The sequence below is a fragment of the Argentina silus genome (genome assembly GCF_951799395.1).
Source record: "Argentina silus genome assembly, chromosome: 1".
Lineage (NCBI taxonomy): Eukaryota > Metazoa > Chordata > Actinopteri > Argentiniformes > Argentinidae > Argentina > Argentina silus.
In genome coordinates, this window is record NC_139655.1 from 10973514 (window position 1) to 11045602 (window position 72089).

General features: G+C 43.2%; 3 protein-coding genes across 7 annotated transcripts; 1 reads left to right on the top strand and 2 right to left on the bottom strand.

The window, feature by feature from the left end:
• Positions 1-1659: 1659 nt before the first annotated feature.
• On the top strand, positions 1660-6215 carry bdh1 (3-hydroxybutyrate dehydrogenase, type 1; the record flags this gene model as incomplete). Its single annotated transcript, XM_083675863.1, has 5 exons — positions 1660-1872; positions 2168-2278; positions 2558-2699; positions 2995-3147; positions 3847-6215. 5 exons carry the CDS (start codon positions 1660-1662, stop codon positions 4311-4313), a joined length of 1086 nt encoding a protein of 361 aa, XP_083531989.1. The 3' UTR covers positions 4314-6215.
• Positions 6216-6377: 162 nt separating this feature from the next.
• Positions 6378-34544, bottom strand: nck1b (NCK adaptor protein 1b). 5 transcript variants are annotated; one of them, XM_083675819.1, is made up of 5 exons: positions 34515-34544; positions 22198-22249; positions 21315-21555; positions 10327-11084; positions 6378-10146 (listed from the first exon to the last, which is right to left on the bottom strand). In XM_083675819.1, the coding sequence occupies exons 3-5, from the start codon at positions 21538-21540 to the stop codon at positions 9946-9948; spliced, it is 1185 nt and encodes a 394-aa protein (XP_083531945.1). In that variant the 5' UTR covers positions 21541-21555; positions 22198-22249; positions 34515-34544; the 3' UTR covers positions 6378-9945. The 5 variants fall into 5 exon arrangements, with proteins under 5 accessions (XP_083531945.1, XP_083531943.1, XP_083531944.1 ...); XM_083675817.1 differs by lacking the exon at positions 34515-34544 and adding an exon at positions 34154-34287; XM_083675818.1 differs by lacking the exon at positions 34515-34544 and adding an exon at positions 27075-27167.
• Positions 34545-38663: 4119 nt separating this feature from the next.
• slc35g2b (solute carrier family 35 member G2b) lies at positions 38664-39914 on the bottom strand (the record flags this gene model as incomplete). Its single annotated transcript, XM_083670152.1, has 1 exon — positions 38664-39914. The coding sequence occupies one exon, from the start codon at positions 39912-39914 to the stop codon at positions 38664-38666; it is 1251 nt and encodes a 416-aa protein (XP_083526278.1).
• Between the last annotated feature and the right edge of the window lie 32175 nt (positions 39915-72089).

Genomic DNA, 72089 nt, shown 5'->3' on the forward strand with positions numbered 1-72089 from the left:
CAAATCCGGTGACTGGGAAGGCTACTGAAGAACACTGAAGTCATTGTCATGTTCATGAAACCAGTTTGAACGACTTTTGCTTTGTGACATGGTGCATTATCATGCATGAAGTAGCCTTCAGAAGATGGGCAAGTTGTGGCCATGAAGGAATGCACATAGTCAGCAACAATACTCAAATAGGCTGTGGCATTCAAGCAATGATTGATTGGTATTAACGGGCCCAAAGTGTGCCAAGAAAACATTCCCCACACCATTACACCACCTTGAGAAGGTGTACAGGTGTTCCTAATAAAGTGTTCGGTGAGTGTATTTTTGCAGTGTTGTTAAGGCAAAGCAATGTTACATGATAGTGAAGATAATGTAATAGAAATACACTTCATTACTATTGATCTGTATAATCCTCATGTAGAAGCATGTCAGGTTTATTGTATGGACAGCTCTACAGGATAGTAACAGGTGAATTAAATCAAATCAAAATCAAATCAAATTGTATTTGTCATGTACACGTATACAGCTGTAATTGATATAGTGAAATGCTTTGGGATCTTGCTCCTTGATCAACAACAGTCAACAACAATCATCGAATCAACAATACAATATAATAATAATAAATAGTAATAATAAAACAGTGGCAATAGTAGTACATAAAGATGTAGTGTAAGTACAGTAGCAGCAGTAAGGGTTGTAATAATGACAATAGTAATACAATGTTAAGAGTATGTAGCAGAAATAATTTATAGTAATAGTGCAATGGTGCAATGAGAGTAGTGGCAATAATTGTCAGATGTGAAAGGGCAGTACAGAACTGTAGGTGAGTCCTCACAATTATGCAATGGACTGTTTCTCTTTGAAGCCATTTCTTTGCCATCATTATACCTTCAAGTCTCACAGTGAATGGAATTACATTTTATATTTGCGTGTACAGCAAAATATTTGATTTAGTTGATAATTGATTCTCAGTGCCAAAGTGTGAGTTATGTACAGTAGGCTTAACTTTTGTCATTTGATCAATCCTTTTATTCAGTTGATGGCTGCATGCTGTAGGCCTCTGGATGACCTGTTCCTGCATAACTGACCTATTGACTAGTCAGTCTTCATTGTGCATATTAAGCCACCACAGGATCATGCATACCAGTGAAAACAAATACATTTTGATGAAATAAAGATACATAAATTGTCATAGGTTACATCCAAATGAGTGTGTTTCCTTTCAAATAATTTGTTTATAGAGAACAGGCCCTATACTTATGTGAAATGAGTTACTACATTTGAACCATTGAACCACATTTGATAAATGATGGCTTCAACCCTTTGGAGAAAAGTGCCACATTGCCATCCAGTGGCCATAAAAACACATTAATTGACACTCTAAATTCAAGTTGCCTCGGTCTACTGTATTTCATATTGTCAGTCTGTTTCATTTCAAGTTAATTTCAAGTTTGTAGCATTTGCAAGTGATATTGGACTAACAAGACCATTACCACTGATTATTGACACAAAATACATTTTAGTATGGGGAATCATTCACATGCAATTTGTTACAAAGTAATGAGGGAACTGAACAGTGGGCGTGGCAGTCTGATGATGTAAGAGCGCAACCAATGGTATGTAGGAGCGCAACTCTTCGACATGAATCCAGTAAACACAAGTTCTAGCAAGATGGCTTCGCTTCCTCTTGTCCGAGTGGTGCTCCTTGTATCATTTTCAGTCTTATTGACGGTTGTTTTGGGTTTCGGACTTCCAGCAGCGGTGAATGTCGTTGCACGATGTTGTGGATTTCCTGAGACAAGTGTTACCGAGTGCATAGTGTTGGTGTATTTAGTTTTTGTGGTATATGTCGCAACGCCTCGAATTCCCAGAGGATCAGTTGAGGTATGACCATACCGATATCTCTCACCTGTGCTTCACAGCACATTTAAGCTCTTGACTCATTGTCTATCTATTTCGAGGTTGTGTAGTGATGGTAGTTTGTTTATGCACTTGGTAATCTATTGGTTTTAATGATTTGCTGAACTTTTAACGATTTACTGAACATATCAGGTCAAAACCAATTATGTTGAGCAGTGTTCTCAACTAAATCTCAATTTAGATTAAATCTTGACACAATGTTAACACCATTTTTTAACACTTTTGTTGGTAATATTATGTAATTGCTTTCCAAATGTAGGTGAAGGGAAAGGCTGTGTTCATCACAGGCTGTGATAGTGGTTTTGGTCATGCATCGGCCAAACATCTCCACAAGCTGGGCTTCACTGTCTTTGCTGGATGCCTTTTAAAGGTAATACAGTATATTAATCCTGTATCCATCTGTCAAAATGACCCTCTGATACTGTTCATGAGTTTCACATCATTTGTGTTTGAATGTTTGTCTAGATAATGTTTTAAATATGATAAGGCTTTGTTATGTCATTGTGTTGTGTCAATAGATGATGTGTAGGTATGGAATGTGCTCATTTATTGAAGGCAGTGGACAGGAACTGAATACAATCTGTATGTTTGAATGCACCTGAAAGTGTTGTTGACAAAGCTGATATGATGAGTTGATTCTACGCGTCAGGATCAGGGTGGTGATGGAGCTAAGGAGCTGGAGGATATGCACTCAGATCGCATGAAGGTGCTCCAGCTGGATGTATGCAGTGAGGAGCAGGTAAACGATGCTGTGGATTATGTAAAGGGCAACCTGGAGGACTCAGAGCGAGGTACGAGCGAGGCATGAACTGTTATCTACACTTTCACTACACTTTGTGTGTACTTGATGCCCACCACCCAGGTAGTCCTCACAGCATACAGTACACATGAATTAAGTCTAGACCTCTAACAAACTAGACCTCTAACCCTTACCTCATGTTCCTGCCATCCATAATTATTAGATCTCCATGGATGTTGTTCCTTTCAGTTTGTCAGTTAGTGTATTTGCACAGACAAAATGTATGCGAAGTGAAAGAGGAACAGATGAATTCCAGGTCAAGTCACACCCCGCCTTGATCCATCCAGGTCTGTGGGCTGTGGTGAATAACGCTGGTGTGTCTACGTTTGGGGAGGTGGAGTTCACCACCATGGAGACATACAGGCAGGTGTCAGAGGTCAACCTTTGGGGCACCATCAGGGTCACCAAGGCCCTCCTGCCCCTCATCCGCAGGGCCAAAGGTGAACCATCACCACTGCTACTTACATCTTACATTTTAGTCATAAATGATATTCAATGCAAAACAAGAAATCTATGCACTGACAAGATTTTCCAGCACAAATGACATACACTCACCACTGGGCAGGTTCTTTAGGTTTCATACCTTCTCTCAAACCGCCTAATACTTACCAGTAAGTACCTGGAATATGGTACTGTACAGCAGGAACACAACTCATGAGATAAACTCTTCAAAAGTAATCAACGATGCTATGATGGAACACAAATGCAGAATGCTGCCCAAATAGCGATGACTGAGTAATACAGGTTGTGTTTTAACTGGAGATACCCAGCCAAAGGGACATTTAGATTTCTTTGAAATGCAGGCCTGAGCTGGTTGTGAATGAGTGACTGACAGCAGCTTTCTGATCAGTCTTTCACTGTTAAGTAAAGATCAAGAGAATGTTTAAAGATCTGTATTTAAGACAGAAGGACTATAGACTAGAAGCTTGCATACCTATGAGGCTTTGAATATCAGGCTTTACCTACATTTCAAAAGTCATATGGTTTTTCTTGTTTCCATATTGCATTTCTTCAGTTTTGTTATACCGTAATATCTGTTTGAGCATCAGAGCAGCATTTTATATCAAATGTAGGTCCACTTATGATTTTGTTGTAAAGAAACATATGCATTTGTATTAACAGCACCACTCTTATTGTAGGTCGTGTGGTAAACCTGGCTAGTATGTATGGAAGAATGGGCAATGCCCTGCGGTCCCCCTACTGTGTATCTAAGTATGGTGTGGAGGCCTTCTCTGACTGTCTCCGCTATGAGATGAAGTCCTGGGGTGTCAAAGTCTCCATCATCGAACCTGGGAACTTCATAGTGGCCACAGGCATCCTGACTCGAAATATTGTGGCCACCACAGCAGACAAGCTGTGGAAAGAGGCGCCCCCTGCTGTTCAGGAGGACTATGGGAAGACCAACTTTGAGCAGCACATGGCTCTGATGCGCTCCTACTGCAACAGCGGCGAGAAGGACGTTGCTCCTGTTTTGGATGACATCACGGACGCCATCACGTCCAGGCGTCCATACACACGCTATAACCCGATGGAGCCTCACTGGTGGATCAGATTGCAGGTGATGACTCACTTGCCAGCATTCGTATCAGACCGACTCTATTTCTGAGTTGGATGGATTCACTGATCCCACACTCTATTGAATAATCTCCATTGAAAATAATTAATGATTCTAAATATATTTAATTAACGTGGCCTCTACCATGGAGTCAAGAGACTTGCCCAAGAGAGTAGCTAAACTAAGTACAATTGATCACTCATAATGTTTGAGCCTTAAACATTGTGGTCTTAAACACACAGAAAAATGTGCTTATATTTGCACTATGGCTTTTAGTATGCAGGATAAACTCTTACTACTTTTTTTGTAAATCTACTATACTGTATCAGATCATGCATTTTAGAAACTGATTCAATCATGAAAAACTGAAAAAGAGGCAAATCGCCATTGACTCTTAACTATTTGCTTTGAGGAGCCCTTTCACTCTGATAGTCTTAACTGCCCCTCTGGCACAGGGACCAATGCTGAAGCCCAAGAGAACATCCCTGCTGTGCTTGTTGCTCATGCCGGAACAAGCCAGGGTCGTTTACTGTAAGACCATCGTGAGACTTGGCTAGACTGACTCAAGGTTATGTAATGAAAACACAGACTCTCTTTGTGTTGCATGCTCTGAGACTATTTTTGCTGATGTAATGTTTATTCTGATATGCAAGGACATTGGCTATTCAAACATGTTCAGCAATTTAAACATGTTTACTTGGTGCAAATAATCAGTTTGATGGCACTGTATAGTGTAGTATGTGTGTGGTACTGTATATGTGTGGATACAAGGACCATTGCTAACAAATATCATTTAGTTAAGCTGCTCAGAACCACTGATTGATAGGTCAACTAGCCATCAAGCGAACCCTATAATAAAGGTGACCAAATCCACAGTGCCTTGCTCAGTTTGATCTTCTTGAGAGTTAACAAGGTTCAGTCAGGCCTACATGCTGTACATAGTTCACTGATCTGGATAATCCAGTGTTGACTTTCTTTTAGGAAGGTTTAGATTATGTTTCTGTTTTGCCTGTCAATATTTTGACATTTCTGATGGTAATTTGTCATATTATGTGTTTTGTTATAATGGAGGTGTACTGAGTGGCTCGCCTATAGGCCCATCATTGCTACCGCCCACCTACATGCATGACAGGCTAGCTCCGCCCCTAGAGTTGCCTTTGGAATCGGAATAAATACAACAATGTGATAATGATTTATTTAATGTAATTGCATTTGTGCTTTGGGGGGCTCTACCATGACCAGTCCAGTCCTCAACAGAAGAAAATGCGCCAATATAATTGGCCACCAGGTGGTGTGACTGCACAACAAAACATTTGACAAAGACTGAAACTCATAACAGTAGTACCACACTTACAATGTTATTTCACACTAATCATTTCTGTCTATCCACCAAAAATAATAGATTAATCTATTATGTATCACTAAATATTGTCCTCCCACAATAGCTTAATTCCACAAGAATTTCCAAAAGGTCTAGGTCTGTAGAATCTTCTGAGAGGTTGCATGCACCCTTTTTCCAAGGATTTTGAAGGCTCTTCATAGGAACATGCACTCTGTTTAGAAAATGTGATTCATGGCCAAGTTTTTCTGGATGCATCACCCACAGCTCTTCAGATATCTGGCCAAAAAGCCAGGAGATGTAATGCATCTCCTGCTTTCACAATGGATAAAGACAGCTGAGAAGCAATTATAATAGGAGCTGACAATTTCATCCAAACAGTATGCATGCATGGCTTTCTGAACTGGTCTTGCTCCACCCCCAGAATGTTGTTTTAATTTTGTTAAATAAAATCATATCACCTATCTTGTAAAATGTCAAAGTGAAGTAGTTGGCAGCAGAAAAAAAAAAAAACAATCCCGCTGGAATGTATGAATATCTAATTAATCTTCAAAGCACTGAATACTTAATTAGATTGTTGATATCATGTGGCAAATAAAAATAAACAAGAGACAACATCGCTTTATGTGGTTTATTACTTCCTTTGAACAGTCTAATAAACTCTTCTAAAATATTACATGTGAAGATCATTTCCCCCGCCATAAAACAGTATTACAAGTATCAATACATTAATGTTCACAGCACAGCCTATTCCACTCCACTGCCTGTATCCCCCCCCCCCCTCTCTCTCTCTGTCTCTCTCCCACACACAGATCATTAGTGAGAAAAACAGAACACACAGACTAGGGCACACAAACATGGAAGCAGCACAAAAGCACCAAGTTATCATGGGTCACTTGCTATGAATGTCATCAGGAAAAAATACTATTTAAAACAATACAGTCTCATTTTAGGTAAATTCATACAATAACCATATCCAATTATTTTGCAGTTTGTGAACTTTAATAATCCTTTTGCATCCTCAAAACACCAGAAAGACAGATGTTAGGTGATATGAAAGCCTGATAATAAAAATCTCCTTATGATATTGATTACAATTGACCCCATGTCTTTTTAAGCAGATATAAAACCATTTCTGTACAGCAGTAAGGTTCTGCTCATGCAGCCTCCATTGATGACGAGAGAGATCCCAGTTCACACAATAGAGAGAGAGAGAGAGTTCCGTATTCAAGTGACAATTTAAACATTGAAGTGTGATCAAAGAATCTTTCAAACATTTAAGTGGCTCAACAAGAAGTTAATGTTTTACACCGTCTGTTGTTGAAATATGAAATACATTTCATACATGTGGGGAGGGGACTAAAGATATACCAGCATTGCTGTGCCTTTGGATACCATAAGCATTTCTTCACAACAAACACATTTGATCCCACTTGAAGAAATTAATGTTCTAGCTCTGCCAAGCTGCTCAGCAAAGTCATATCTGGAATTATGCTCTGAAAGGTGTGGCACAGCATGGCTGGAAATCATGTACACAAATGTAGGCATTCACTGTTAATTACTTTTTAAGTTAGATTAATTAAATCAGCTATAGTAAGGTCACTTGATACTACACACATTAGCATCTAATATTTTCCAAGATACAAATCAAAATGTTACACTCACATTTTCAACCAAAGGACTTGACCACCAAAATCAACACTTCTCTTGATAGGAAAAACCTCTATGAGGAAGTTTTCAGAACCCGGGGTTTGAGGAAATCACCCCAACACATCGCTCACTAATCAGAGTCGGTTGACGTACATGCAAAGCATTAATCAAATAAACTGGTGTGACAAGGTAGGGTGAAGCTCCCGTGGCAGGGTGGCATTAGGGACACTAAACCTTTGGTTTTGACAGTAAGCGTTGAAGGCACATGTTAAAAATGTCCTGGTAATTCCTTACATCTGGGACTTGCTGAGTTGGCGCCTCAAGGTAATGCTGTAGCCTATAACATTGCAGATAGAAATGGAACTCATAGAACAAACCTATTCATCTTCTACTCAAGTGTTGTGTAAATTAATCTTGAATTTGCCCTAGTAAGAAAACCCTCGGCCTATAACCCAAAACTCCCACTCCTATCCTCTCCCGTGATGTATCAGCATTGGCCTCCATTCATCCTCTCCCCCACCCATTTCCTCCACCCCTATCATTGGGATTGCTATTCCAGATATTTAGTCACTGCTCTAGCCCCTTGCTCTCTCCTCTGGATCTTCACTTTCTGCTCTTTTTTTTTGGGGTCATTTTCCATTTCTCCTCTGAAATCCCCATTCCTCATTCTAAACTCCAGTCCAACTCGCCACAGCCGGGAAACTCATCACGCCATCTCAATCAACCGCCCGAGCCTAGAAGATCAGCTCACTGTTGCTGCTGCTCACATTCAAACTCTGCTTTTAATACTGCCTGGTCTGTTTTCCCTCAACAAAATATCGTCTTCCCTCCTCGCATGGCTTTCTTCCTCCTCTGTACAGATAAACCTTGGAATGTCAGGTTAGGTGATGAGCAAACCCCTCTAACCATCTTGATATCTTCAAGCAAGATATTCGAAACTATACTTTACGAACAGAAAGCTGTACTGGGAATTGTCTTAAGACGCCTAAACCTAGCAATGACCATATCTCCAATGTTGCAGTGCCACAAACCCATTGGAGCACTTACTGTTAACTAAGACACCTTCCTGTTAACTAAGACACCTATCAAATGAGCGGCAAGACAGAAAGCAAGAAGCACCATAAGACTTGAGACATGATGAGTGAGAACAGAACAAAAACACAAATACAACACAAACTCATGGCACCAGACTTTGATAGCTACTGTACCATCAGCACTGATAGCAATCATTATACACATACAGTACACACCAATCAAGCACATATCCATTTGATGGAAGATTGTGAAAACTGAGAGGTCCTGTGTGTGTCTGAGAGAGGAAGAAGGCGTTTCCTTGCTTGGCTCGCACTCACCCACCCACGTGACCCCATAGTGACCCTTCCCTTAGCGACTGACGTCAGCTCTTTGGACTGCCTGGACAGGCCCTCCCTCTGCTCCTGTGAGATATGGCTGTTGAGCTGCACCTCTCTCAGTATGCATCCTCAGTGCTCTCTGTCTCTCTCCTGAGAACAGACCCTGAGGCAACACCAGGAGGTTTCAGCTGTCAATCACACTCCAGCAGGAGACGGGTAGGGTAGGCAGAGGGATGAGGGGAGGAAACATGAAGTCTCCTGGGGCAGTGGAACTGCAAAGAGAGCAAGGCCTCGACTTCACACGCCCCCGAGCCCTGATTAACTTCTCACCCATAGGCTGTCAATCTCTGCCACCACCAGGAAGATACAGTGACAGTATCTGGGTCTCTGATCAGCAATGACCACACACACACAGAAAGAAAGACACACACATACATACATACATACAAACATACTCTTGGCAACATGGAGGAAGCACCACATCATGTACTGCCTCAACCCAGTGACATTCAAGTGACATGGACACAGCTATAGGTGAGACAGTCAGCCCCGCTGATGCAGAGAAGCTGTTCCACCGCCTGTCCTCTAGCCTCAACCATAAAACAGGGACAACTCCAATATGTCTAGAGATAGATACTCGATCTCTCCTAATAATAGAATCCATATGACCCAACATACAGTATATTTCAATATCCTTAACTATTTGGGAAATGAAATCCTACCAATAAATATATTTTGGTCACTTATTCGTTTTTATTTAGATTGAGCAGTTAGCAAAATTGTGGATTACTGTCCACAACATAGCAGTTGTATGACGTTGACAACACAAAACTCCTTTGAAATGTGCGACTCTCGGCTATGTTCTGGATCACAACATAAAACATCCAAAATGCCTCATGTGGGGGTTGTTGTTGGGTATGTTTGGGTAGAGTTAAAAACATCACATTTTAAAAAGAAACTGTTAAAAAGAATATATATATTATTAACAAAAAAAACTAAATGTAGATCTAATAGATGTCAACGTGGAAATACATGGCATCGTTCATGACCTAAACACATCTGGATACATTAGAATGTTCGACCACGAGGTCTGTAGTCCACACTCGGGAGTCCACACTCGGGAGTCCATAGTCCTGTTCTCCTTCCTCACTGCTTCCTCTCTCGTTCACTCATGCTCCCCATCTCCTCTTGGAATGCTCACAATTCCCGGCACATAAGTCCTGATGATGTGTAAAGTCTCCAGGCTTTGAGTGTGAGTTTGTATGGTAGTGTGTGTAAGAGTGTGTGTGTGTGTGTGTGTGTGAGTGTGTGTGTGTGCATATGCGAATGTAAGTGTGTGTGATCAGGAGGCGGCCAGGGCCTTGACCAGGTACAGTTTGTCTCCTTGCTCGCTGGTGAAGATGGGTGCCTTTTTGTAGTGTTCCACCAGCTCCTCCATGGAGTTGAACTTGCGCTGGCCAATGCAGTACATGCTATCCTTCAGCTGCACCTTGAAATGCTTGTTCTTGCCCTGCGCCTTGAGGGAGATGGAGAAGTCATTGGGCTACAAGGAGATGTGGGAGAGAGAGAGAGAGGGAGACAAAGGGAAAGGGTCAACACAAGCTTTCAAATTAGCGGAAAGCTAACACATAACCAACAGTAATTAACAGAGTTTTTAAACATCAAAATCAATGCACACGATGTATACCAACGTTAAGATGCTGAAATGTGTCCAGTGACTCACCGATGACTCGCTGTCTCTGATGAGAAAGTCCCCCTCTGAGCCTCTCTGGTTGAGGGCCACCTCTGCTTGGTGACGTGTCACCTTGCCGTAGTACCACTGCTTCCCTGCAAAGCGGCCACTGGTCGCAGGCGAGATGTAGTCACAGTCAGGCGTGGGTGGCCCCGGGGGGCCAGGCGAGGGGCTTTGGGTAGTGGAGTCCTGCTGGGGCAGCACGGTGACGTAGTTCTTGGGCACCAGGCCCAGCTGGCCGTCGCCCTTGCGGCACTTCCACCATTCAGGGTCATTCTCTGGCTTTTCCACCACCTCCATCACCTCGCCCTTCTCAAAGTTCAGCTCCTCGTCGTTGCCTGAGCTGAAGGGGTAGAGCGCCTGCACTGTGTGCAGCACCCGGTTGCCGTTAGCGGCACTGATCACCACCGCCGCCAGCTTCTCTGTTAGCGAGCCTGCCGGGTCGCCCTGCCCGCCCATGCCCCCTCCCGCTGTCCCGTCTGCATCCTCCGTCACGTAGTTGGAGGGGAACCAGCCCGAGCGGCCCTGGTAGCCACCACGCCACCAGCCATCACTGCACTTCTCCATCACAATCACTCGGGTGCCCTTGACCAACGACAGCTCGTCCTCCCGCTCGGCCGTGTAGCTGAACTTGACCAGTGCCGGGAGGTTGAGGTCGTACAGGCGCTCGCCGTTATCCGAGTACATGTCAGCGTCAGCGTTGGAGGCCGTGTCCCTCATCCCTGCTTTCCGCTTCACCTTCCCGATCCCTGAAGGGAAAAATCAGGAAACATGTTGTCATGGTTACTGAGGGTGGATTCACTTCGTACTGGGGGAGAGGTCTCATCAGGGCCAGTGTGACAACTAACCTATACCCACAGTTACACAGCTGGTGTACAGATACTGAACATCATCACAAGCTTAAGATATCCCTCTGCTTGTCCACCATCTCAAATTGTTTTGAGTAGGTCTAAATCTATGCATGTTATACCTATAGGTATACACAGTACAGTCAAAAACATATTTGCCTTGAGAGTCTTAAGCATGTTAGCTACCCAAACACAAGCCACCAGGTTCATTGACTTCTGCTCTATGGCTGTGTGACTAAGACACAGGATTACAAGAGGGAGAATACTGGTTAAGACCACAGAATCACACCATCATACTTACAGGGAAGCGAAACAAGCTTCCACTGCAAAATAAAGTCACAAAGAAGGGGGGAAAAAAATTCCCAGGCAAATACCAAGAAACGATAATAGGCATTAGAGGTTGTGTTGAAACATGGGGGAGGGAGGGTGAGGTAAATAACACTGCTCTCCTACACTACTAACCTACCCCCTTCCAGCTCAATTCCTTGGGATTAGTTGCTCAAAAAAGGCAAAATACAAAGCTGGTCTGATACAAGCACAATAACTGAGATCCAAACGTGTCCAGACATATGTTTTGGCAGCGAGGTCATACAGCCTAGGCTGTCCTTGCTAGGTACAGTAGCTCCTCTGCACTCCTGTGAAACGAGCTGTTCCCTCTGACTCTGCAGGGAAAAGCCCCAGTCACATTTCACTGCCGCTAATCGCATTGCTCTAATCACCTCACCCTTGACATCTCCAGCCTCACCAGGCTTCTCAGCCTGGGGAGGGAGAGAGCAAGAATTCTCTTCCTCCCTCTCTCTCGAGATTGAAAAGATTAGATGACTGCAGTGTTCTAATATCAATGTAGGTGCTTATTTAATGACAGTGTATCAACAGTGGTTAAGGCCTGCCTGTCGGTTTGCTAACAGGCTAACCAATGGAAGAGTAGGGGGATGAGTAGGCCTGTCTCCATGTTGTTACTGACGATGCAACACTACAGGCTTCAGGAAAATGATGAACATCACATCAACCTCAGACAGAAAACCCACCAAGCCTATTGTGTATTATACACACACACACACACAAAACAACAGGCGGAGGAGCGACAGGGACATGGGTGCGATTTAGGGTGGGTCCACTAGCACTGTGGAGGATTCTGCCCTGTCACCCTGCCTCTCTGTCCGGCCAAATGGGCAGGGTCCAGGGACCCCTGGCCTCTCCGCCATGTAGCTCAGCTTTGGCAGCGCTGTGGAAAATGGTGTTACCGGACAGGAATTTCTACTTGGCAGCCTGGTGTGTTCAGACTGCCGTACGAAACACACAGTTTGGTGAGAACGTGAGCGCTGCCCACTCCCTGTGAAAACGCGGCCTACTCTTGCATTACACAGCCTAAGCCCTACAGGCTACACTGTAAGGCCCAGAATGACACAGCAAAAACAGCCTGTTCAGCCATTTTGCTCCCAATTAGAACCACATCTGAGACGTTACAATTTGACACGCCACTCAAAGTAATCTGACGTAGCTATGACTGACCACAGGAAGGCTAATGTGATGAAGCTGATTTTGACCCAGCCTCCTCAGTAACAGAACCAAGCAGTGCCTGTCTGTGAATAAGTGATTACATATGCATTTTAAGGCGTATGGGGCCTCAGGACTGTTGTTTGCGTAATCAAGTCAGCCTTCTGAAATTATACAGGGAGGCTGGGTGTAGTCACTGTGACAGTCTTGGGGGCTTTTGTGTGTGTGTGTGTGTGTGTGTGTGTGTGTGTGTGTGTGTGTGTGTGTGTTTTTCAACTGTGAGGGCATGACTCACATGTCATGCTTTACTAAATCCATTTCACCACAGTTGTGATTGTCCCCAGAAAGGTGTCTGGAGAGGCAATTTCATGGTCGCTTCATGAGTTAAGACTGTTTCCAGGTAGACCTTATCATTAGTCACAGCATTTTAACTCCTGTGCTAAGCTTCAAAACTGGTCCAAAACCCAACATCTACAATAGCCTGGCACTGACAAAGGAACAATCAATTGGACTACACAGCCTAGGAATTAAGATTAAAACAAAATAATAAAAAAAAATACTGAAATTGGAAATGTAATTTGAAATGGATTGCCTTTGGACAGACCATTGCATTAGCTTACTAAGCATAGCAACATAGTACTACGGTATACAAAACCAGCGAGAATACACTCAGCTTCAAACACACACTTGCAGGTGCAAGCCCCAGGATATGTACATGTGCGCTGTTAGAGATGACCTAGTTAACTCACAAAGGTCAAAGGTCAACTCCATAAAAAATAAAACACTTTTTACCCACGTGTGCGTGCCCCTATAAGGTTTTCCTTCCCGGGTATATTGGCCTACTTATCACTCTGGGCATCAATGTGTTTCCTGCAGTATTCAAATGACTGCTTCACAAGTTTGCATTAAACAAGCATGGAACCCATGACCACACCATTTGCCTGGCTGTTCAATCGAAGCCATGGTAATGAAGGTGAATTGTAATTTGCATCCTCTACAGTGATAGAGAGATGACATTGGAAGAAGATAAGGGGTGTTATCCAGGGCATCTGGCTGTGTGTGGAGTGGACGTGCCTGAGCTTGTCAAAGCACTGGTTTGCTAACTCTAGCTCTCCTAGGCAGCCCTAATGGAAGACATGTTCAGCCTGGCTGTCGAAGATAGGAAGCCTCCTGAGTTACAAGTTCAAATTCATTTCAGGGTGAACCAATTCATCAGTGAACTATGCAAGGCTCTCAAAGAGCAGTTCTCCAATAATAACAGAGACAGGGAGTGATACTATATTTTACTTTTATAATCCCACAGACAAAATGGCAAGTGGATCCAATCACTGCAAAACAATTGTTCATCAGGTTGAAAAAATCAATTCCCAGTTCTCTCTCTCTCTCTCAAAAATGAGTACATTGTGTGAGGTTCTCTTTTTCTTCTCTACGTCAAAAGCCCTTTCCTGTGTGTTTCCTCAGCGGACGATGCTAAGGAAGGAAGCGATGTTGCATCAGATGGCTATAAATCAGAGAGGAGGGAGGTGAAGGCTCATTTATGTTTATTTTCCCCCAAAATACTTCACTTTTTGGCTGATGAAACAGCACAGCGTGGGGAGAAGAAAGTGCTCTCTGGTCTGGATAGTGAACAGTGAGAGACAGGAACTGTCAACTGTTTTAATACTACCCTCCCTATGCTGGCTAGATGTCCTTTGTCTACCAGGGCCCTCACGACCCCTCCACTTCCCTCCATTTCAGGCCTCTTCCTCTGCATACAACACCCGCGTCTGGCAATCTAAGATACGCCAAGCGGCTTCAGAACATCCCTTTGTTCATAGATGGCAAAATAGTTTTCTAGAAATGCTAGAAATCTAAACATTTCCAAGAGTGTCCTTGCTCCTTATGCAGGCTCTAATTTAGTCAACATCCACATTAACTTGGATTCATTCAGCAAATGGCAATCAGCAAATAACTGTAGCCTAAGTGCTTATTGATCCAGACATGGCTGTACCAGGAACAACTCTGGGCCCGGGTTATCACTACTCTTAGCTTGAGCACTGCCACACAGTTTAACACAGTCTGGCACGTTCTCTTTGAAAGATTTTCAGTCAACTGCAAAGACCAAGGTGGAAAAGATGGGACAACAACAACAGTGACAGTTACCCAGACAGACTACACAAGCCAGTCTCTCTGGGGGTGCTCTGGGACCATGTCAGTGCAAACTCATGCTCTAGCAACCATGTGTCAAACACACATGCAACCAGATGGGACACAACATGGTTACACTGCCATACGGCTCTCTCTGTATGGTGTTTATAGAGTGGGCTAAACTGTGTGTGTGTGTGTGTGTGTGTGTGTGAGCCTTTAAAAAGCCTGCAGCCTCAATCAAGGCAGTGCTAACGTGGCTGGTTGATAGTAGTGCAGGAAACGCAGAGCACTCTTTCAACTCAAGCCGTCAAAGACATCAAAAGACACCCAAACATCAGTCACTCTATGAAGGAGAAGAGAGGAGAGCACTCAGGGTTTGCTTTTACTGCCCGGGACTTTCTGTCTCTGGGAGTGTTCACTGGTTCCATCATAGGCCATATAACAGTGTGCTTGCTATGGGAACATACAAACAAGGATAGAGCCAAATTAGAAAATAAATTATCTAAAAACTCTTGTACTGTCAGCAGTGTACTTCTTCTGGGTGCATTTCTGAGTATTAGAAAAGGGAACAAAATTGTTTTGTCTTGCCTCAAACATCTGAGGCCAGAACGTTTGCTGGTCAACGGATTAACCTCCCTGGGGTTCAGGTTACCTGTCCAGAGAGTGCTACAGTTGTGACCTTCAGTATCCAGCAAACAAAGGGTCCTGTGGATGTTTCCACTATCCTAATGTGTTTATGAGGCTGGCTACCCTTCAACAAGGCCGGCCATCACTTCCTCTTATGCAATGCTCTCTGGCTAGCTTTGTCCCAAGTCAGGAGCTTAAACTGCAAAAACAGAGTAGGGACGACACTGCAAACAAAAAGTTTTTTTTTTTTTTTTTTTTACTGTTTAAATAGACATACTTTGCATAGCTATTCCAATGTCTATTTGATTACACCCAGCCAAATTACTTCATCCCGCCTATTTGCTGTGTGCGCGAGCGTGCGCATGCATGCATGTTTTTCAGAGGAAGAGCGACAAAGAGATGGATATGAAGGGAGAGAGCGTGACAACAAGACAGAAAGACCAACAGGCAGACATGCAGTCGTCCACAATGATTCAACTTCCTTCCAACTGCTCACTTCCTTCTGTTCCCCTCCTCAGGAGAGCTGAGAGAAATGTGTCCCAAATTAGAGCTTCCGCTCACTGGGGAGGCCGAAAGACAGGAAAACAGAACGAGAGTGAAACACTGGTGCCTAACGGCTCTTCACTTTACACAGCTAACAGGTCTGTTAGCTTGTCACTAATGTTTTTAAGAGCCTCTTCACATCCTGTAACTCTCTCTATATCCCTCTCACTACAACTTAGCCTAGCCTGAGGAGCAGAAACACACACACACACACGAGAGAGAGGGGGGGGGGGGGGTCATTACTCAACAGTTACAGTTACTGTGTGATTACAAAATGCAAGCACGTCAGGTCCTTTGAAAAAGTGTGGCAGTAAAGTATCTGTGAGCTGTGGAACTGCTCAGTAATGACATTCCTCTGATAACCGACTGAGCAGATATGAGCCCCAGTCCCATAAATCAGCACAGTCCCACTGACACAATGACCGCAGTGTTCTACATGAAACCCCTCGTCCCCCAACTGTAACTCATTACAGGGGAGATCCCAGGGAGGGACCCTCCCAGTGCTAGGCTAAACAGACCCCCCCCCCCCAGCATTAGTGTAGCATTACTGAAACCTGCTAGTCTAGCCTAGCCTAATAGTTTTTTCTAAATCTGGCGAAATGCAGCTCACCCCAGAGTACAAATGGAGAAAATGGAGTAGGATTACACACTGTGTACATGGTTGGGACTCAAATGTGTGTGAATGCTGGGCAATTACAGGCTTCAGCAGCAGGCTTTCAGACTCATATCCGCCCAGTTTTTGCAGCTTCTAAAACAGACGGAGCCCAAAGCTGTGAAGACACTCTCTCACAGCCAACACGGCTTTCCTCCCACAATCTACTTCACACAAACTACAGGACACATGCAGCACTCCCTAAACCAAACTCCAGCTAAGAATCAGAGTGAGAAAAGGACGTTTTTTTTCTTGACAGCCCTTCCTCCTACAAAGTCAGAGAGGGGGAAAAAATGACTTCTTTGAACTTCTTACTCAAAAGAACTCCACAATACTTCCCAAACAAAAGCCAGTTTAGTGTGAAACTAACCAAAACACTTCCAGAAAAGCGTTGGAGGAAGGAAAAGACAAGGAAAGTAAAACTCACGGAAGAAATGTTTGAAGAGGTTGGCCATGTCCATTTTGGGCGCTCTCTCTCTCTCTCTGTTTCTCTCCCTCCCCGGCCTCTCCGCTCTTCCCACTGCAGGCAGCTGCCGAGTTATTCCATGTGAACACCCAAAGAATAGGGCGGCTAGCCCACTCCCTGCCCATGTGACCTGCCTCAGCCAATGGGAGAAGGGAGAGAGGCCTCTACTCAGACTGTGGAGAGTGAAGACCTTGCAGAGAGTAACAGGCTGAGCTGGGCCTCCAGGCGTGTGTGTGAGAGAGAGAGAGAGAGAGAGAGAGAGAGAGAGAGAGAGAGAGAGAGAGAGAGAGAGAAGGGGGGAGCGAGCCACCATTTCATCACCACTCGGGGCCTAAATGAGAAGTGAGAAGGGCCTTTCCAATGTGATGCATTGGAATTTGTGTCGATGTATGAGTGAGTCATTGTCACATGATCCCAGTTGCCTGTAGAGACGCCCTCATAACATACAACAAACCCAGGAAACAGGAATCCTCACCCTACACACAAACGCACCATCTGCGCACAGCTCATCTCATGACACACTTATTTGCCACTGACAGCATCCCACACCCAGTTACTTAGTAAGCTAAGTAAGTTGATACGCTTTAAAAAAATCCATCTTTCCACTTGAAAATCGGAGTGTCTCAATCACATTTCAGTGGTATTTTTGGCCTAGTGATATGTAATGTGATAATTTTCAATATATCACTTTGTCTCTAATAGTCATTTCCACATTGCCTTTTCATGAACCCTAAAACAGATGTGGTTCTAGGGGTGTGAAAGGATAGAGTTGAGGATATTGTTGTAGTTGACGTGTTGTTGTGCCTCTCTGTGAGAAGTGGGGCCACAGCGAGAGCAGCTGGCCATTGGTGTGACAGTCTGTGCACCCGGACAGTTGCTCACCTGGGGTCATGTGATCTATGAGGGCAGCGACAGGTGAGGAGTCTCACAGCTGTGGCCCCTGAAAACAGGCACATGTTCGTGCACACACACACACTCCCAGCCAACATGATGTGCATTAAGGCAAAAAACTAATATTAAAAAAAATGCATGCTTAACTGGACATAAATGAAAAAGATGACAATTGATGTACTGTACATTCAGTTTTGCATTCAACCACAACAGAGCCCTTTCAGTCCTTTGTTTGCACTGTAGGCAAATGGGCTACATTTCAGCGTAGCTGAGACCTCTTCCTGTTGTTCTAGTACTCTTATGAGAGTATTACAGCACAAAGACTTTACCATTACCTCAGCTGTCACCTACCCATCCACCGTCCACACACACACAGACACATACACTTTAGATCATGCCGAAAACAGGAAGGCTCTATTCATGCGTGTTGGCGCACTCTAAATAGTGTGTTACAAAATTACACCACCTTTATCAGGAGCAAAACATCTCCTTCCGCACAGCACTGGGGTCCTCTGTGCCGGGCAGAGCTGGTTCTGGTGCCAAGGTTTCCCCCTCAAAGCCCGGTCCAGGACAACATCTACACATCAAAGTGACCCAGAGAAGAAAGGCCTCCTCTCTTCTCCACTATGACACACACTTTTGTTATGTGAAGTGGACAAGCAAACAACAGCCACTGGCTGTGGCTAGACATCCTTGCATACTAAGTCCTTATTCTCACTGATCTGATGAGCCTGGATTGGTAAAGGTGACATGAGGACATGGCGGGCGTGTTTCAGCAGGAAAGGTATAAGTGCAATTCCACAGTAACATGACTTTTGGGACTATTTTCTTCTTTTTTTATTTTTTATTTTCAACATAACAAACTACTATATACAATGGGGATCGATGCATGGATGTTCTCATCTGAGAGTTGCAACAACAACACAAATTCAAAGGGAATAAGTTGTTTCTGATTGAATTGTACTATAGGAGCTTGTCTAACTGTCAAATCTCTTCAGCCTATGACAAAAACTCTAGGCCTACAGTATATCAGTGCACATAAAACAATTGCTGCAGCAAGACTAGGCCAGTAAAGGCCCACTACCCTTAGAGCATCTGCCCTGGACCGCGCACAGCTTGCAGGTCTGTTTCTTTCCAAGAGAGCCTCCCTGTTTGATGATCTGTTTGAGGCGCTGTGCAGAATCACTGATCTACAAATCACTTGCTGCAAGAAATAACCACCGATTGTTGATCAACATCAGTGAATCTGTGCAGTGCCTTGCTGAGGCTGATCATCAAAAAACACGGCAGCAGCTTCGAAAACCCCTTAGCTAAATGCCGCACGGTTGTGCACACTTCATCTTATTGCATGTCGTAATTGGATGTGCACGCTCAGCAAAAATACAACTATGGTACAAACTGGAGAAATAATGCACATTATGTAAGCACAGGAAATAATGTGTTAACTTTGACAGACCTAACTATTTGATCAACTTCTATATGCAACATTAAAAAGTGTAGGCCTAATTGATCAAACTCACAAAACACAAGAAACATAAATCTGCCTTTTAAACTTGTTATTTATATAAATCAAATTACATTTGTAGTTCTCAATGTATTTTCCTTCATTATAACCCCAGCAAAAATATACACGTATGCCTGTCATGTGCAGACACAGACACAGACACAGACATAGACACGGACACGGCCTAATCTGGTCCTAATCTGCCTCTGAGATCCTCACTGCAAAATGAAAAAGTAATTTCTATTATTCTCTTCAACCACTGTTGGAAGGACTCTAAGAGTCTGTCTTAGGGACACCACACCATTACATTTTTGACATTTAGCGGACGCTTTTATCCAAAGCGACTTACAACAAGTACATTTGTCTAAAGTAAGTGAATCATCTAACACCGTGTGTTAGTGCAGTCTTAAATGACAGACAAATCCCTTGCTTTTGTTTCTGTAGAAGTGTACAACATGTACAGTATGTCATCATTCTCAATGGTTACTTGTGCTATATGTGTGATTTGCTGGCTTTTTTCTTTTTGCTTATGGAAGATGGTTGAGAAATGTATTTCTGACTTAATTTCCCAGAAATATAGACTCTTAAGCTTTCATTTGCATGCTATGATGAATTTCACATTTTGGTCCTCATGGGTCCTTTTACACGGAACTGCCTATAAGTATTGAACTATATTGCACTATAGTAGATGACAGACATTCATAAATGTGAGAAAACAATACTGCACCAAGTGGAACGGTTGTGTAAATTGTTGTTAAATAATGGGGAGACATAAAATAGCGGTACACTGGCTTTATAAAAGAGTCAGATGGCATCCATGTCGTCCGGGTCAGCGTACACACCCCAATTATCATGGATGTCTCATCACGTAGTATTAAGCAAAGATGAATAGTAACCTTGGCTCAGATTTGGGGCACATTTGGCTCAGAGTTCTTCAAGCAATACTGAGCCCTTGGCAAACACTGTGCCCAGAAATATTACTGTTGTGTTGACAGCGCCAAGAACACCTGTGCCATTTTGAGTTCCAACCTCGACTTTGTCAAGAAGAGAGGATTAGGTCTTCAGGTGTTATCGCACGCTGACACACGCATAGGCCTATGCATTCTAGTGAAGCTCATGCCTCCAGCAAAAAACACATTTACAAAAAACATGCTCATATCTCAGGTCATTTAAGGTTAACTTCAAATGGTCATTAAAAATCCTACAGCTACTCACATGAGAAATCCTCTCCTTACCTGACTCAAACATGCAAAGGAAGATCTAAAGATGCGAGTCGCCTTGCACAAGCTGCTACTGTAGCCTTCAGGTCCACAATAAAGAGAAACTCTGAGAGAAAATAGCTGTGTGTGGCTTGCCCTAACAGTAAATACACAATGCTGAGGACAACCTTCCTGTGGGGTGTCTCAATGCAACATTGTGGTCAAAAATCTAAACGAGCCAGAGCTGGCCTAGATAACCAGGAAGCTCTAGGTCGGATGCCACAAGACACTGCAAAACACTGCTTTATCAAGGTGACAACAACTGCGCTCACGGATCTTTTAAGTGACTTCGAAATGTTAACAGTGAAGAGCTCCATGCACATCATTTAGATACACAGTGCATAAACATGTACATGTTGCAAACTAATTTGCTTTTTGTGACCTCCTGTAAACCAAGTCCTGTGCTATTGGCCTAGTGACTTGTAGCAATATTGCTGTAGAAATATTGAAATACACATTTTATTCACTTAATTACTTATTTAATGTTTTCAACATATGGTGGAATTTTGTTTGCTTTGTAGAAGCATTTTATTGAGTGGACTATGGATATCCTTGAGTTCTTTACCTAGTGTGTCTTTGAGGTTCTTGACGATAGAAGCTTTCCTGGCACTGTTTTTCCTCTCCACATAGTTGGAGGGCACAAAGCCTGTTTTGTTGGTGGCGTTGCGGACCCTCCACCAAGACTTGGAGTCGTCCAGGAGCCACAGCCGCTCGTTCTTCTTGATGTCTAGCTCCTGGTCCTGCTGGGCCATGTAGTCAAACTTGGCGATGACAATCACCTCTTCCGTCATCTTGGACTAAGTGCACTGAGGGAGAGAGAAAGAATAATACGCTTTAGAGCATGAATATTACTTGGGGCACATTCACATGGCAACAGTTGTGCAATACATGTTGGTTGGCGTTATTGGTTACCACATCGGTCTGAATAACTTGGCATTAAGGAAATCGGCAGATTGTGCAAATTTTTGCCAATATCAACAGATTGATGGCCAGTCAATTGGTGCATCCCTACCTGAGGTCCAATGGCTTGACTCACAATGACAGGAGATTGATGCAGGATGACGGTATATGAATCATCTGCCCTCAGCTCCATGGATACAACTAGATAATTATGGGGTGGCATGTGGCCAAAACAACAGAACCGGAGAGCTCAGTCTACTAGGAATAGAGTAGCCTTATCATGCCTGAGAGGGACTAGTCTAGGAGTCTGACTGTCAGTGAGTATCGCCATCAAGACCCTGGAGACAAACACACTAACAAACCATGTACCATTGTGATCTGCTTCTTGGTCTGAGTGCTTTCAGACATATATTACATTTCCCCCACATTCTGAGGTGTGTTTTTTACAAAGAGAATAATCAGCGTATTGTTGGCAGACACCTCAAATTTAATTTTAGATTTTCAAAGAAAATGTGGTTGAAAAGGAATGAATAACACTGCCACCTTACCTGTACTGCATCAAAGCTGACAACTTCAAAGTTGCAATGCTCCCCTGTTGACCTAAAAAGAGCACAGAAAACTTGATGAGTATCACAAGGAAATTGCTGAATTATTTTCTTAATTTCTACAGATTAATTGAATGGATATGGCACAATACATCTAAACACAGGCAAACCACAGTAACATAGCCTAAGCCAAAGTAGCATCGTGTAAGATAAGGTTAGGTGATTCCAGTGAAGATTGGTGGTATCCTTGAGGACAAATCAAGGGTCAAGGGCACAGGTTCAACCCTCTTCCCATCAATTGTGTGCTACTCACATGAGTAAATAACAGCTAAAAGTAACTATTGTTCAGTATTATTCAACATGATCACTGCCAACAGACAGTTTACAGTTTATCCTACAATATCCTCCTTCATAAATTCAGAGGGGGCTGGTTTCCTCGACAGTGGTGTCCAGCGATTATCTATTGTTACCCCTCAAAGACGAAACAAGCTGTCAGGAAGATGGCAAAGCAACAGATTACTGGAAGAGCTGATAAGACAGTGTGTGTGATGATCAAATACAAGATTAAGGCCTCCAGTATGGACAAAAACACATTTTTGGACAAGTACTAGCCAGATAAAGTTGGAGACTGCCATGTATCAAAATAAAAATTACCCTACCAAGACACAGTTTGTAATAAAATTTGTCGGGTGGTTGTCCCCTTTGACAGACATCAAGCTTGTCAAATTTCTCTTGCAAAGTAATTTAATATCAAGTAAAGGTAGTTAGCGAATCTCAAATTGGAGCTTAAGTTAGCTCGCTAACTCCCTAAGCTCACTTTGTAGTACACCCTTAGAGTAGCTGAAGTTGTTCATTTATTTTGCAAGGCACATTTGGCTAGCTTAGTGCCTCTCAAAGGGGGCAACCACACGCCGAGTCAGTGAAAAAAATATTTTAGCACAAACTGCTGGGTCATTTTTATTTCAAATGGCAAAGTCTCTGACTATCTGCCCATAGAACTGCATAGAGGAGGATGCTATCTAGCTAGACAAGTATAAAAACATGGACATGTTTGATGGGCAGAAGGGAGAGGGGGGTGATTTAATCCATGTCTGAAGTTCCCCCTGGATCTGGGTCAAAGTGTTGCCAAATGATGGTGCAGACATCATAGGCTTTATTATTAAATATGGCCCTATAATACATAGTGTCATATGCAAAACTTACATATACATTTATGGCATTTAGCAGATTTAGCAACTTACAACAAATATGTTTGTCTAAGTAAGTGAATCATCTACCCATCAGTCATCATAAGAAAAAGTAATCTATGCTAGGACCAGGGGCTATTGGCAGTCACAACACTAAAAAGAAGATTTATTTTTTATTATTATTAATTTATTTACAGTAGAGAAACTTGTACAGGGGGGTAGTGGGGATGAAGAGGTCTTTAGGAGGGACAGTTAAGACGTAGCCTGAAGAAATGGGTCTTCTATCTACGGCGGAAAATATTTCCAAAGTAGACTAAACCGTCCTAACATGTAAACTATGCAAATCACCCTTTCAGAATTGGTAAACAAACTGTATGCACTAGGCCTAGCTGTTTGTGATGTGGATCACAAGACTCCTGTGTTGTGGCCAAAGGCTATCAAACTAGGATGCAAAGTTTACCAGCGTGATCCACACAGTGTTGCTGTTTATAACAATGAACACATTGAACACAATCCGTTCTAGATTTAGGGCAGCTGATACTAGCTCTCCATGAGTGGGGCAAAAGCTTCAACAGAAACGGGTGTGGCTATGCAGCTTCACTGATGGGTAAAGGAGTGGGTGCTGCTGAGTAACTTGGTGTAGTAGACATACAGTATATTGGCCACGGCTAATAAGATTGAATGTTCAGCGGGTAAGGTTGTAGTTGAGACCCTGAGGGAGGCTGTGTAACATCTAATGTCTCTGCAGCTGGTGGTGAGATGGGCCTACAACATAATCTTAAACAAATATGTAGAGCAAAATGACCTGGAGTGTGTGTTTCAGCAGGATTGTAGGGCAAATGCAGGGCTGACAAGATTCCTTCTTCAACAGAGACATCTCAATACACCCATCTGAATGATCTGCATGAGCCCCAAGTGACGTCTTCCAATGACGTCTTCCCCTCCCACTGCCAACCCCTCCACTCCTCTCCTCTCGGTTTTAATAGTGTAAGACCAGGAGTGCTGTAATAATATCAAAGGAATGCCTGTGTGTGATCCTAGGACTGACCCTCCATTTCTAGTGCCCATGACTGGGCTCAAATTGCACACATTCCTGTATGGGTAGGCTTAGTAAAAATGTGTGGAAGTGCAGGTTGTGTGTACAAATGTGCATTGTCTGCATGTACTTCTGAATACAGTATGTGGGAATGCAGGTGTGTGTGTGTGGTGTTTATTTAACTGAGGAACATCAGGGTGTTAGCTCACGGCGTGTCCTTGCCTGCCTCAATTTCCACATCTCCGTCAGCCATCTCTAATTAAATTAATGAACACTGGGAGGCAACATAGGGAGCGCCACGCAAAACAAAGAGCTGATTTACTCTCCTGGTGCGCTGGCTCTCTTACTGAGACAAAGACAACAAGCTCTCCACTCCTTGGGCTGGGCAACAACGGCAGCCAAAGAGGCAGGGGAGTGTCTCTGTACTCCTTCTCCTCCCTCCTCTCCTCTCCTCTCTCAATTCAAACCGCTCCGTATCTGTGACTCTTACCCCTCCTGCTTACACTCTTCTCTCCATTCTCCTCTCCTGAGCTGTGGGGTGCAACACCATAAGTGTGGCCCACTCCCAGACAATAGACTGTCATCACCGACCCCTCCCACCACTACCCACCGTTTCCCCAATCTAGAGTTGCACATCAACACCACAGTGATTTAAGATGCCGTGCAGATGTGTAAAGGATCACAAAGTAAAGTAACACATGCCGCTGTCTAATCGTGCAGCTGCAGACTAAACGAGGGTGATAGGCCACTCCACCGCATTGAAAACGGGAGGTAGAATAGGTCAAACCGCTCAAAGGGGGTGTCACATTCAGCTCAAAGCTCTCTATTTTCCCTGCCGCCTGGCAGAACAAACAGAGACACCCCCCACCCCCCCCCCCCCCCCCCCCGATTAAAATCTAGAATGGACTGACTTCAGTCTAGCAGCGTGTGCCATCCTCATCAAGCTGCTACTACTGAGAGAGAGGAGCTTCACATAGCATCCTTTATCTGAGGACCAACCACTCCTTCATAGCATTTCAGGAATGAACAAGAGACTGTGTGCAACCATGTTTACCTGATGAAGGCTACAGGAGGAGCGTGCCTTACTGGAGCCACTGAGAAGGTAAGCCATAGTCACCTGATCTGCCTGATGGGGAAGAGAGAAGCACAATCTTCCCCCCTGCTTCTGTCTGCATCTGCTCAACAGACACCTGTCAAACAAAGGAAGGAAATGCACACACCATCCTTCCTCCCTCCCCATCTCTCTACCCACCATCTCTCTCTCTATCGTCCTAGAAACATTTAACAGAGATATTTACCCAATGTCACCTTTAACCATAGAGTTATGCATCAAAGTGCTGTGCATAGTCACTTGTGAATTTCCACCATTGAACCAATTCAATCTTGTGTTATGCAAACAATGTTGAATTGGTTAAATAAAGTGTTACTACACAGGTATAGGGACAACATTAAGTGTTACCGCTTGTAAGTTATGCAGAATGAGTGAACACATGTTTAGCGATATTCCTGACTGGGAATTAAAATTGTAGCTGCCTGTTGTAACAGCCTGTAATTAATTTTCATCAGTCAACACTGCAATAACACTCAATTGAAACACCCAAATCGCAAGGAAATGCACCCACGTCTCAGTTCACCCTGTAAAAAGCTCCCTCTCCTGTCCTCATAGGGGATATGACCATGGAGGGGGCTTATGCTCTAAGGAAGTCAAGAGGTTAACACAGGACACAACAACAACAAACACTAGCTAATCTCAGAGATGAGGTCTCAGTTATGTGGTGGAAGTCTAGGATTTACCACTCTGTACTTCAGCTCTTCGGAGGTAAGAATCAAGAAACAAGTCCTGAGTAGCCACAATATCTGAGTCCGGTATTTATTGCTTGCAAACAAGAGCAACAGCAGCCCAGCGTAGATCCGGGGGTCTGTTCAGCACAAGTCTGAAGAGGCGATTATCAGGGTTGTCTTTTATACAGTTTAAACATAATGGTAAGCGCCGCCAAGGCTATCGGCTGATGGACTTGTGCTTACGTGAGAGAGGGCGGGAGAGAATGAACAATGGGGAGACTTTCTTACTGATCAATCGGCACTTTCTTACTGATCAATCGGCGTTTCACACCTATCGGCAAGATATGTCTGTTCCCCCATTACTGTGCTCCCTCACCACTCCCTCCAAAACCACCGCTGTTCATATGGTAAATTATACAGTGCTTCTCAGAACAATGGCTATAGAACTTTAGAGGTGTGGCAAGAGAAAATGTAATCACAGTATTTACACAAATTGTATCAGTCATATGAAAGTGTATAACCTGAAAACAGTTCTATCAATGTATTTTCCATAACAGTTACCACAGACAAAGAATTAAGTAACAACCCTGTGGCTCTCAGAAGCAACAAATAGGGTCAGATGGGGTTCAATAGAAGAACAAACTTTACATGGCTGCATAAAGTCGCCATGTTTAAGGTCTTCGGAGAACAAACAGAGACATCCAGTTTTAATTCTTGGCTGATTAAGACTTTTAAACCTTACCAAAGTGGTTTGAAAAAAATTCAACAAAAATAAAGCTGGCCTACTCCTACTGTAGGCTATACTACAATAGTCTATGATAGCATAGCCTAGCCTATTTTTAAACACCCTTTCAAGTTCACTGAGAGGGGCCCACCTTATGTCCTGGCACTGCAGCAGTTGTGGGCCAACAAGAGGTCATCCAGAGTCATTATCAGTAATCCACTCATGCTCTCTTAGAACAAACATGGGCTACAACAACGCCTCTCAGAAGGATTGCAGTAACCCAACTGACACCTTCATCTTAAATGCATTACGGTAATGCTTGGGCCTGAACATTTTTTTTTCTTACTGAACAACCAGTTAGAGGAAGGAAAAGCGCCATCTACTAAAGTAAAGCAACACTCCTGGTTTCAACAGTGTTGCAACCCTCAACCGCAACAACTGCACATGGCCGCAGTAAGAGGAGGAGAACACAGTGCAGTTTCCTACCTGTGCAAGGCTCTGTGAGATACTGAGACATGTCTTTTACGGTGAGAGGATCGAGAGAGTGATACGAGTTTACCACATCCTTTATGACTCTACAGCTGCTGCCACAAGGCCATGTGTCTCCACAGCAATAATTCTGTTGAGATTGTCAAAAAGCACACCCTGTGGCCTGAAAGGCAAAGCAGAGGGAGTGACATATTGCATAATGGAATGAAATAGGACGAGAGGCAGATTTTTAAGGGAACAGTTGCCGATAGTGGAATGTCAGTGTAAGAAGTGAGTGGGGCTTGAGATCCACTGAACAACCAACGACATTAACAACCACATAAAACTGGAGCACCTTTAAAGTTCTCTTGATGAAGATGTAGGCCCTAATCTCGAGGTGGAGGCTGGTGATTTCAATGCATCAGGCAGGCCCCTCAATACTGCGGATCTTCCTCTCTCTTCAGAGTGGGAAAAACTATGCCACAGCACGGCGGGAGTGTGGAAGTACTGAGACGGCAATAGCATGAGCTCACAGAGGCAGACAGAGTAACCTAATCCCTGTGACAGCCTGCTAAAATCACAGGGCTCTGGTGCCTTCTGGAATGTGCTCTGTATGCTCGCTCTCTCAGCCCCTCCGGCACGGCTGCACTTCCTCCAACACATGCACACGCACGCAGTCACACACACACACACACACACACACACACACACACACACACACACACACACACACACACACACAGAGGATGGACGGTGCAGAGCAGTATAGGACCAATTTAGAGATGACCAGGCGCGGCACAGTTTATTCCAGCCCAGAGTGTCAGTGTGTGTGTGTGTGACCCAAGAGACTCTATCTTGTCCCAGCTGTCCTAAATCCTCTCAAAACAAAACTGCTGCAGAGCAGCAAAGGGTCATGAGAGACTTGGCAGGCCAGCTGTGAGACAGGAAGTGGGAACACAGGAGTGCACAGGGGGTTGGAAAGTGATGCAATCTGACACAGAGGGCCAGCCAGACCCATGGGTTTAGACCAGTTAAGATACCATATCTCTGCTTGCATTGGTGCACTTAATGCACAGTATTGCCTACATGTGTGTGATAAGAAGGATCAAGTTCAAAACTGACTAATCGCCCTTACAAGGCCTTAGGGGACACTGAATTTGAGCCACACCCTAGAAATTCCATACCAGCATCGCAATATAAGAAAATATTAAAAATACTGAAAATACATTTCCATTATCCAAAATTTGCCTTTCACCCTAATATTGATTCAGAGCAGAGGGACCTGGAGTCTGTTTTTGTGGGCACAGTGAATAGAGACCATTGCTAAAATGAGTGTGTGAAAGCAGTTGGTTAGCCACCCCCTGGGATTACCATTTGCAGAGTTTTGAAAGCCTGAAATAGACCAACATCTGGATCATACCCTTTGAGAATAGCCAGAGATCCACTCAGCGCAAATGGGTGGAGGGTATCCATCCTCCCCAACTCTCTCACACTCTCAAAAGTGTTTTAGTGCACTGTGTGTATGGCAACTGTTGCACAATAGGATATCTAGCTAGTTGGGTCACATTTTATATTAAGTTGCCCCCACACGTGTGTAGTTGAACACTAGTGACAACCTTGTATGATGTCATGTTACATTGTTTATATGTAGGCCTAGGCATAGTAATGGAGTTGTGCGTTCGGTGTGACCGTGATGCACCAGAACGGAATACCTCTACTTATGAAGCCATCTATTTCCTTAACCCCACTTGCGTCAGTGGAGCCTGAACATTCACGTCAACGCGCTGCCTGCCTGGGCTATCTGCTATCCACATCAGGTCAAACAATGGCTTCATCCAAGCCATCCAGGATACTCGTGAAATAAAAATAAACCTCCAAGTTATCTCATCATCATTAAAATGCTGCAAGGGATTTCCCAATCACTGTCCTTAAGTTTACAGAGCAGAGGGATTAATCATATCAACTGTTACAGTAGCTCAATATAAGATAATTGTGGCTTGCAACTGTGATGTCAGGCTACTTCATAAAGCTAATGTGCATGGAGGCAGAAAAGGGGATCCAAATAAATAAAATCTAGGGGTGGGATGTATGTAGCTGTGCACCTCTCCCCAATACTACGCATCCTGAAGAATCAATTGTTGCAGTCAAAATAGTCAATCATTTATAAACCGCAGAGATAATGATCCCAAACAGCTTGTGTGTGTGTGTGTGTGAGAGAGATGAAATGGATACATTAGCTTCATCTTCGTCTTCATACGCCATGACAGTACAAGCCTCGGGCTCCTGTCACAATGGAACTAAACAAGCCACTTGGGATGGAACTGGGTGACACGTGTTGGAACTTGCAGGAGAATCCTGGGAGAAGGAGGTATGCCAGAACGCATGATGCCACACAAATGTATCTTGGGCATAAGTAAATAAAATGAGTGAAATGTTTGAAAGACGGGTGACAGGAGAGGAAGTTGATGTTTCACACAGAACCCACCTGTTCTGCTGCTGGCAATGCTCCTTCCTTTCTTATGAAAATCAGGTCGACGTGCATTCACACGTATATGTGCACGTGTATGAAATTCATCTTCACTGAGCCACCTACAGTGCCTTCGGAAATTATTCAGACCCCTTCACTTCTTCCACATTTTGTTGTGTTATAATCTATAAATTGTAAAAACAATTGCCACAATACCCCAGAATGACAAAGGGAAAACATGTTTTTAGAAATGTCAGTAAATATATTAAAATTGAAATACAGAAATACCTCATGTACATAAGTATTCAGACCCTTTGCTGACTCTTAAAACTAGCTAAAATGTCATCAACAAATCCCTCAATAAGTTGAATTGAGTCCATCTTAATGCAAGGATAATAGTTCACGTAATTTTGGAATTAATATCTTGTTTTTATAGGGTCTCTGACTTGCATAGGAATCAATTACACACTGTGTGGATCAGGTTGTTGTTACAAACTGAGCAAATGGAAAGGAACAAAACTGGGGAGACTTACAAAAATCTACAAAAGGAGAGGAAAAAGCACAGTCGATGGGACAACATCATCTCAGCCACTCTACAAAATTGGTCTATAACCAAGTGGCCAAAAAGAATCCCTTAATGGAAAATAATCTCTCTCATATCCATACTTGTGCTTGCAACAATGAATTCATGGTAGCTTCATCAAGTTATGGGTATGTTTGCACTGGCAGGGACTGGGTAGTTTGTCAGGATCAAGAGAAAATTATGAAATTTGCTGACTTCGTAGTAACGTTCTAATCTACACAGTGTGTAATTGATTCCTATGCAAATCCCTATAAAAACAAAGATGTTAATTCCAAAATTACATGAACTATTATCTTTGCATTAAGATGGACACAATTCAACTTAGAGTGATTTGTTGATGACATTTTTGCATTTTAGCTAATTTTAAGGGTGTCATAGAAAAGGGTCTTGAGGTATTTCAATTTTAATAAATTTACTGAAATTTCAAAAAAAAAATATATATTCTGGGGTATTGTGTGTGGATTGATGGCAAATTATTTTAATTTAACCCATTTTAAATTGAGTCTATAACACAACAAAATGTGGAAAAAGTGAAGTGGTCTGAATACTTTCCAAAGGCACGGTAAACACTTGGGTGCTGAAACTATGAGAATGCAGCTCTTTTCTGAAACAGTTGTAGCCTTGTGGTAAATGACCACATCATCCATAGTGTGTAGATCTCATTCAGGCATCAAACTTTGACACCCTCACTTAAATCACTTGTGAAGCCTTTCATGTTATAGGATACCATATTTTCTAGTATAGCAAAACAAAAACTAAATTAGGAAACAAAGGTATAAAGCCACTGTGGTCTCCATCAAAAGACTGACTATTCACACATCCTCATTCTTAATATCACTTCATCATAAACCTAAAACCATGATAGACTGATAAAAACCCAAACACTGGGGCCTGTAGATAACTTCCCTATAAAATGAGGAAGATAAATATTGTGTGAAAACCAGACTGCTTGTTTCGTTCTTGCATAAGAAATCAAGATATTTGGAAACTTTACAAATCACATATAGAATCAGGGCACTGTATATTCTAATTATAGGGTGGTAGAGAAACTTTGTGACACCATTTCAGACACCACTGAATATGCTGGATTTGGTGCAAATGATAGGCCTACACAAATCAACAGAAGTGTTGATCACAGAGCTTATGAGTGTCTTCAGAAGTCTTCAATGCTCTCATTTCAGGTAAATCAGCTCAAATGGCATCTGTATTCTCTGTCAAGATGCACATTGTGCATTGTGTGCAAAGAGAGGGCCACTCTTCAACTTCATGTCCGTATCCCTGAAATGCCGCTGAGAACACTGATGAATCAAGCTCCTCAACAGGAAAATGAGCTTTCCAGAATAGGTGACCTTGGCTGATTGGTTTCGAATGGAAGAACATCTACTTTTCTCTACATCTTCATCTGATATGGACTGTAAAACATGAGTATGTAGGCCTACATCCATGAGCAGTGATAGTAAAAACCTTCAGGCAGAGAAAGATATCATGAACGAGAAATGAGGAAGTGAGAGAGGTTATGCAATATTGAGACTGGCAACAGGATAAAAGAAGTGAGAAGATTATGGAAAGCTTTCCCCCCCCCCCCATTGCTCAAAAACATTCCCTACCTAATAGACCAGAGTTGCTATTTCACCAGAGTGCTTTTTGATTACCAGAAACTGCACAGTTAGCGTTTTTTTACTGAGGTCAGTAAATTTGGCAACTGGAGACCGCTAGTTAACCAAAGCCAGGCTTACAGGATGGCGCAAGGGGTTTAGAGGGCATGGAGCTAAAGCAGCAACAATAAGAGTAGCCTAAAGCTAACCACATCTTATTTGGAGTATATTTATTCCTCTCAAAGCTTCATCTAAGTGAAACATCAAATAGGCCTACAGTCCAACAGGAGTATTTGGTCTCAACAAAGTGGTTAATGCAAGCTAGCTTGCTTTTGGCAGCTCTCTGGGCAGTGAGGAGCTTGTGAATGAGAGACATGAAGTAAATAAGGCCACGTCACTGCAATGTCAACATCTGTAGTCAGCCGGATGGTGAGGGCTTGGAAGTGGAGCAGGGGGCCCCTGTCTTGAATGGCAGTGCTGTACTGTATCTCAGAGCAGGCTTGAGCCTGAAGGAGGCTGGGAGAGGGGTTCACAGAAAGGGAGAGTTGGCCTTTTCCAGAGGGCTCCCAATTTTCACCAGTCCTGTAAATCTCCCTCAATGGACTGGGGTGACTTTTAGCCTTAAAGGAAATGGCACTTTATAAATAGCTAGCCTCGACCCCCTTTCCCCTCACAAGCTATGGCCATCCTCCTCCCCCTAACTCCCTTTGGAGTGGGGATACAGTGCTGTTGCAGACAAAATGTCTCTCTCCCTCTACACTCCTTTTAACCTTAATGAAAGACTGTGGAGAGGCCCGTCAGTGTGAAACTACACCATTCACCAGCTGCAACAGGCCCCTGCCTCCCTCACAAGCACAGACACACACTCGTCCCCTCCCCCTCTCACACACACACTCACTGTCTCACAGCAACCAGTCACATATGTTTCAAGTGAGGACAAAAAGGAGAATGTTGAAACCAAGAGATATAATGACAAGATTCCAGACTGCACTTTGCAATCCTTCGTTAACATAGGAAACTGGCAAGAATATGATAACTGCCTTTCAGTCCCTACGCTTGACAATGTCCAATACTAGGCTATTGAAGATAACTGATGTCAGTCAACTTGCTTCGTGATGTTCAAGAGCAGAGTCCAGGAAATTACTAGGCTACCTGCAAAGGAATAAGACAGTTATCATAGCTAGCTACATTATTGCATTGCAAAGCCAACAGCATGATCTCCTAGAACACAGACTTGCCCTGCCTATTTGTAAACACCTTTTACACTGCCAAGATAAATAGATTGGTTAAGCAAAACTGGCATTAACCAACAGTGTCAGGTGCACAGGAAAAATGGGAAACATGCTCAATGAAACGGTCTACTACAAGCTACAGTATGCCAGGGAGGAACAGTTATTGTCACATAATCCTAGAGGTAGGGAAAAACCTGAAGGATAGGCTAGACGGATTACACTTGACAATTGCAGCCCAGGTGCCACATCTATAGACAATAGTAATCTTACCATGCGCTCTCCTGTTGTATGAAATCATGCTTCAGTCACGCAGACACTGAGACAAACCAAAACATGGGACTGAGCATATGAGCCTACCTCTAAGGCCAATATAGAAAGCCATATTTATGTGGATATTGATGCAGTTGCCGGTACTAGCAAGTGTGATAGCTATAGTGCCAGTTAAAATTAGCTCACTAATAGCAAATGGCATTTATAATTACGTTTGTATCTTATAGCTATGTACAGACATTCTTTGACTACAGCACTGTTGTTGCCACCTAACCACTAATCAAGTAGGCTAGCTGGCTACCAGTGTGGTAAGCTAGTGAGATATTTTGCCAGATACTATAGCTAGATGGCTAGCTAACTATTGCTGACTATTTATTGAGCTGTGATGTGTAGGTAGAATATAGAATCAAGTACTTTATACCATTCATAGTCAAATAAATGCATTACTTTGGATCTTTTCTATGTCATTCAATGATCACTGTGGGAGTTGTGGCATTCCGACATCAGCTAGCTAACGTTAGCCAACAACAAGAGACTATAGCTAGCTTACTTGCTAAGAAATGCTAGCATGAAAATCTGAAACGTGATAGCAAGCATAGGTCCCTGCCGCCTTACCTGGTTCTTGATCGGCCGTACCTGTCCTTATTTATGTGTTGAAAATACCATGTATGGCAAAGGAAACCAACACGCACAGAGAGACAATGGCTAGGGCTAAAACCTAGCTAGCTAGCTAGCTAAGTTAACCTTGCACAACTTGGCTAAATCATATGCCTTGACATAGCTAGCAACCCCCTAGTTTTCTGGCTCGCTCCTCCCAGTCCAGATGAATTCTATGCTTCTATTGGATGCCAGAGAAAATACTCCTTTTTTATTTGACGATTCCACGGTCAGTAAATCAGTACAATGCGACACTGGTAGTGTCACTTTCCGTCGGCCCATTCTACATTTATGTTAAGACTTTTCAAAGTGCACTTACCTGTAGCCTATGTTCTTGACTTTCAAATAAATTGTGCTAAAATGCACATACCGGTAATAGTGATTGTCAATGTCAAGAGGAGCGCGTGTAGAAATGCAGCAAGAGAAACGCACTACTGTAGCTACAGTGCATTCGGAAAGTATTCGGACCCCTTCACTTTTTCCACATTTTGTTATGTTACAGCCTTATTCTAAAATGGATTTAAAAAATAATAATTCTCATCAATCTACACACAATACCCCATAATGACAAAGCGAAAACAGGTTTTTAGAAATGTTTGCTAATTTATTCAAAATAAAAAACTGAAATATCACATTTACATAAGTATTCAGACCCTTTGCTATGACACTCGAAATTGAGCTCAGGTGCATCCTGTTTCCATTGATCAACCTTGAGATGTTTCTACAACTTGAAGTCCACCTGTGGTAAATTCAATTGATTGGACATGATCTGGAAAGACACACACCTGCCTATATAAGGTCCCACAGTTGACAGTGCATGTCAGAGCAAAAACCAGGCAATGAGGTTGAAGGAATTGTCTGTAGATCGCCGAGATAGGATTGTGTCGAGGCACAGACCTGGGGAAGGGTACAAAAACATTTCTGCAGTATTGAAGGTCCCCAAGAACACAGTAGCCTCCATCATTCTTAAATAGAAGCAGTTTGGAACCACTAAGACTCTTCTTAGAGCTGGCCGCCCGGCCAAACTGAGCAATAGGGGGAGAAGGGCCATCGTTAAGGAGGTGACCAAGAACCCAATGGTCACTCTGACAGAGCTCTAGAGTTCCTCTGTGGAGATGGGAGAACCTTTCAGAAGGACAACCATCTCTGTAGCACTCCACCAATCAGGCGTTTATGGTAGAGTGGCCAGACGGAAGCCACTCCTCAGTAAAAAGCAGATGACAGCCCGCTTGGAGTTTGCCAAAAGGCACCTAAAGGATTCTTAGACCATGAGAAACAAAATTCTCTTGGTCTGATGAAAACAAGATTGAACTCATCACTTGGCCAATACCATCCCTACGGTGAAGCATGGTGGTGGCAGCATCATGTTGTGGGGATGTTTTTTAGCGGCAGGGACTGGGAGACTAGTCAGGATCGAGGGAAAGATGAACGGAGCAAAGTACAGAGAGAGATCCTTGATGAAAACCTGCTCCAGAGCGCTCTGGACCTCAGACTGGGGCGAAGGTTCACCTTCCAACAGGACAATGACCCTAAGCACACATCCAAGACAATGCAGGAGTGGCTTCGGGACAAGTCTCTGAATGTCCTTGAGTGGCCCAGCCAGTGCCCGGACTTGAACCCGATTGAATGTCTCTGGAGAGACCTGAAAATGGCTGTGCACCGACGCTCCCCATCCAACCTGACAGAGCTTGAGAGGATCTGCAGAGAAGAATGGGAGAAACTCCCCAAATACTGGTGTGCCAAGCTTGTAGCGTCATACCCAAGAAGACATGAGGCTGTAATCGCTGCCAAAGGTACTTCAACAAAGTACTGAGTAAAGGGTCTGAATACTTATGTAAATGTGATATTTTCTTTATTTTTTTTATTTTTTTATAAATTAGCAAACATTTCTAAACCTGTTTTGGCTTTGTCATTATGGGGTATTGTGTGTAGATTGATGAGGGGAAAAAATGAATTCAATCCATTTTAGAATAAGGCTGTACCATTACAAAATGTAGGAAAAATGAAGGGGTCTGAATACTTTCCGAATGCCCTGTACCTGTGTGCAATGAATCTGTTTAGAATCCTTGCCTGTGTCCAGTGTCATCATGACCCTTAATGACCCAATCACCTAACTCTATGGTCATTTTGCTTTTGACAGGCACATATGGCATAGCATGTAACTTTCTGTTATGAATCCTTGTATTTTTGATAAAGAATAATTTATTTACCTGTCAATAGATGACAAAATGATTTTTTTGGAGTTCATGTGTAAGAGACCCTCTGAAATCATCAAAGCAAAGAAAATAATGTATGAGCAAAGAGATTTGTTCTCTCCCACCAGATTCAGAAGAAGTTACTGAAATCTCCATCTATAAAGCAGAGTGTGAAATGTGAAAAATATAAAAAATAACGTAACAAGTTTTTCCTTTATCTACTTGTCTTATCATTTTCAAGGAGTGGGGTAAAAATGGTCTCAAAATGACCCAGCCGATGACCCCAGAAATTCTAGGAAGTAGACTCCTCCACACCCCATACACAGCACAATAACTCAGCTCCAAATTCCATTTGAGCCCCTCCTGGGAAGTGATGCGATTCCTAATAAACATGTTGGTGGTGGAGGGAGGACTCTATGGCAGGGCAGTGTGGAGGGGTGTATAGCACACTGCAGGATGCAATCTGTTTCCTGCACAAACAGATGGACTTACTGTACATGTACCATGTGCACCCCCCTTTCTAGCTCTAATCTACAGGACTCACATTACCAAAACTGACACTTACAGAGCCTCACAAACCATAGCAAGTTATGTAGATGCCACAGTTTGCTATCATTACTTTAGTTGTTTTATTCAGTGGGCATTATTTGACAAGCTATCTGAAAGCAACTCATTCCGGAAATACAGTTTACTGTTTCTTCTAGGGTTTTTTTTTAATTTCAGTTGTGAAATGTGAAAGCAAGACAGATGGGCAAGATCATATAAAATCCCCTACAACAGAATTATCATTGAAAATATACACAGTGCATGAGGGTGTACTGCTGTTACAGATCCAGGGTAGAGCTGATGACATCTCAAAGGTATATGCAGTTTGCTCCCCCATGCTGAAAAACTTGTCTGGATATTCAATCCCGTTGATGAGAAAACAATGTCAAATCATTATTGCTCAAAGCAAATATGTGTTGCTAACGCCACCTGGTGGACAATCAGGGAAATTATCCACATTATCTTATGACCCCACAGGACACACATTATTATTGTATGCCATTTAGCTGACACTTTTATCCAAAGCAACTTACATTGCAGTGGGTGCATACATTATTTTTCAGTATATATGGGCCCCAGTGGGAATTGAACCCACAACCAAAGCATTGGTAGCGTCATGCTCTACCAACTGAGCCACAGAGGACCATACCATATTCAAGCACTCTAAATGTCCAATTCATCATTGTCATCATTCTATTAATGCTGCTTTTAAATAAACCTCTCCTGGTACCAAGACTGTGCTACTGCAGAGGGAAAGCAGTTGAGCGTATGTTGTTATGGGGGCTTAATTTATTTTACTGCGCCCGCCTCAGGGGATTAACATAATATCCAGTTTAAACTAAACTGAAGGAACATACACAGATGTAATCATTACAGCAACATATCAGCCAGTTCCTGATGTATGCCTGGCCTTACCTAGCCTAAGATAGTGGAGTATGCTCATGTTGTAGGGAAGAAAGCATACATGGCATACATTCTTCGATGGATCCATGTAACTTCTTATTTATCAATGGGATACACCCAAACCATAGTGAATTACTGGACACCAAGAGAGTTTGATTCAAAGACTTCTTTCACTGTCTCCATTCAGAAGTCAATACATCACATATTGCTCTGCCCATCTAAATTTAACTTTCATTTGCATAATCCTTCAGGTCTTAACCAGAAAAAAGCAATCATGACCCCTCCAATCCTCTTGTCTGCAGTCTTCTCTATTTTTCCATTCTATTTTGCTACAAGGGATTGTTATCATTAAATTGGCAGACAGAGACAATGGGCTAAGGAAATCAATAGCAGTTAATTTATGAAATGCAGCCAATTTCTTTTTTTTCTTTTTTTCTTTTTTTTTGGCAGACACTAATAACACCATTTAACACCTTGTCAATATTGCCATGATAAAGGCAGTGTACAAGTAGAGGTATCTAGCCACATATAGTCTTCAATATCATTTCTTATTGAGGTGCACAATATACGTCATCATACAATCTCAATAAAGCACCGGTCATTTGACTCTTTATCATAGTTGAATAGCAAACACGAAAGCAAAACTATCAGAAAAACAATTTCACTGTGAATATTCCTTTTTATTTCACACACAAATAGTCAGCAAAGACAATACACAACTGGCACTCCTTCAACAACACAATACAAAATAAATAGATGAAGATCCAGACATTCTTCAATTGCACATGTACCGGGCAACACTGTAAACACACAGACAGCCAAACTTATTTGATTGGCGAATCCAGGATCTCCTGATAATCCTGCCGGACAGCCCTGCTCACCCTGTAGAGCTTCACCCCCGTCAAGGTGAACACACTGACCATGATGACCAGGCCTCCGATGACATCATAGACAGACGGGATCATCCTCAGCACGATGAGCTGAAGGAACATGGCCACCACGATCTCCAGGTGCTGCACGGTGCTGACCAACGCTGGGTGAAACTTATTGAGGGCGTAGTAGACTCCCAGGAACGCCACAGTGGAGCAGATACAGATCCCAATGAGGTAGCCCCAGGTCTCCCCGTCCAGGGGAATGATGGGCTCCTGCATGATGAACATGGTGGAGGCGCCCCACACCGTGCCCGTCCAGCCGAAGGTGAAGAGCGCTGTCCACATGCTGACACGCTCCTTGATGGCCCGGTAGACGATCATGGAGAGGGCGGCGGTCAGGCCAGCCATCACCGTCATGGTGTAGCCGAAGGCCTCCTTCCAGAAGGTCAGCCGGGACTTCTCCTCGTCAGCCACGTTGGGGATCATGACCAGGCACAGGCCAAAGACGCTGCCCACCACAGTGACCACGTCTGTGTAGCCCAGCCGCTCATCTAGCAGCAGAAAGGCCAGCACGGCACTGAACACGGTAGTGGTGGCACGCCACATGAGGGTGCCGTTGCTGGGTGGCACGATGGCGAAGGAGGTGTAGGCGCAGGTGATGGAGATAACGTTACACACTCCGTAGAAGAAGAGCCTCAGTCGGTAGCCCTTGGGGCCGAAGGGGGCCTCCTGGCGGTAGAAGACCACAATGATGGACAGCACTTGGATCACGGAGCGGATGAACAGCAGCTCCAGGGAGGGCACTTTGGAGCGGTCAGCCGCCAGGCGTGTGATCAGCGCAACACACCCGTGGGCCACCGCCGCCCCAAACAAGGCCATCCAGGTGACCCGGGAGGCCAAGACCGAAGCCTCCCCAAAGCTAGCCAGCTGACCCTCCACACCCTTGTCCCTCTGCTCTCCTGGCTGCTTGGACCGGGTGTCCATGGTGCCAAAGAAAGTCCTGCCGCGATTGCTTTCTGACACCAGTCTCTTACCTGGGTTCTCTTCTGCAAAAGAGCCAAAATCCTCGAAAGAGGGTGCATCATCATATCCCTCATCGCCAGGTTGAGGGAAGTGGGTGGCATATTTCACTGTAATGGTGTTGGGGTGGATCTTGACCCTCTTTTTTGATCCATATTGCTGCTTGGATGGTGATATATCCATTTTTCTTCAGCAATTGAGAGAGATCTGTAAAATGAGATAGAAGTCAAAGTAAGATTGCATGATTAGACTGACTGCTGGTAATTTAGTAATTTATGTTCCAACAGTAAAATCTCAAGATTCCAATTGAATCAACATCAAATAATTTCTATGATTTATTGGGAAACACTGTTTTACTAGATTGAGCAATAATCAATGAGCAAAATCATAATTATATCAAATTTATCAAAAATATTCAGCAGATTTGGAGAAGAACAGCAGAAAGGAGCAATATCATCAAAAGACATTGGCCTCCAGTCTGATTTTTTGCTTACTGAAGACAGGTTTTTGCAAACACTAAAATTCTTACATAATTCATATATGGCTGCATCAGTGATCTCTTTTTCTGTCCCCGGTCTTGCTCTTTCTATCACTCTATCACACACCCTCTTTCACCCTCTCCCTCTCTCTCACACTCTCATGTGTTGTGCTATTTCTATACATTTCAACGCTAACTCAAATCAGCCAGTGAGCAAACATTTTGAGATTGATGTAGTCTGATGGGCCAATATAATTATGTAACAGGAAACCACATAGTAACAATGCTAGGGGGATATGCCCCACTTGGTGAATAGGAGAGACAAATCTGCAAAAGGGATAACATATCATGTAAATCAGTCATAATTCCCAATGTAATGGAGAAGAATTACAGCTTCATGCAAGCATGCATTTCTTGTATAATAATGGCACTAGCCAAGAGCCAGTGAGTCACATGCTCATGATTCTCAAGTAGCCTATTATACATTGGCATTAGTCATTGGCAGGAATCACAATACACAAATACTTAATTAATCCATGCAGGGGCCATTTGGAAAGATTAAGAGCACACACACACACACACACACACACACACACAATTACACAGTGCTGTTTCCCAACCTAAGGTGGTGGAACCATAGATATAAAACATTGTTCTATCTATATGGGTGGAACAGACCAAGAATACCTCAAAACGATTTGCTCTCCCAAGCTATACATTGTAAATCCCACAAGGGGGCAGAAACATGTACTCTCTCTCTCTCTCTCTCTCTCTCTCTCTCTCTCTCTCTCTCTCTGTGAAATATTACCTAATGCATGATTGAATGTGAAAAGTCAGAGACAACTGCATTTGCCCTATTTCAATCGCTATTTTGAAAACAATATGCCTGAAAAAGAAAAAAAAAGCTTTTCAAACTGAAAGGTATTTGTGGCTGAGCCAATGATCTATATCAGTGAGCTGAGCCCCCATGCCAACAACCCACCCCACCCCCCACCCCCCCGCGCCCCCAAAAAGAAACACACATTTCTGAAATAAAAAGTGATAGTACACCCTGCTGAAATAAATGGGAGAATCGGTCAGCCTGATGTCATGAATTCAGGAGTCCGAACCAGAGTCCGGAGGTATACCAAGTCGATTTGAACTAATTATTTGATTCATTAAAAAAAATCGACTAAAATTAATTTTAGCCTCTAGTAGTAAACAAGTACAGCGTCCATTGAGAGAGGGTGATAATTATTTCGAAAGCGTTTACAAATAGGCATGCATAGCCTGCGTGTGCGCTATTCGTTGAAATTGTGATTAGAAGCAAGCTTTTTCCATTCCTTTTCACCCGCTGTAGTCTATAAAATGAACCATTTGTGAGATATCAAGTCAACATAATATGAGGTCTGGTAATATCAAACGGGCTGAATAAGAAGCACATTTTGGGTGCACAGTTGTTCCATTACCACAAATACTCTATTGATGGAATGGAATGGAAAAGCTCCGCACACTTACCTTTTTCCCCTGAAATAAGTTCCTATTTACGTTCAAGAAATATTTGCATCATATATGACAATGTTCCTTGATTTCTTGTTCTCTAAATTTTGAGAACTGCGCTTGCCAATTCTCCATCTTCCCCTCAAACGGATGCAGCGCGTCTCCAAGAGGCAAGGTGTGCGTTTGCACTAGACGTTCTCCACGCATTCGATGGACGTTGATGTCGGGTGCGAAGGAACGGTGAAACCAAGAAGGGAGGAAAGAGAGCTTCTTTCACAGCGATCTCTCCCTCAAGGCATTGTAAGACCACAAATTAAAAAAATATATGCCCATTTTTTCCAGTCAGGGAGTGGGGATAGGATCTACGTCCGTCTATGATAGTCTGTTCATCATCATCATCATCATCATCATCATCATCATCATCATCACCACCATTATCACCAACTCCACCATCACCGCCATTGTATGGATTAAATTGAGCACCAAATATGGATTCAATTAACATTTTGCAGCAATATGTAAAAAATAAGAAAGGTCATTGTTTAGCTTAGTCCATGAAATGGGACCTTGTGTATGCCTAATGGTTTAATGGTGCTATTCTGTCAAATGTCTCTGTTTTACCATGTCCACCATTAACAACCTTATAAATAATGCATTTTCTACCATTTCATATACTGTATGACAAGTAAAATTACATGTATAGTCATAGTCAGTATGAGTCATAAAGCAGCGGAGCCAAGAAAGCTTAATCTTCATTATGCCTGAGGCTTATGTCAAAGTCTTCCTCAGTGCTCACTGTCCCTCTTTGCCCCATATTAAGATGACACGTCAGCATGATGGTATTCCAATGCACCCAACAGCTGCTGGGTTTCCTGTGATCCTCTCTGCAGTTCTTGCAAGTTCTTGTGTGCTATGTAGAACATGGTATCAGACCAGATCAGGCTACTGCTGACCTAATGGACCATTTCAGTTCCCTGCTGCTGTAAACACTGTGATGACCCTCGTATAGCGCTTGTTGTAACACACCTCTTCGAACATTTACTATATACCAATTTAGGATGACTACAACCATACTTAGATTTGTACTCCCAATAGGTATGTGGCTCTGATTCTGTGAGGTACAAATGATTTTAACAACCTTGTCTAACAGCAGGATGTCTGCCCTTTACCGAAATCCCAATTGGCCCGGTCTTTGTATTTTCATGTTTATTTTGTATGTTTTACAGAGACCCCCATATAAAACCAAAGAGAAGCCAAGGGGCGAGACACTTGATTTGTATATGAGAACTGATGCAAGGCAGGCAGGGATTTATATTCATGGCAAGCTTGGGAAACTGAAAGGACTGAAATTTGATTCTCTTTGAGTTTACCCCCTAGGCAGTGCATGCCAGAAAAACCCAGGCTGGTACGTCAGATATCATAGCCAGCTACCTGCCGCTGCCACAACACTGTGAGGCAATATTTGTTCATCAGAAATACCTTGAGGTCTGGCTGAGAAATACCTTGTGGTCTTGTAGCCTCAGACAGAATTTCTGCATTGGTTACCTCTACTTTCTTTAAAATGCAGTCATTCGTTATGGCCAGGTCATTGATCCTCGATGAATGAAGTTGTAAAGGTCACGCTGAATCAATCCTTCATGCTCATTCATTCAGCTTACAATAAGAATCACAATCATAGGAGAAAGAGCCTTGCATTTTTAGGAACTATGGTGAAGGCCTACTGTCTCGTCCTGATTTCTGTCATTCCAAGTTATCATGGGGAGATGAATCAAAGGCATGAATATTTGAATGACAATGCCTACATATGCACCCTCTTATATCAGTATCTTTCCTTTTTCATTGTGCGCTTCAGACTTGATAGCATATAGCCACTTAGCAAAACGCAAGCAATAATGTACTTCATCGGTACGATGAAAATAGTTTTTCAGAAGTCTAACAATTAACTGGGTATTTTCTTGTCATTCTAGTCAGAACATGACCAGATATCATTCTAAATAAGCAGCCAACAGTTCCTCTTAGCATCATACTTTGCAGGACTTTGATCAATGGCATTGAAGGTTTACCTCCAGCAGGCATTTATTTGTGAAAGCAGCAGAGTAACGCCTCAGCATTTGTTTTTTTGCCTCACACTGAATTACCCTTCAACTCAGGAGAGTGAAGTACAATGATCCACAATGAAACACATCAGAGAGCATAGTTATGTTTTATAACATTCTGAATGACACCAACACTGTGGGCAATTCCAGACTTGTCATCCATGAATTGTTTTAAATATGTAGTATATGTTAAAAGAGGAGAATCATTCAAGGCTGTGTGGTCTAAAAATTGGGAATGCATAACCTTGACACATTTCATCTGGCAGGGGAAAATACACGATTCTGACTGTCCCTGTAAGATAACCCAAAGATGATGAAAGACCTAATGCTGAATGCCAGCTTGAATAAATGTATGTTACAGAATAAATGTGAGTTACAGATATTTTTGTTCACCTCAGGTGGTAAATTCACACTCTTGCAAACTGAGTTTGCTTTCAGAACAAAACAGGTGCTCTGCAGACAGGTGGCAAAACTGAAATTTTGCAAATGCTAAATTATCATATACAGTATGCCTCTCCCTTCACAATGATTAATACTTGCAGTATCTGCCTACATTAATTAAGCCAAAACATATGGATGGAACTAATATGTAATTATAATTTAAGCAGCATCAGTCATGTATAATGATTGATTTAAAGTGCATACCATGTAGTCAGATTAGTCTATTAAAATCAATGGCTGTAAAGGAACTATTGACATGCTTTGAAACTAGGATAATAGGCAGGTGTGAGCCTACATATATGGATACTAATTACTGTTCAGCTAAGCCAGTTATTTCTCATCCTGATCCTGTACATCAATACCTTACCTCTGTCTTCTACAGTACGTCACCAGTACAGATCCTTTGGTTCACACCACTGGACTGGCTGGTCCAACTGACACCCTGCTATCCTATCTGTCATGCAAGTGACATTCATGGGATAATTGCCTGTTTTACGGTGACATTTCAATAGAATGCAAATGAACCTGGCAGACAATAGACTTGTGTGTCATGTAATTAGCTGTTGAAAATAGATGAACATTCAGATGTCAGATGTGACAGATGGGAAAGTTGAACATACTGTATATGTTGAATGAAGTCTGACTGGGTATATTTTACATTTTATATTTATGGAATTTAGCAGACACCTTTATCCAAAGCGACTTACAACAAATACATTTGTCTAAGTAAGTGAATCATCTATCCATCAGTCATCATAAGAAAAAGTAATCTATGCTAGGACCAGGGGCTATTGGCAGTTACAATGCTAGAAGAAGGAATACTTTTTTTTTTTTAAATAATTTATTTACAGTACAGAAACTTGTACAGGGGGGTAGTGGAGCGCCGGTTCCAGGCGGCCAGCTGACATGGAAGAGCGGAGTGATCAAGCAGGGGTTTGTGGGCTAACCATTGCTTTTAAGTAGGCAGGGGCTGTTCCCTTTGCCACCCGGTAGGCGGGCACCAGCATCTTGAATCTGATGCGAGCTGCTACCAGGAGCCACTGAAGGTGCGAAGGAGGGGGGTGATATGGGAGAATTTGGAGAGATTGAACACCAGACAGGCGGCAGCATTCTGGACAAGCTGTAGAGACAAGTTGTAGGGGGAGCCCGGCCAAGAATGAGTTGCAGTAGTCAAGGCGAGAGATCACAAGTGTCTGGACCAAGAGTTGTGCTGCTTCTCTGGTGAGGAATGGACATATCCTTCTAATGTTGTAGAGGAATAATCTACAGGAGCGTGCTGTCGCTGCGATGTTTGCCGCACAGGGTAAGTGGTTGTCAAGGATCACCCAAAGGTTCTTGGCTGTCTTGGAGAGGGCAGGCTTTCCCCAGGAGGAAGAGCAGCTCAGTCTTGTTAAGGTTGAGCTTGAGGTGGTGGGCTGACATCCAAGAGGAAATGTCTGCAAGACACACAGAGACATGTGTTTCCATGTATGAGTCAGATAGGGGGAAAGAGAGAAAGAGTTGAGTGTCATATGCGTAGCAGTGGTAGGAGAAAGGAAATTACCGAGCCAAGAGATTTGGTATCGAGGGAGAGCAGTAAGGGCCCTGGGACAGAGCCCTGGGGCACCCCAGTGGTGAGGGCCTGTGGAAAGGATCGCTGTCACCTGGTAAGAGCGATCAGCCAGGTAGGATGCAAACCAGGAGAGTGCAGAGATGCCCAGATCTGAGAGGGTGGAGAGAAGGATCGGGTGGTTTACTGTGTCGAATGCAGCAGACAAGTCCAGAAGAATGAGAACAGAGGAGAGGGAGAAAGCTCGAGCAGAGTGGAGGGCCTCCGTGACAGCAAGGAGAGCATTCTCAGTAGAGTGCCCAGCCTTAAAGCTGGATTGGTGAGGGTCAAGGAGGTTGTTCTGGATGGTAGTGAGATGTGAGTTGGTGAGAGACAGCACGTTCAAGGGTTTTAGATAAGGAGAGAAGGGATACCAGCTTGTTGTTATGGACAGCAGACGGGTCAAGAGTTGGTTTCTTGAGAAGAGGCTTGACTCTGGTTGTCTTAAAGGCAGCTGGGATAGATCCTGTGGATAGAGAGGAATTGATTATGGTGGTAAGGAATGGAAGGAGGTCTTTGGAGATGGATTGGAGAAAGGGGGAGGGGATAGGATCGAGGGGGCAGGTGGTTGCCTGCTTGGATGTGACCAGTTTTAGAATATATGGGGAGAGGGGGGGAAAAAGCTGATAAACCAGACACAGAGTGTAACGCAGTGGGTTTGGGAGGAGAGGTAGCAGTGTTGGCGAGAGGTAGAGAGAAAGAGCTGCTAATGCCATCAACCTTCTTTTCAAAATAGGCGACAAAGTCATCCGCAGACAGGGAGGAGGGAGGAGGGGGAGGAGGTGGGTTGAGGAGTGAGGAAAATGTGGAGAACAGTTTCCTTGGTTCAGAGGCAGAGGACTGAATTTTTGAATGGTATTAAGAAGCTTTAGCAGCTGATGCAGATGAGGTGTAGTTGAGGAGGAGAAAGAGCTAAGTTTTTAGGTCATCAGGGAGGCTGGTTTTTCTCCAATTCCTCTCAGCTGCCCGGACCCCTATTCTACAAGCTTGCAGGGTTTCAGATAGCCAAAGACCGCATGGAGAGGATTGTGCTAGCCTTGAGGTCAGTGGACAGAGAGAGTCGAAGGATGAGGAAAGAGTAGACAGGAAGGTGGAGGAGGCTTCATCAGTCGATAGAAGATAGAAGGATTCAACAGAAGGTAGGGAGGATAAGACAGAGAAAGAGAGAGCGGTAAAGGAGAGGGTACGCAGGTTGCGACAAGAGGATACAGTGTGGGTAGAGACTGACTGGGAGGGGGTGGATTTGAGGGGAAGGGAAAAGGATACAAAATGATGATCAGAAACTGGAAGAGGGGTAACAGTAAGGTTGGAGGTATGGGAGGATCTGGTGAAGACAAGGTCAAGCTGATTGCCCACCTTATGAGTCAGAGGAGAGTGGGACATGTACTCCAGACGAGTGAAGCTTCTCTGACTGGATGTTGAAGTCACCCAGTAGTGAGAGCAGTGTACCGTCCTCAGGGAAGAAGCTGAGAAGGACATCCATCTCATCTAAGAAGTGGCCAAGCTGACCTGGTGGACGATAGATAACAACAATGTGAAGTTTGACTGGGGAGGTGACAGAAACAGCATGGAATTTGAAGGTGGATATGGACAGGGTAAGGACATTATGTGACTACTTAGGTGAGATGAGGAATCCTGTGCCTCCCTCTCGACCAGAGAGTCTTGGGGAATGAGAAAAGGAGTAGGCATCAGAGAGGGCTGCTGGAGTAGCTGTGTTTTCCGGTGTAATCCATGTCTCTGTGAGGGCAAGGAAGTGAAGGGACATGAAGCAGGCATAAGCTGAGGTAGCCTCTGCTTTCCGGAGTGCTGACTGACAGTTCCAAAGTCCTCCCGCGACATGAGGTCGTGGTCAGTTGAGCATGGTGGGTAGATTAGATTGGAATGGCTGTGATGGGAGGTGTAGCGTCAATGTGTTGCTGGTATAGAGATAGAGGGTTTGTCAGCAATACAAGATGTAGGTAGCACTCAATACACTCAGAGTAGTGAAAAAATAAACTAATAGAATAAAAATACTTTGTAGTTTGGCCTTCCTCTCACAGATTGACTCCTTGGTCATCGTGTCAGGAGGCTGTCGCAGAGGCTGTCGCTCTTTGACCGTCAAGATAGAAATGCAGATTCTGTAATTGCTGATGACTAGCAGGGTAGCAGCCCCTCCCACCTAACGATCAGTTAACGATGTGGTGGATGTCTTGGATTTACCACTCTGTACTTCAGCTCTTTGGAGGTAAGAATCAAGAAACAAGTCCTGAGTCGCCACAATATCTGAGTCCGGTATTTATTGCTTGCAAACAAGAGACAGGAGCCTAAGAGCAGCCCAGCGTAAATCCGGGGATCTGTTTAGTGCAAGTCTGAAGAGGCAATTGTCAAGGTTGTCTTAATACAGATGAAACATAATGGTAGGCGGGCCTGTGCTTACGCAGGGAGGGGGCGAGAGAGCGAGAACAATGGGGAGACTTTCTCATTGATCAATTGGCATTCAACATTTCACACCTATCTGCAAGATACGTCTGTCCCCCCATTTCCGCTCTCCCTCACCACTCCCTCCGAAACCACCGCTATTCATATGGTAAATCATACAGTGCTTCTCAGAACAATGGCTTTACTTTAGAGGTGTGGCAAGAGAAAATGTAATCACAGTATTTACACAAGTTGTATCAGTCATATGAAAGTGTATAACCTGAAAACAGTTCTGTTAATATATTTTCCATAACAACGACCAGACAAGTTTCACCACTCAATTCCAAATGTATTAGTCCTGGTCCAAGATGAGCAGGAGTTAAGTACCTTGCAGAATAGTTTCAGGCCCTCCCACTGGAGATTGACAGTTATTGGCTTCAAACAGATAGCTTTCAACATAAACTAGGTCCCAGCAGAAACAGAAACTAGGTCCTGCTTAATGCAGGATACCCACAGCAAAATAGAGCAAAACTACCAGCAACACACTGACTTCAAACAAGATTAAATTAACTTACTTAGACTGGAGAACAGGCTTCACCACTCAATTCCAAATGTATATGCACCTATGTTTGTTGATAGTTCAAAATGACACAATTGGTTTGTTTTGTGTATGGTTGGATACAGTACTTGTAGTGAGACTGGAAGTAATGCTGAAACGGCCAGAATCAATAAATGTGTGTTTGGAGAAAACATCATGCTTAAGTGAATGGAATCAACCATGTCTCAAAGTCTTTCTGTAAAACATCTTGGCTGTAGTGCAGTGCTGTTTGCCATTCATCAAGCAGTACAGTATTATTTTGTATCCAGAAATGAAATGGAAGAAGGAAGACATAGAGATGTTGGATCTCTTGATAAGGTCTGTGACTCAGAAGACCATTGCTAATCATGTAATCAAAGAATATTCTGTGTTCTGTTTGTTCTTTGACATTTACACTGGTGCCATGTTTCTATGGTGACAATCAAACTTTAAGAAACAAACCTGAAAAAAGACAAGACAACCTCCAGTAAAGTCTATATTATCTACAATACATCTTGGTTATTGGTCATTTGGTGAATGTTTTAGGTATGTTTCTAGTCTGTTTTGTATTAAAGACGAGTTGTTGGTAATGTTTGTATCTGCCTAGACTCTCTGATGGGATTCACAATACAGGGTGAGACACATTCATCTTCTCCCATCCTGGGGTTAGGCCATCTGTCAATGACTGTGTGGATATACAGTATTTTATGGAATTGGCTAGAAAGTGGAAAACAACAGGTTTCTATGCTTGTCATTGGAGAAATGACAGGCTGATTGATTCATTCTCTGGGAATTGTATTGCTGAGAAGCTAAATGAAAATACCAGGAATAGAAATATCAGATAATCACTTTGACAACCTAAAGTGTTTGTGTGTGTGTGTGTGTGTGTGTGTGTATGTGTATGTGTATGTGTGTGTGTGTGTGTGTGTGTGTGTGTGTGTGTGTGTGTGTGTGTGTATGGAGTCATCTTACTTAAGCTGACAAGAGTAAGATCTCATGCATGCAGAACACCAATCATGTCATCAGCAGGGGTAATGATCAGAACAAACATCTATTTACATAATTTAAAATGGCAAGTCCCTTTATGAATCTATTAACACATTCATGAAAGCTTGAATAAGTGAGCGGACAAGAGGGAGTATAGCAAGAGTTGATTATTGGTAAAACAGTAAGGAGCTTCACACCCTTCTTCTGTATCCAGAAGGGCAAAGTGAACTCCTGGGGCTGCCATTAACAGAATAGAGGAGAATTGTTGTGTAAACAGGAGATGTAAGAAACATTGCCTTCATACTGTTATAGCCAGGGGAATCCAAGGGATAACAGCCCATTGTTAAATGTTATACTATACCGAACTTTCTTGCATGTGCAAAGACCTGAGTTATTGGTCAGACAGTGTTCCTTTCCCCTGGCAAACAACCAAGGGTGATGCAGCCAGCCTACTCTGCAAGTTCAAACAGACTGATTCATATTTCCATGAATCATACAGTACAAGGGGCTTTACTCTCAACTGGTTATTCCTCAAATTGTGCTGTTCAATTATGCATGATGAAAACAAAGACTTCTCCCGAGGGAATACTCCATACTTTGATGTTCTTTTGAGTGGGCAAAATTAAACAGTTTTTTGATTACCTTAAGGACATGCAGAATAGAAGTGTGCTTGAATGATGTCATACCTCACCAGTGCTAACTGATTAAATGGGGCCTGTCTGGGAAACATACCTGTTGATTAACAGTTTTTATCATATGTTTGCATCAAATACATTCCTATACAGTATGTTCATAACAAACTAAATAAATGTGGTATCTGTATTTCAATTCTATAATATTTCAATGATATATATAATAACTAACTAATGACATTTGTTGAAAGTTGCACATACATTCAAGAAAACACAATACATTTTCTGTCATCCACTGAATAACGTCTTAATCTGTTTCTGCACTGCTATTGAACACAGATGCTGAATGATTAAAAAATAAACAGAGACCTGCAATCACATTCATAGAGCTTGTAGCGAAGCAGTATTCCAGTGGATAGGAATCCTTGTTGCTGTAACACAGAATAGCCTCCAGATTAAACCTGCAGTCAGAGCTAACAAGCCATAACAAAGTCTTCTTTCTCACTATCTTTCTCATTCTGATATGATCTGCTCCTCGCTACAGACCTAATCATTCGATACTTCAGTTATTGTCAGATGCCTATTTATGCTGTTTCACTATCGAAGTATATAGAAGTATGTGTGAGAGTGTGAATAGCTCCTGTCTCTGTGATAGACAGCTACATCAGTGCTCTATGCAGTGCATCTTTCCCAGGCATGTCAAGCAGAAATGTGAATCAAGGGGACGAAGCTTGAGGTGATACCTAAGCAAAGGAGACCTATTTGTCAGATAGCTCTACAAGATTGGAAGCAATATGAAAACAGACCTCAATTGTGTGGATTACTATGGTGAACATATAGCTCAGTTGGAGGTAATATTGTGTTATGTTTTGCTACTTGTGCTCCTGGTAGCACTATGACATTTGTGTGTGTTTGGGTGTGTGTGTGTGTGTGCGTGCGTGCGTGCGTGCGTGTGTGTGCGTGTGTGTGTCAGCTCACCTGACAAAGGGGCTCCAGCCACACACAGTCCTCTGGGCTTTAATGGCCACGTCAAGGGTTACAATGCATTTGTGCAGTACAATCTATCATAGAAATCATATTGTACTGACCCGACCACTGCCATAATAAATCACACTTTGTTTTGAAGGCTATGAGTCATCTGTGAACAGACATAACCAAGGTGTTGTTGAGGGGATGAAAAAATGGCACAAAGACCATTTGGCTTTGGTTACACATGACGACTATGAAATTATAATGCATTGAGGTTATTATATCTCATCTCCAAATCATCATTGATGAGGGATATCATGAACTATAATCACAGTTAATCTGTGGCCCTTTATAGATGTAATTTCATCTCACAGCTGAGCTGAGCATATAGTTGCTTTAAAGGGCTATTCTCTCTTTCCAGCCTTACAGCTCTCCAAAGGAAATCTCAATGATCAAGACTACTTACTGGTCCCCCACTGAATAGCAAGAGAAAATTAAATTACATGCTTAGTGGTGCTTGTCACAACCGTTGGGGGTGTAAGTTATATTTGAGGCCACATAATTCAGAACTACCCAAGCAGTTCATTCTGGGGTTATCCTGGCAAAACGTAATGAATAAACGGAATCAAAGTGCTCTTTTCCCGAGAGGGCCTCAACATCAGTGACCTTTGGTGAGAAAAATGTGTTTTAAATGTTATTTTCCTCCCACATCTTGCCCTGGCTGAATGAATCATATTGTTCTCTGTGTGAGCTGATGTACAGAACTGCGTAAATTGCTCCATAGCCTGAGACAGTTTCTTCACGGGTCCTCAGAGATGTCAGCTCAATGATATGTGGAGATAAGGTAGTGAGCGGTGAGCTGACAGTAAGCTTTGCCATCTGCTTTACGAGGTTGCCTCGCAAGGCCCCCTCCATAGCGAATAGAGCACATATAAATGCTTCAGTTCCATTAGTACAGATAGATACGTAGGTTCTGTGAATTCCCTGGGAGGGAGGCTCACAATGAGTACCTCCAAGCAGGTTCTGCTGTGGAGCCATTTTCATTTGTTCTGTTCAACGATGACTCAGATGTTGAGAGAGTTTATGGTGGCATTCTATTTCCCAGTGCACTTTTCAAGCTCAAATAGTAACAGTTGTTCTCAATATAACACCTAGGACAGCATCTGGCTCACCAATAACATCCGGCTTTCCCCCACAGTGCAAACATAACCTTTAAGTCAAAGTAAATGATTAAAACATGGCCATTTCTGTTTTTTATTAGCCTATGTCTCAACCTCCACAGTCTACTGCTCCAGAAGGCCCTAGGAGAATACAGCATGTGTGCTGATACATAATGCATAAACCTCCTGACCAGACGCCTTTTCTCATAAAAATTATATTTTCTCTCCCTCTATCTGCCCACTGGACTGTCTTATCTCCTCTGATCCCATGCTAGTCAGAGCAGCTGCTCAGAAATCTAGATGTTACACATGTAACCCTGGTTCTTGGAAGGAGATGAGGGAGACCCCTCACTATTGGACACTATTGGTCTGTGTACCTATTCGCTAAAGACCCCTTTTACATTTACATTTATGGCATTTAGCAGACGCCTTTATCCAAAGCGACTTACAACAAATACATTTGTTTAAGTAAGTGAATCATCTATCCAACAGTCATCATAAGACAAAGTAATCAATGCTCACACCAGGGGCCATTGGCAGTCATAATGCCAGAAGGGGGAAGTGGGGGTGAAGAGGTCTCAAGGGTTGGGGTTAGGGTTAGTATAGGGGGGGTAGTGGGGGTGAAGAGGTCTTTAGGAAGGACTGTTAAACCTTTGGGGACCAGGGGTATTTTCTCGATTTTTACATACATTTTTTCTTTCTCAATTTGAAGGCACTTCCATACAAAATAATACCCAAGTGTTTCATATCAATATTTTCAGTACAAACTCAGCTTTCTTGATTGTGATGGATGTTTACCCCTAGAGCACTGTGTGAAGAGGTAAGTAGGCCTAAACCTGAAAATTTCGAATCCGTTTTCAGAAATGTTTCAAATCCCATGTGAAAACATACCTTTACCCATGTGGATGAATTGTTTTGGTGCTTGAAATTCATTTATGATGTCCTGAGCTACACAGAAATGGTATACAATATGAATAAAATACTAGACAGAATATAAAAAAGGACTTCTAATGGATCCTTGTAAACACATCTTCTCTGCTATCTGTCTCTATCACTGTCACTGAAATGTTTGTCAATACCGACAATGCCGACAACACGTGTAGCGAAGAAGATGGACGTGCGAATCGAACAATCACCGACGGTAAAAGGCAGTGTCTGAGTGACTCAAGCTAGTCTGCTACCAAATTCACCAATTACGCAGGGAGGGCGTGTACCAAGCTGTTCCGAGGCTCATAGTAGAGCCCTGCGCGGGACTGTTTTCTTCATCCCGCTCCCGCCCGCTCTCACTGAATTTCTGACCATTACCGCCCGCGACCGCAGGGTGCGTGTTACACTCCCGCCCGCTCCCGCAGTGTGTATGTCCACTCCCGCCCGTGTCCGCAAAACTCTGAGAATTTCTGCCCGCACAATAATAGAGATGCATTGATTTTGTGTCTTCTCCCATCCCGCAGGAAAAAAAACACGTAATTTTATAGGCTAATTTTATATCCATTGTCGCTAGCCTAGACTACATCCCGATCCCGCAGTGTTTTTTTTAGCCGCCCGTTCCTGCCCGCAGCAAAGTCCAAACCGCCCGCTCCCGCGAGATTTGCGTTGGGTCCCGCAATCCCAATGCAGCCCTCTAGCTCATAGCTCCGTCTGTGAGTGAGAGGGCATGTCACAGGAGGGCGGAATCGAAAGCATGGACAGTGAAAAGCCGTGACCGAGTGGCTGCATCCACATAGAGGCAGCGGTGCCAGGCAGGCAGCCAGGTGTAAGAGCGGAGTGATCGTGCAGGGGTTTGGGGGCTAACCATTGCTTGCAAGTAGGGAGGGGCTGTTCCCTTTACCGCCCGGTAGGTGAGCACCAGGGTCTTGAATCTGATGCGAGCTGCTACCGGGAGCTAGTGGAGGGTGCGGAGGAGGGGCGTAACTTGACTAGAACAAGATTAAACTAATTTACTCAGACTGGAGAACAGGCTTCACCACTCACTCAATCCCAAATGTATTAGTCCTGGTCCAGGGTGAGCAGGAGTTAAATACCTGTGTTTAGGCCCTCCCACTGGAGATTGACAGCACTTCACAGCTATTGACTTCAAACAGATGGCTTCCAATAGAAACTACTTATCAGAGCTTAAGGCAGGATAGCAAACAAACACCTCAACAGCACTTTGACTAGAACAAGATTAAACTAACTTCTTCAGACTGGAGAAACAGGCTTAAGGCAGGATAGCCACAGCAAACAAACACCTCAACAGCACTTTGACTAGAACAAGATTAAACTAACTTCTTCAGACTGGAGAAACAGGCTTAAGGCAGGATAGCCACAGCAAACAAACACCTCAACAGCACTTTGACTAGAACAAGATTAAACTAACTTCTTCAGACTGGAGAAACAGGCTTAAGGCAGGATAGCCACAGCAAAACAAACAACTCAACAGCACTTTGACTAGAACAAGATTAAACTAACTTCCTCAGACTGGAGAAACAGGCTTAAGGCAGGATAGCCACAGCAAAACAAACAACTCAACAGCACTTATACAATCAAGCCTGGTACCACCACGTAGAGACCCATCACCCGTCCAACAGACTGGGCCATGGCCTTGATGGTGCAGACCAAAGAGGAGGAGTTCCATCAACTTGTCGTCATAGACCGACAGAACAGCGTTAGCATTCACCTCATGGGCCACCTGTGATAGATCTGGTCATAGATGTGAAAACCAAACCTTTCTGTGCTTCTGGGTGAGGCTGGGTTGAGATAGTCGGCCAGCGAGGCAGATTGGCTGAAAAATGATTTGACGGCAAAAAGGTATTTGTGCAGATGGGAGGTCACCCTGCAGGGTGACCCCATCTAGCCTCATCCTTTTGGGCGATGGCAGGGCTCCGGGGAGCTCAAGTTTGAGCTTGGACAGCTTCCAGGAAGGACATGTCCGCCTTAGAAATCACCTCGTCCTTCATCCCCCATGCCGCCATAGTGGGCTGGGCAGAAGGGAGGGAGTCCAGGTCAACGTCATCTTCTCCATCTTCATCAGTGACCTCTGTGTTGGAGGTGCAGCCAGATAGCTCGCTAACCTCACTGTCAGCGTCCTCCACATTCAACTCCAAGCGAGCCTTGTATGAGCTGGGAGGTTCAACATTGGAGGAAGAGTCGAGAGGTCCTTCTCACCCTCATCAAGGTGCTCTGCAGCAATGTCACCATCTGTCTCACCGTTTGAGAGCCTCACTATCCAGCAGAGTGCACCGCTTGCAATACGAGGTGGCAAGAATGGCGGTCTTTGTTAGAGTCTGCCTTCTACAAGATACGACCACATCCATTTGGTCAGGCTCCCAGGGGGGCTGCCATCTTTGGACAATGTCTCCCGGACCTGGTAGAAACCAGAGCCATGTTTTCTGTGGAATAAAACATCCGTAGCAGGGGCAAACCAAAAATGAGTCAAATCTTCCTTGGGAAAAGGCAATCGCCCACACACCAAAGTAGCAATGAAGCTTCACTAAGATGGTGAAAGATAGCTAGCGTACCAATTGCCTGAGAACAACTGTCAGATTTGCTGCGGGCTCAAGTTGTTTAATAGCGACGTACACGCGAGCTAACCGTACAAGTGGCGTACATATTTTTCACACAAGGCAAAAATGTGTTTTGTCAAAGCTTGCCAAGGGCTCAAGTGGTCCAAAAGCCATAAGTCACAAGCTAGCTGATCATCCAAGTGCTAGCCGTAGCTTACACAAGGGAACTAGCAAGTTATGAGCCAGCAAGGGTTCAAATAATTCAAAAGAATTACCAGTACACAAGCTAGCTGTCAACCTTCTTGTGCTGGAGGGCAATTCTGTGCCTAAACTTTCCCATTGTACTGTGATATAGCATTTGACACTGAGAGAATGGTTTGAACTGCAGTCATCTCTCCTGCTCTGTTGGATCAGTGGGAGTCTGAGGAAGTTGCAGTGCAAGGCAACAATGCTGCTCTAACTATTTGATCAGAAAGATCACAGAGCCAGACATGACAGAGCTTGCATGTTTATTTAGAGTGTTATATTTCACCATCTTTTCTCCTCCTCCCTGCATCTGTGCTGATATCAGAAATCTGCATTTGAGAAAATGGCTTCAAGCTCTCATGCAGTCAAAACTCCACCAATAGCCAAGTGAAAATTCAGTGCAATTAAAATCTAAACAATGTCAGAGAGAATACAGTACCTGGGAATAGCCACATAAAGACATGGTATTATGTTGGGTTATGACATGTACTGCACTCACAACATAGAATGCCATGGTGGAATTTTGTTTTATGCATGGCCGTTTCCCTCTGCACAGTAGCGGACTGGCCATCTGGAGGCCCACCACCCCCCCGGCTGAAAGTCCAGGGCTGTTTTGTTGTCCCAGTCCGTCCTTGCCTCTGCACATACAGTATCTTGAGAGAGAGACAGAGAAAGATCGTGAGAGAGAGAGAGAGAGAGAGAGAGAGAGAGAGAGAGAGAGAGACTGAGGCATAGGCGGAGAGAAAGCAAGCAAAAGTGAGGGGGAGCAGTTATGTAATTGAGGTGAGGGAGAGGAGCACCTCTGTACTATCCGCAAAGCCACATCTCTTCATGAGTAGAGGTTAGGTTCCTACATCGCTTAGCTAAACATCCTCAACCATCCATCACACCTTCATAGGGAGCATTAGTGACGCTCTAATAAATAACAAAGAGGCACAACATATACAGAACTAGGAAAAATATAAATCACTTCCTTTCTATGTATTGCTGCAAACATGAGGCTGCGTTATATATTTTTAGGCGTAGATCAGCTTTGAAATGAATCAGATAGCATTGCTAACATCATTTCTAGTCCCTTTTTACTTATTAATAGTTTCCCCCCTGCCCCAACCCTCCCTTCATCGAGGCCATGACATTTTTTTTAATAATAATAATACTTCTACTTAGTGACTAATTATACTTCTACTTACTGTACATTTCCCGGACCTGCATTATATTTATACCTATAGGCAGGGTGGGAATTTCACGACGGCCATGGCCGTCGTTGCCCCGCACTTTGGCCTTGATGCCCTGTGAAAAAATGTTCAATTTACGGCCAAGGTGGCCTTTGTGCCCCTGTCAAAGTTCCAGTGTAAACAACGCTAGTGACGCGTGATGGGCTTTTATGGAATTACAGCCACCGTAGTGCGCACAGTAGGCTAGTCCCGTCTGTGGATCAGAGCGATGCTCTGCTGTGATTGTTCCGAAATAGAACTTGCGCAACTTCGCGAGCCGCGCAGGTGAAGTATCAACATCACATGCAAGAAGAACGTCAACCAGCCTCCTCCTCAGCCTCCTCCTCAGCCTCCTCCTCAGCCTCCTCCTCAGCCTCTCAAAACGGGAGCAAGACAAGCACAGCCTATTTAAAGTCGACTCGTTAACGTTACATTTTTTTTGCGTCATGAAAACTAGCGATAGCTAGCTAGTTGGGATAGCGCTAACGTCTTCCCTTCCTCAGGGAAAAGGGAAGATAGCTGTCAGCTACGGTCAGCTTTCAATCTAGTATTTTTCTTGCTAAGCGGTTTTGATATAATACATGACTGACTTATGTGGTTTATGGCTGAACTTAACGTATACGTTTAAGAAACACTATTGCTATTCAGCCATTTGTAATGTTAAAACGACTGGTGTTGACGTTAGTGCTACACTTTTCTGTCATGTTGATTGACTAGCGATAGCTGGTGAGCTATCACTAGTTAGGATACGTCTCTCTGGAGGGAAAAAAAAGGTCGGCATCTATAAGTTACTTGAACCTGTGAATTTAGCCATTTCTCGCCAGTCCAAATACCCACAGTTGACCAAATAAATTTAATTGTAGCTCACTATTGTCACTCCAATATCTGACACTCGCAAAATGCCAAGAGGGTTACCTAGGCTAGACGGTTACCTAGGCTACCGCACCTGACAGCTGACAGCTGACTGACTCCTGCTGTCAAGTCAACAACAGTCGCGTTACCATCAAACATCTTAATGCACGCAGATGCGCATTTTCTGTAGCCGAATTTTCACGAATGCAAGATAGAATATGTGAATGAGCTGGATGGAAACGCAACCAGTGTTGGGAAGTAACTGAATACATGTATTTGTCATTACGTATTCAGAATACAAAATTATGAGTAACTGTATTTTGTTACAGTTACATTTTCATTGAGTGGTATTTAGAATACAGTTACTTTGGTCAATTGTAGGGGTTACTTTTGCAATCCTTCTTATATGCATTTCTGGGCTTTTTGAACTCAAATTCTGACATTTCTTTTGTTTTTCAATGTTTTTAAATTAAAACAAATGTTTTAATACATAATTAATGTTTCTTGGTGAATGAGAATGTTAAGGTATCAATCTGAAAGGTAAAACCAGCGTAATTTAACCCAACGGCCTTTGTGCCCTGTCATGTGGCCTTTGTGCCCTTAAAAAAAATGTGAACGGGAAGGCCAAATGGCCTTGCCCCTAAAATGACGAAATTCCAAGCCTGCCTATAGGCCCAACTGTTATTTATAGCTTATCATGGCAACTGTGTAAAGCTGTATTTGTATGCTGTTGGCCTAGTGATATTTAGGGTATGAGTAAACCTAGGCAGTTCAAAGTCTGTCAGAGAAAATGGATCAATAAGAGATTCAGGTCTTTCAGCAGCACTGACCTAGAGTCAGTCTTCTGAAGCGTGTGGTCCATAGAAGACCCAATTGGCTGGATAAAATCAATCTCAAACTTCTACAGCAGATGTAAATCTGATTGCCTTGAGCAGAGGGGAATAAATCACCCTGGAAGTCCTTTATTGAGCCACTGGTGTTTGACAAAACAAACAGCCCAGGTATTGGATAAATTCATCATATCTAATCCTAAATTAGCTATCTTGGCGGCGGTTCTAGCAGTCAGAAGAGACAGGCTGTTATGACACATGGCAACTTCCTCACAGACCTATCATGTAGAAGAACCAGTGACAGAAGTGTGATAGACAACAGTAATTACAGTCTGATATCAACCTGGGTCGGAAGAGGGGAAGATCCATTATTTGATTGAGAATTAATCATCATCTGCATCGCGCCCCATGTCATCCAAATAGCTATAGACTGCAGTTAAGAAGGTCAGGGGAGCAGGGTGATTTAGTAGGGGGGTTTAATGGATTCATGGAATGGCAACCCCTCATCTGAAACACCGGAAGGAATAGACCCCTTCATCAAACCCTTTTATTGGACACACTTTGAGAAAAGGATGGACCATTTCATCACTATTTCTACGTACTTGAACGTTTTAAAATCCTGCCATCCCGCCTATTATTATTGGATGGCCTTGGGACAGGGAGGCTTGAACTCCGATTTAGATCGATTTTTCTCCTGGTGAATTAGACCATTGTTATTTGATTTTACTAGGTTGAGGGGAACATAACATTGTCTGCAATGGCTCACTGGAGACCACAAAACAATTATTTTAATGGATTAGTCACCCCATTATATGAATCCCTGCAAACACTAAAGTAGGCAGGTAAAACACGTCGCTGTGGCAGAAGCAATTGCAAGAATTCTAATAAAAGTGTATTTTGCTTATGTGTTTAAAGCTCTGACAAGCAGCAGAGAATGAGGGAGAGAGGGGGAGGGGGGTACGTGACGAGACTGATAACAGAAACAATGTAAATAGGGACATTTCAATTACCCACAGCAAGAGCAGATGACAAGTCTTTTGTCAGGGGGTTGTAATGGAAAGACACACTATAATCCAATTTAGCCCACTGACGTCAGTCATTCAAAACCTGCCTATTAGATTTGTACACACATGTACCGTATGCTCAGAATTACACATAATCTAATTTGAGATAATGAAAATAATGTATATGTGTTCTAGCCATGTAAGGTAATTAAATGAAATATGGACTGTGGGATGGGCAGCCTTCCTTGGTTTCACCATTGTGTACAATCTGGACTTGGAGAAAGTTTCATCACACATTATGTAAAACTCTTGGGAGAGCATATGTGCCAGTACATTTTAATAGGCCTAAAAATAGGTTAAGCTGTCGTTTTGGATTGTCTCTGAAGGTCCCCTGAGCCAGAAGAATTCAGCATTCAGCCGTGACTCATCTCATTGTTTGAGCTCATTTTGAAATGTGACACAGAGAAGGTATCCCCCAGTGTCAAGTATGCAGTAGCATGCACAGAATCTGTTGCATCAGGGTTACACTAAAACAAAGGGCCCCAGGTATAACCCATTTGGACTTTAGAAGTATAATACAAAATGCTAGTAGGTGGTTATTTTATCACATCTGACTTCAACAAGGCATGTAATTAATGACCTCTTTGAATTCACATTGGCTGATGGCAGTGGAGGCAAAACTATTGGCGGTGATTCATCATGAGATCGGCAATGCAGCATAGTGTCACTGCTGAGCAAATGTGAATTCAAAGAGGAAAACAGGACTTGTTACATAAAGATAGGATCATCATCATCATCTCAACACAAGGACCACAGCAGTCTCATCCTCTATGTGACAATAGTTAAAATAGACCGCAAGTGGGAGGTGAAGCTAAGAAAGCAGCATTCTATTGTCAGTTAAGCTATACAGATCCCTGTGTCTTACTATGTTGCTCCGATCGTTCAAGCTGCTATTGCCACTATATCATTGTTCCTATGGTCCCTTTCCTCCTACTAGCTGAGAACCTGGTCGACCCGTACTGCATTCAAAGTCCTCATTGATTGGTTCGCTCTCTTGGCGGCCATTATCTTGACAGTCTTGTAGCCCAACGGGCGATTCAGCGATGGCAGAAATCCTAGGCATGTACCTTCACTGTTTGAACAGATGGACCCTGAAGAGCTAGGGGATGCCAGATGAAGGGAGGATGCAGGAATTACAGAGAGATATAGTGGGCATTAAGGCACTAAGGCATCCTCTCCGGCCCTGAGGCTGTGTATTAACTATTACCAAACTGCTCATCTGTTCAAAATAGGTCAGGGACCTCATGTCCTGAGCAGGTACAGTACACAGCAAAAAGATTAGGATCTAAGTGGGCTGGGGATATCCTGCTGTGCTTTTGTCATTGTCACAGTGAATCTTCCTGATTCTTCTCAGTGGCAGATGAGCAGCAAAACAAGTCTCCCTCTGTGTCATTGTGTGTGATCTCTCTCTGCCTTTCCCCCTGACTCACTTCACAGCCGTTTACATGGCCAGTGAAAAGGTAGCCATGCCTCCATCACCATGGGGATGCACTAGCTGTACTAGGGCTCCAAATGTGTGTGGTGGGGGTGAGTGCTCCTCAGCGAGTCCAAACCATCTGGACTCCATCCCCAACCTTAATCTGAAACACTATTGAACTGAAGGGTAATGCAGACTGAGTAATTGCATGAAAGTGTTCGTATTGGAAAAGAGCAATGTAAATATGTACAGGGTGCTGCTAATATGAAGTTTGAGTGAAGCTTTTAGGGTACCATTCATTTGTTCTGCTCCTACTTTATCTTACTTTATCAGACTATTAAGGTCTGCCTTTCATGAATGAATGGGTTGATTAAGCTTGTACAATGTCACTTACTTTCTTGACCCTGTGAAGTTACAGTATCGCATGTTAAGTTGAGACAGTTCTCCACCTTTGTCTGCTCTATCTCTCTCTCTCTCTCTCTCTCTCTCTTTCTCTCTCTCTCTCTCTCTCTCTCTCTCTCTCTCTCTCTCTCTCTCTGCCTATGTCTTTATGGACCGGAGGGATCTTTGTACGCCCATCCAGCTGTCACCCAGGCAGACTGCAGAATAGCTCTAAATTCCACCTAAAAAATATGCCAGAAATACACAGAATGTGTGTGTGCACAGCCACACCGGTCCATGGCAGGGACTGAATGCAATGACGCACACTTACAGTACTGTGTAACCAGGCTCTATTGCCACGTGAGTTCGATTGTCACGTGAGTTCTCACATGTTATTGTTGTGGTCGCATATATCTCTCCCTCTGCTGACGCAGAGGCAGCGTGTGAGACTATGCACACTGTTATCACGAGACTACAGACCCAGCACCCCAGTGCATTCATTGCAATCTCCAGGGATTTTAACCATGTCACCCTGACAAAAACACTGGCAACGTTCTCCCAGTTTGTGAAGTGCTCCACTAGGGAGAACAAAACACTCGACCTGTTATATTCTAATGTAAAAGACGCCTACATCTCTACAGCACTCCCCCCCCGGGCAGATCGGACCACAACCTAGTCCACCTCAAGCCCATGTATGAGCCTCTAGTCCAGCAGCACTCTGTGACCACTAGGACTGTGAGGAGATGGACAGGAGGCTGATGAGGCTCTGCAGGACTGTTTTGAGACAACGGACTGGGGAGTTCTCTGTGAGTTTCATGGGGAGGACATTGATGGTCTTTCACATTGCATCTCGGACTACATTAACTTCTGTGTGGAGAACACCGTACCTACTAGGAGGGTGCAGTGTTTTCCCAACAACAAGCCTTGGATTACAAGTGACCTAAAGGCCCTCCTCAACGACAAGAAGAGAGCCTTCAGCTCTGGTGACAAGGAAGAACTGAAGTGGGTGCAGAGGAAGCTCAAGGAGAAGCTGAAGGAGAGCAGGGACATCTACAGATGGAAGATGGAGGACAGCCTGCAGGACAACAACACAAGAGAGGTGTAGAGCAGCGTGAGGAAGATCACCAGCAACAAGCAGGCTAACGACCCGCAAGTGGCTGGAGATCTGGTCAGGGTCTGGTCAGTTCTTCAACAGGTTTGAATTGGGGGCTCACTGTCTTCCTCCCAACCTCCCACCAACGACTCTCCACTCCATCCTCCTTCTCCTTCTCCTCCCCCCAGCTCCTCCAGCCCTGCTCAGCTACCGGACCAGTGAAGCCAGAGAACTGGCGCCCCCCAGGGGACAGTTCTGGCTCCCTTCCTCTTCACCCTCTGTACCTCGGACTTCAGGCACAACACAGATACTTGCCATCTGCAGAAGTTCTCGGACGATTCTGCTATTGTGGGATGTGTCAGTGGAGGACCAGGAGACCGAGTACAGAGGACTAGTGGACAGTTTTGTTGAGTGGTGTGAGCAGAACCACCCGCTACTCAACATCAGCAAGACAAGGGTGGTGGACTTCAGGATGACTAGGCCTGTCTCCTGTTTCCATCCAGGGAGAGGACGTGGAGGTGGTCCAGAGCTACAAGTACCTGGGGGTGCACCTGGACAATAAACTGTAGTGGACTGGTAACAAAGATGTCCTGTACAAGAGGGGCCAGAGCCAACTTTATTTCCTGAGGAGGCTCAGGTCCTTTGGTGTGTGCAGGACTCTGCTGAACATGTTCTACCAGTCGGTGGTGGCCAGCGCAGTGCTGTACACGGTGGTATGCTGGGGGGGGCAGCATCAAGGAAGGTGACACCAAGGGGCTGAACAAGGAGATCTTTTCTGCCTGCCGGAATAAGACTGTACAACTCCTCCAGCTGGCTCGATCGGGGTGATCAGAGTCAGGCGGGGGGATGTTAAATCATACTGGACTGTTCATACTGTATATAATGTTTCAGATGTCGATTTTATTTTTATTCTATATTTTATTGTCACTTTATTTAGTTGTTGTTGTTTGTGATGTGAGCTGCTGTAACACCTTAATTTCCCCTTGGAGATCAATAAACTACCTACCTATCTATCTATCTATCTATCTATCTATCTATCTATCTATCTATCTCTCTATCTCTCTCTCTCTCTCTCTCTCTATATATATATATATATATATATATATATATATATATATATATATATATTGCTGTACTCTGTCAAACAAACAAACCAACCACCTGGGTCCCCTGAAACCCTCCTGGATTGTCATAATGAGCACATCTTTATTAGATCTGAATGTTGCCCCCTCCAGCCTATATGAGAGAGAGAGAGAGAGAGAGACAGAGACACAAAGACAGAGACAGAGACAGAAATAAACACAGAGAGAAAGACAGAGGTACAATATGAGTCATTTTGAGATGATTTTGTGCTGATGTGTGTACAAGGCATCATGGCACTGCCTCAGGGTGTTGGGACGTTTGCAGCTCTGCTCCACATGGACCTTTTGGGCCTAGCCAAGGAGGTAGGGCTCCACTGTATCAGACACACACCAAGACTGACTTGATACCTAAAAAAAAAAACATGTCTGAATAATGAATATTATTATAGTAGAGTTTGACATCTGAATTTCTAAATTAATCTCCACAAATTATGTGTTCTCGGACCTAGAGGAAAAAGTGATGATGGAGAGAGAAAGAGACGGGAAAATGGATTCTAAGTACAGCTGACTCATGCACTGGGTTTTGTGTATTGACTTGAGTGGGAAGATAAGGAGCGTATAATCACATATTCTTCCTTTGACTCATGTTATCAGGTTATTAAATGGATGGGCAGTGAGCAACAGAGCAGACTAGCCTTTTCTTTCTTTGCAGGTAGAACACATTTTGTGTCTCAGATCTTTCCCCGAAATGTGTAGAAGAGGTCATAAAAATGTTCTCGGAATACAAAATGGTTCACATCCGCAGCTTTCTACCTTGAAAGCCTGGGGAAATTCGAGGCAGAAGTGTGTTAGCAGGGTGCAACATGCCAGCCACACTCCCAACCAGTCAATATGCAGCTCAAAACAGTAGTGTTCCAACAACCAAATTATAATTCCAGGAAAAATAAAAACCCATTCAGCATAAAAAATATAGCTTATTAGCAATGTTAGCTAAGTTGATTGGCTAGCACTGACTAATTTGCTCCTTTCAAAAGTAAAAAAAAATGGAGGTGTTCACGAAACATCACTTCTGCTCAAAGCCAATCAAAATGAGACCTCTCGCAGCCTGCTCTCCATTCAAATGGAATCGGATAACATTTCTCCAGGAGTCCTTTCCATTACACATTGATATAACCCCTTCCCTTACTCCCTTCTATGTAATGAGCCCTTGACGTTTTGATTACATTTCTGCCCATTACATTGGCTGCCCAGCAGGTGTCAAGGCAGATATGATCATTCTGGATCCATCATCCTCTACCTCCTCCTCTGACTTTCCTGAGCTGTTTACACATAGTACGCTAAACATGAGCATACAATAATAACAACTACCAATATATGACATACTGGGTCGAAAAAACATCCTTCAAAAGAGTATGTACCATTGTTTACCATTTGATGTTAAGGGTGGAAGAATCTGCTCTCATCAAAGAGAATGAATGATAGGGAATGGAGCTTCACACCAGAAATAACGCTGAAATCATTTTCATCAAAAAGATGCAGCATTTTATTCCTCCATTTAAAACATGTTATATCTATCATGGTTGACCAATAAAGTTACATGGACATTCTAATTTGTAGTGCTTTTTAAAGATGACCCTGAGGATATTCAGGCCACCATACACTGTATGTTTGCTTACAGATGCACTGCATTTATGCTGCAATGGGGGAGGGGGAGGTTAGATGGCATTACTGACAGTCTTGTCACCCATCTATCAACAGCCCAAATGAAAGGCTCCTTTGTATACATTCAACAGCGAAGATAAAAGCCCATGAGGGCAGTCTGAGTACAGCAGTATTACCAGAGCAAAGCGTAGGACAAGGCTGGCCATAAAGCCATGCACACTATAGGAGCTATTTCATAGGTCATAACCTCCAAACCGCCCTGCACCAATTAATGTCACTGTTTGTTTGTCGGTTGTAGAGAGAAAGCTCCCAACGCATTGCTAGGCAAAGTGAATTATTTGCTATTGGTATAATGATATTATTTCATACCGGTCCTTCTTTCTTGTACAGATTTTGTCATTTTCTTTATAAAATTGATGCAAAACCCTAATATAAATATGTTTTTTTTTCTATGTATGTACTTTGAAACTACTATGTCACCTATCGTTTTGAATTTGAAATAAATAAATGACATGGCCCTGCTTGTCTCCTGCAGTCACAGAATGCCCCTTCTCTAGGATGAGTCAGACAAGAAGGCTGGGGCTTCAGATATGGTTCAGTATGAACTCAGCAAGTAGACATGTGATAGTCCAGGTACTTCACTGTCACTGCGTCTTGCATCACTTGCTATGCATTATGTGAATGGAACAGTTATAGACATGGTACATGGAGGACAAGCATTGTATTGTCCACCCACACATGAAATGCCCCTCGGTCATACTATGAGTGTGTGTGTGTGTGTGTGCGTGCATGTGTGCGTGCGTGCGTGCGTGCATGCGTGTGTGTGTGTGTGTATTGGGGGAGGGAGGTGCAACTACTACAAAGAGGATAATCTCATCGACTCATAATCTACATTATAGAATATTGCTTGTGTTTTGTTTATGAAATTATCTGATGTTGCTGTTGCTGTTATTGCTTTTGTACGTATGTGATGTGAAGTATGTGATGTAAGTATGTGATGTGAATGGTGCTAATGAGGTTTTCCTTTTTCAAAGAAGCAAATCTTGCTGTTTAATTAACTGTTTAAATATGTACTGTATTTGCAGTGTTCAAGATTGTGTTTTTTTTTACTAATTTAACCTACAGCCTTAGATTCTATGCAGGCCATGTCACTCTACAGTACATGCTGAATCTAAACAGCTAATGTACAGTATACTCTTCATTTCAAATGCTTACAGTACATAAACTTGATGTCCCCACTGTCAAGCCATTCAGGATCTATCAGACCTCTAAGCCTACTCATAGATTAAACACCAGTCACTCAGGACTGACCATGATCTTACCAGAAAACAGCACTTAAGCCCTTCATACACTGCAGCCATTGCTAAGATGCAAGTGACTCATGCTTAGCTTTCAATCAATTGATTGTTTTACTAGAACACAGTAAGTGACCACAGAGGATGTGTATGGGTCAGGTCAGTAAGGGTACAGGGAGGTCAGTACAGCAGTATAGAGACTGAGCAATAGGTTCTGGGAATGGAGAGTGGATATTAGGCTAATTTCACTTACAGTACTTAGCATGTACTGTTGCATGTACTGTAGCAATGACTACTATACACCATTAGCAGCCTATGTTTGTGGATTTTTTGTTGACACGAATGTATTCTCATCATAACATATGTGACAGGAAAAAATCAAATGAAGCCAGGGAAAAGGATATGCATATTCAAAGGTAAATGGAAATGCATTAGGTTGACTTTGATCTGTGAATTTACATAAGAAATTGACAGGAGGAATAGAATTGGTTATTTGAGGGCAGAGGAACAGGATTCAATGCTATTCTCACAGCCACAATGTCAGCTCCCATGAGGTGGTGGAAGGATTCAGTGGCAGATCAAAGAAAGCTGTTGCTTGTTAACCTGCTGTTTTGTTGCGTCTCGCAGGGCAAAGCTATTTATACTGCAGCAGTGTGTATTATGTGTGTCTGTCTGTGTGTGTGTGTGTGTGTGTGTGTGTGTGTGTGTGTGTGTGTGTGTGTGTGTGTGTGTGTGTGTGTGTGTGTGTGTTCACACGCATGTATAAGAACACATTTTAAAAAAAAATGACATATGGTAGCTGAAGAAATAGACACCCCTTACTCTAAGAGCAATATAACCACTCTCATATAGTACTCTTTTTGTAATTGTAGCCCTACACACTGATCAGGCTAGCTGTGTACTATGGCCTTTATAGTGCATAATGGCATTAAATATAACCTAGCATCTGTTGGGAAGGGCAAAAAGAGCTGTAGTGAGTGGGTGGGGATGGAAAAAACAAGGCTCCGCAGCAGCTGGCTGACTCCAGGGCATGCTACTGTAGTTACTTAGCCCTGATCTAAGCAAAGCTCATATGCCACTGCACATCATGTTCATGAAGCAAACCACTTGCCCTTTCCCATTGTTGACCTTTGACCCCACAGCTGCAGGATGAGATAACCTGCAAATGCAAGGCTACATGGCTGGAAAAAAGTCCCTAGAGGTAGAATAAGACAATCTGCTTGCCTTGAGATGGTATCTGAAGAGACAGACTGATAACAGATTTATAACTATAACCTGACACACACAGCAAGTGACAGTTTTGTACTGTATAATGAGTCCTGCGTTCAATATTTTACCTTTTACTCTCCACAAGGGAGAAACTTAAAAAGGAGGAAGAAAGAAAAGGGGTGTGCAAAAAATAATCAACTTCAAAAAAGTCTAAATTATCGGCATCTTGCAGGCCATAATTACATCCTTCATGGTAATGTCAGGTTGCCATGGAGACAGCGAAGCAGCAATCAATTTAAAGAGCTACATCTCAATCTCAGAAAGAATTACCCCCAGCCTTTCAATAAGTTATTCTCTCATCTTACATCATTGTGGATATCACAGTATTTATTCAATGTTGACAGCGAATGTCACATGTATGTTTCCTGTAACAAGTCGCCTGTTTTTCCTCAACACTTATAATTTTTGTATGACCAAGGAGATCGTAATTGAATGGATCAGAGCTTGACATTTTAACAAAAAAGCAGCCATGCGATTTTGCTCTTGTCTTGTATCTTAGCAGCAGTGGTCGTAACACTTGTTCTGTAGGTGATTTAAATTCCTCTCTGGGGAATGTTACACAAAATTAGTCAAACTACAGGAGCAGTATTTTGAGTTCATGAATAAAACACAAGGCAGAGCTGAATATAGCTGAGATGTAAACAGTAGTTTGAACCTTCCCACGTGTTGTCTCTTCATCTACAAATCTCCTTGGCAGATATGTCTTCAGGGTTCGCTGTGGGACTTCAATGTACTCATGGGTCGTACAGTCACTCTGACTCTTCTGACACTCAGAAGACGTCAAAAGACCCTATTGCTGGGAGTGCTTGAAAGCCTTCCACATGCCACCCCACCATCACCAGCCAGCCTTGCATGTGAAAAGCCTGAAGTTTACCATAGGGTCCAATGATGTCTCACTGCCCGATAGCATTAGATAAGCCTCTCAGAGTCACCTTGGCACTCTGTTCACCATCAGTCACGTTAATCACCCTCAGAGGTGGCTATGGTTGCCAAGGCCCACCTGGCATTCTCCATTACCTCTCACTAGGTAAATATGGGCTTCATTTCATATCGCAGGTGTGTTATCTCAGCAAACAAAGCATTTTTATTATTTTTCACATGTATTTATAGACGTTCTAGCTATATACAGTAGCCTATACTGTACTGTACTGCAAGCTGAGTTTAATCATGATAGCTCATTAATACAATTAACTAATTATAATTCACCTACACCCTCAAATGAATGTAATTACTCAGATAAAAAAAATGGGCTCTCAATTGGGCAGCACAGTATGTAGCACTGAGAGGAACATTAAGATCTGAATGCAGAAGAGTGGAGACTCTTAATGGAGCCCAAGATGTTGAGAGGAAAAACGGAAACAACAGGCAGTCACAGAAGGAGGAGGAGGGGATCACTGTGTTCACCTCCCTCTCCTTCTGGAAGGTGATTACAGAGAGGATTGTGCAGGGGCAGCGGGATATTTCTGCAGCTCAGCTGTCGGTGGAGAGTGTGGGTCTGCACTAGCCTGATAACAGCCGCTAAACACATTCTCCTCTTTTCTTTCCACTTCACAGCCCTCTCTCTCTCTCCTCCTCTCTCTAGAACCCTACCCCCTACCCCCCCCCTCCCCCTCTCTCTCGCCATCCCTCTCAAATACTGTATTTTGTTTCACTTAATACAGTCATATTTATACTTATCATTAGTAGTTAAGTGTATTGGTAGATTAAGTGTGTGAGATGTTATAAACGTAATATATGCATACAGTTTGTGATACATATGTCTGAATGAAAACATTTCACTTGCATGGTGAGAGAGAGAAAGAGACTGAGAAAAAAGGCATTTCCCACAAGGCTAGCAGATGAAAAGTCAGTGCAACACATTCTAATATCTTCCCTCTCTCATCTCAGCATGCCCCCAGGAACACAGTTCCAGATAAATCCTGTGCATCTCTGTCTGTCTTCACCACTGTTCTCCCCTCTCTCCCTCTGCTCCCTGTCACCATGCAGACAATACATGTCTCTGCCTGGCAGTGCCAACCTGAATCTTCCCACCTCCCTGCCAACCATGTCTATACCTTTAAAGTGTCCACTGGTAAACCTGTGTTCTTATTGGCTGGTGTCAAAGCAAAGTCAAGTTTGTGTGTGATTACACATACAAACTACAAACTACAAACTACAAAAATATCTACACAGAAGACTGATAGATGATTGTTGACACACAGAGTTAATTTGTCATGGAGGGAATAATACACTCCTACTCAGGCTTTAAGAACACGTGCACTCTGTAAAATCACCATGTGAGCACTACTTTTTATTTTTTTATTTTTTATTTTTTATTTATTTACAGTTCTGTTTCCAAGACCAGCCACATTAAATTAGCAACACTTCAGCAGGCCTATAATATATTAACAAGAAAATTTCTTCTATAACATATTTGTTAGCACTACATAAATACAAATATGTAAAGTGCTTGATAATGAATATGCTTTGACCTATTTGTTTATTTGAATGTATTGATATTAATTTAGTGTTTAATTTAGTATTATTGAACTCTTTTTTGTTTTAATGAAAATCATGTCAATGTAACTTTTTCATGTTTTATGAATATGTAGGCTATGATATGTGCACCCAGAAATTGTTGAAATTGACCTCCTTTCCTCCTCTCCTGTCACTATTTCCTGTAGTGCTGATGTTTTCTAGGTGTCAAAATCATTCAACCAACCAACCATTTTTTTAGTGGACCATGCTTATAACATTGAGCTTGTGTCAAGCCAGGTTCATGTCATATTTCCATGATCATGTGTGAATATTTGTGGCTATTACAAACGAGTGTGCATGTACAGTGTGTTCATTCTTTTCTGAATAGCATGCACATCCATCTTCAGATACTTGCTTATGAAAACAAGGCTAACATTTCCCTAGCGGGTCAAGGCTCGGCCTCCGTAGTGGCAGAAATGTCACAGCAAATATGTCACAGACACAGAGAAACAGCAGGGTCCACCTGGAGTCCTATCTCCCATCTCTTATCCCATCACTCATCTCATTGATCTGGCAATGCAGAGCCAAACCTTTATTCCTGTCTCATCTGCTCTTTCTCACTGTAAAAAGCCTCCCTCAACCATAAAAAACATCTGATCACTAAGGTTTACATGAAACATTCATCAATTATTCTAAAGATAACATGAAATTAGTGATGATGATATGTAGAATTTGAATCATTTCAATAATAGAGTTACAATTAGCAATCAACAGGAAATTCACAGAATGTGCCTTTAAATGCTGACGCACATCAAGAACCCATCAGCGGATGTTTTGTGTGATCTGGCTTTGAGGTAAACATTTATCACAAAATGTGAGCAGCTGCAGGCCTGTCTGGTGACTCAATGCTGCACTCAGTGACGTACTTTTGTTTATTTTCTCTCAGAACCTTCCGAGGGATCTCAGGGGAGGCGATGCAGATCTAAATGCTTTCTGCCCCATCTAATATTGGTGGAATTAAAGAACCACACAGGAACCGTCTGTGGTCAGGTACCCATTTCAAGGGATAATCTACAGGAAGATAATGATCATGGAGCGTTCATTAGGTGATGTTTAGATGTATACAGATAGCAGCCACTGCACCTACTGTTGAATATTCAGAAAGCTGTGCATGTACAATATCATCTACAGCAGGGGAGGCTGGTGGAGG

What these genes read in the sequence shown, in the direction of transcription:
- nck1b (XM_083675819.1), bottom strand. Translation starts at nt 21,540, where the DNA reads ATGACGGAAGAGGTGATTGTCATCGCCAAGTTTGACTACATGGCCCAG. An exon ending in GAACCTCAAAGACACACTAG is followed by an intron (nt 11,085 to 21,314) that starts GTAAAGAACTCA and finishes TTTTCCCTTCAG; the next exon opens with GGATCGGGAAGGTGAAGCGG. An exon ending in TCAGAGACAGCGAGTCATCG is followed by an intron (nt 10,147 to 10,326) that starts GTGAGTCACTGG and finishes ATCTCCTTGTAG; the next exon opens with CCCAATGACTTCTCCATCTC.